Here is a 54,647-nt window from a genome sequence, read left to right as displayed (position 1 = left end):
CAACTAATTCTCATAACAACCCCATGAAGTGAGTACTGCTATTGTCCCCACTTTCTTTCTGAAGCACAGAGTTCAAGCGACTTACCCAGCCAATGGGTAGCAGAGCTCAGTTTGAACCCAGAGCTTACACTGATGCCATGGGAGAGAAGAGGCAAGGCTTAAGTGGAGCCTTTAAAGTTAATACAACAACGGTTTAAGTAGAGGTAGAACATTCTTTTGCGGGCAGAAGGTGTTGCTTGTACATAGGTACAGAGGCAGACTTTCCAGGAAGCAGGTGTGTGTGACAGCTGCTTATAAGCGCAGCTTGAGAAAGTGAGCCTGCCGGTGAGTATAAGGCTATGCTGTCTGTTACTCGAGTGTCTGCCAAATAAGGTCAAGGTAGCGGTTTGTCCCTGAAGATGAAGGGTCTGGGTCCCTCTGCTCAGGAGTCTAGGCTGTAGTAGGTTCTGAAGGCTTTTAAGACCTTTAAATCCTTATTGGTCCAGCGGCCACGGAACTTTGAAGGGGGTGGGGTTGGGGTGGGAAAGGAAGCGGAGAAAAGGCAAATGACAGATAAAGGGGAAGTGCAGTTTCAGAACCCAGCTAGCTCTCTCCTGCCTGCCTCCCCAGGCTCCACCAACCTCTTCTCCAGCTTCGTCCCGGGGACCCGCCTTGGACCCCATGGCCAACCACAGATTCACCCCGGTGTCCGAAGGGGAGTCCTGCTGCGGCATCTCCAGGAGAGCCCAGATCTGTCTCTGCGTCTTTCTCTGTCTCCTGGTGGGGGTGATCATTGCGGTGGTGGCGGGAGTTCGGCTGTGGCACCAGCCGCTCAAGCACAGGGAGTGGAACGGAACCGGCAGCACTGCTCATTTTCAGGATATCTTCCTGGGGCGATGCTACATCTACACTCAATTGGTGCAGCCGGAGTTCAGGTGAGTTGGCGTCTGTGACGCTCCGCTGGGCACCGCGCGCGGTGGTTACTGCGCACGGCTGGGAAGGGCTGGGCAGGGCTGGGCAGGCCTGGGCACAGCTGGACACAGCGCGCCCAGCAGCCGTCTGGATGGCCGAAATAAAGCATCTACTGTTCCGAGTCAGCTGAGAGCCCGCGGGGCAGTGCTGAGTAAGGAGTCGGGGCTCGCGATTCCGCGCGCCCCTCGCTAGAGCTGCGGGCGGTGGCACCCTTCGTGCCCGCCGCGAGCGCGCTGCTCCTTGGCAGCGTCCGCTCAGTTGGTGGACACTTGGCGGAGAGGTCCTGAGCCCGGCCCCACTCGGGGCCGCAGTTCACCTCTGCGCCCACAGCCCCGCCGCAAGGACGAAAAATACCCGGGAGCCCGGGTTGTTGCTGGCGTTTCCCACTTTGCATGGGGTTTCTGTTCGCCGTCTCTGACCCAGAAGTGCGAAAGTGCGCAAATGACACCTGGTTAAGAGGCTTGCGGAGCCAGAGCGGAGTCAGACGGGCCAGATCACTGAAAATAGTTTCACATTAAGATAGAACACACAGTAAAGTGCACCCGCGGGATGAATCTGTACAGACCCTGGAAACGCCATCCATATCGGTGCCTGGAATCTTGCCCGACTAGCTACTAACCTCTCCCCAAAGTGAACCGCTTCCTTGATTTCCATTCCCAGGGCTTGGTTTCACTCGAAGAACTCTTTTTTTTTTTTTTTTGGAACTGCACATGAAGTAGAGTAAGCTGGGAAGTAAAAAGTTGTTTTTCGGGCTGCCAAGGTGAGCAGGGCAGCCGCGATTTTAAGCTGAGTGCTTGAGATCTCAAATTTCTGCCTCCGAACGCCCGCACTTCCCGGGGAATGAGCCGAGAGACGCCCTCCCCTGCCCTCTTCCCCAGCCCCGCCTCCTGCGTGCGCCCAGAGGGTGGTTCTAACGCAGATACTGGACGTTTTACTTACAAATTGTTCAAGTCCAAAGATTACCGTGGTCTCTTAATTGTCTTGCTTACAAATACTTAGTTAATTGAGAGAGAAAGTAGGCTTTCCTACAGATTACATTTAAAGTATCGGTTAAGTCAAGTGATGTCCAATCTGAAATGGTAATAAAAGAGATCTTTAAATTTTCGCTTAATTTAACAGTCTTTAAATCGCTGTTGTGGTTCAGTCGTCTTAGGGAAGTTCACATCCACGTAGCAAGCAGTATGCGCCCTAGAAACCACGTGGCGTTTTAATGTTTGTCGGGATGGCTGCTTGGTGTTCAACGCACAGTATGGGAAACACACAGTATTAAAAACATGTGTGTGTATGTGTATTCAAAATATGTGTATGTACATATATTCAAAAGTGTTAATGGGGATACTGTCTAGTACTATTTTTAACATTTTTTCAGATATCTCACAATACATATACACACACACTTTATTTAAGCAGGTTAATAATTAATATGGTACTTACTGTGTCCCAGGCACCTTAGAAACATCAAATCTTTTAGTCCTTTAACAACTATCCGAGGCAGTTAGTATTTCTATCTCCATGTTACATATGAGCAAACCGAAGAAGAGAGTTTGAATAAATTGTCCAAAATTTTGCTCCAGAGGCTGAAATCTATGCTACACTCTGCTTCCTGTAGGTAGAGGGACCATAATTTATTGACCATGTCTGGAACTTTTTGAAACGAAAGGGAATGCTATTCATAATTATGCTGGGCTTAATCAGAATGCACGGTCACTTTATCCCTGAGTGGTTTAAGAGTGCAACCTCTGGAGTCACATGACTGGGGTTTAGACCTTGGCTCTGTCGCAGTGTAACTTTGAGCAGATTACTTACTTTCTTTGTGCTGCAGTGTTCTCAGCTCTGAAATGGGTGGTAGTACCTACCACATGGGGGAATGGTGAGGTTTAAGAGGAATCAATACTGATATACTGTAAATGCTCGAAATGCTATTTTTTGGGGAAGTGCAATACCACAGACATCTTTCAACAATAATAAACAGAGACTAAAGTCAACATCAAAATTGATGCTCAGTGTTAGATTTATTTAAATCCCAATCCAGTAAATCAATTCCCCAATGAAATATATGTTTTTTTTTAAACTGTAATTCTTTATTTTTTTTTTAACTAAACACCTGGTCTTGGAGATCTTTTGATGTCAGTACATAGTATTCCACAGGGTGGATATAATCATTTCCTACTGACAGAAAATTAGTTTCCAATTTTTAGTTATCATTCATTTGTTCAATAAGTATTTGTTGAGCATCTTCTAGGTTCCAGCCGTGACATAGCTCTGACAATCCAGGAGTAAATGACAAAGTTCCCATCCTCTTGAAGCTTCCATGCTGGTTGAGAGAAATGTTCTGCAATGACCGTCCTTGTATATATATTTTCATGTACATATGGGAGTGTTTCCGTAGGACAGATTTCTAGGGGTGGAATTATTAGGTCAAAGGGAGTATTAGGCATATTTTAGATTTTGGTAAGTATTTCTAAGTGCCCTCCAAAATAACTACCATTTTAGATTCCTATCACTGTCTCCCCGAGGATATGCTTCCTCACAATCTCTTTGTTGCTGAATAGTATGAACTTGTCTTAGTTATGAGAAAAATGACAGCTAACTGTTCCCTGATTAGCAGTGATTCTTAACATATTATCTATGTTTACTGGTCATTTGTATTTTTTTCCTGTGAATTTCCAGTTTCAAATCCTTGCTAATTTCTGCTGAGTTGCTTATTTATTTCTTTTCATGGGAATTCTTTATATATTGTAGACTACATATATATATAGTGTTTTCATATACATATATATATGTATATATATAGTATATACACTATATATATATAGTGTTTTCTTTCTCTCTGTCTGTTATTCTTGTAGCCCTTCTAATTTCTGTTGTCCCCCAAGAGACTTTAACTTCAAGGTCTTGACTCTTTGATTAATAAATTCCTCCTTCTACGTTGTTGGAAGCCTGGCATGTTGACTATTTCCCTTGTAATCATACCCTCTTGACATCAGCCCTCTTTTCCCTGATGAATTCTGACTGAGGTCATTTCTTGTGACCTTCCTTTCACATCCATCCCTTGCTAGACTGTTCTCTCCTGTCTTGGTCGTTTATATTGGGTCACAATGGTCATTTATGCCAACTATTCAACCTGGTATTTCTACTTTGATCCAGTTTTTCTTACCTTTGCATGACTTTATTAAAACTATGTATTAGTGTATAAAAATGTGACATATAATACCAAGCAAAACCAGCATAAAAATTACACATGTAACAATTGTATCTACGTAAGATTTAATATAAAGGAAAAAAGTAGAATACGGCCCTGTTGGGTTAATGGGATTATTAACCACTGATTATTATTATTCCACTCGCCTCAGTAGGTTTATTATAGGTTTCCCTCCTTATTATTCTTCAGTTTCAAATTATATATAATTGGTATTTTGTTTACCTATCACTACATAATAAACCACGCCAAAACTTTGTGGCTTGAAACACAAGCCATTTTATTGTTTTCCATGACTGTGGATTGACTGAGCTTGGTGGGTGGTCCTTCTGTTCCTTGTGTTGTTGGCTAGGGCTGCGGTCATTTGGGGTCTCCCCTAGGCTGGAATACCCAAAATAGATCAGACATCACATGAAAGGCACCGTGGAGGGGTCAGCTGAAAGGCTGGACCCCCCAGGTCACTGGAAGTGCTGAGTTTCTCCTTCGTGACGTCTCCACGCCTTGCAGTCACACCTCTGAAGCTCTGACCCTGTGAACGTGTTTTGCTGGCAGCACCTGGGATGTGATCATTGCCTTGAGGCCACTTCTTACTCTGATATTCTTTTACTAAGAAAGACTGGAAATGAAAAGCAGTTTTATTTTCAAACCTCGCAAATCTTGACTTGGAAAGGTTTGCTCTTGATTCTGCTTAGAAGTGAACAGTTCTTTTTTGGTTCATTTCTCTCTTTCTCTGCAGACCTTATCATATGCAGGTAAAAGAAATGACTTGGCACTTCCAACATTCTACGTGGAAATCCCCTTGGCCACAATCTTAAGTCCACCAGGTCTGTTTCTATCGGTTCCATGATGGCAGGTGGCAGTGTTACCCAGCTTTCCATCACTATTATAACATGGGTCTCCTTTCCCTAACCTCCAGTAACAATTCCCTCCATGTCCATCCAGCCTCTGCAGTCTCATTAAGACCTTTCTAATTTTAGCTGCCACCCAGTCCCCAATGTCAAGGCCACATTGCAAAGGTCAGGGTGAGAGAGGGGAGTAGGGGAAAGATACGTGTTTAAGGAATTGGCTCACATGATTGTTGAGGCTGACACGGCAAAATCTGCAAGGTAGGCACGCAGGCTAGAGGCCCAGGGAAGAGGTGGTGCTGCGGCTCCAGTCTGAAGGCCACCTGCTGGCAGAATTCCCTTTTCCTTGGGGGAGGTCAGGCTTTTTCTTAAGGCCTTCAGCTGACTGACTGAGGCCCACCACATTGTAGAGGGTCATCTGCTTTACTCAGAGTCCATCCATTTAAAGGCAACATCCAGCTGCATTTGACTTAATATCTGGGTACCCTGGCCTAGCCAAGTTGACATAGAAAATGAACCGCTGTACATTCATTTTAGGTTTTTGTTACGCAGCACCTCGCTTCCAGGTACCACTTGCTGTTTTGGTTATCTATTGCTGCAAAATAAACTACCCTAAAATGCAGTGATTTAAAACAACAATCATTTATTATCTTTCATGATTCTGTGGGTTGTCTGGGATCTAGGTGGTCTGCTTCACGGGATGTCAGCTTGGGCTGTAGTCACCTGGGGACCGACTTGACTGGAGCATCCAAAATGTCACATTCACCTGATGGCGCCATGGCACCTGAGCTCCAGTGGGGTGGAAGCCTCTTTCTCTCTGTATCATCTCAGGGCCTCTCTTCTCCTTGGGGCTCCTCCATATGACCTCTCTGTGGTGCAGCTGGATTTTATTCAGCATTCCTCAAGTCTTAAAAGTGGAGCCTGGAAGGCCTCCTTAAAGCTTTAGACCCATAACTGGCATAGCATCACTTCCACATTGGTTAAAACAGTCACCAATTCAGCCCAGATTCAAGAAGTAGTGGAACAACACCGTCCCTCTATGGGAGGAGTGAAAAATTTTATGGACAACTTGACTTTTCATATATATTTATGTCAGCTTTAAAGTTGTCATTTTTTCTCTTCTTTTTTATTCTTCTGTAACATCTACTCTGCTTTCCATTTTATTGTCTTTTATTAACTAGATTTAAAAATGGCAGAGCTCTGACACAGGCCTCTTGGAATTTAAGCTCATTGAATCTGGGAACTTCGGTTGCATGATGCATCTCAAGGACCTAAAAGAATAAGCAAAAATATAGTTGAATTTGAAATAAACTGTATTGAATTTGAAATAAACTGTACACAAGCCAGCATATTACAAATAATAGAAGTGAACAAAGCCATAATAAGTATCTTCCCCAGTGAAGTTTTCAAACCCATCACTCCCAAGTCCATCAACTTCTATATTGAGCTTATAAATTTTTTTTTTCTTTTGTATAAGAGCTTCTCAGTATTTCTTTATCTTCTTCACGTGTTCTTTTTTCTTGGCTTTTCTTTGCCAAAATCTCTTATCTCTGCAGAATTCACTTTCTACTAGTCTTCAATAGAGCATCACATGGCCTCATATTCACCTGTGCATTCTTTATGATTGGCAGGCTTCCTTCAACCTCACCTTTCATTCTGAGCTTCTAAGACAGAGGCCAGGGGCCAGAGGGTCTCAGATTCACCTGAATGAATGCAGAAGGTGAAACAGGGAAGGTGAAACAGGGCTCCAAGACGTGGGGCTTGGGTCCTGCTATGGTTACAAAGAAGGAAGTCAGCCCCTGGAGCTGAGTTATCTGTGGAAGGAAGGGTGGAGTGGAGTACATATGCAAATAAACTGGGTTTGGAGCCTCTGGGGCTGGGGTGCTCCCAGGACATCCGGGAGGATGTAGCTCTGGGAAGAGAACCTAGTTGGTCACCAGGGAGCGTATCAGCTGGCTGAGGGAGAGAGGGCAGAGACAGGAGGAGGGAGGGAGAGATGCTACTTCTGGGCTCTTTGGCTTCGTGCTTTGCTTCAAATGTCATCTTAGAAAAGTCGGTGGTGTTCGCAGCTGTGGTCCAGCCCACATCCCTCATTCTGGTGTTGTTATTAACAGCTAAAGGAAGTGACAGTGTTTCGCCCCGGAGAAAACTTTGGTTCCTTATCACAGTGAGCACTTATGGTCTCTCTGCTTCTGCCTTTCCTCCTTGGAGGGAGAACCCTTGGAAAAGAGCTGCCAAAAGTCCATTTAGAAAATTTGAAGGGGGAAAGGCTGGGAACCAGTGTTTATGTGTTGTCTACAATGTACTAGGAAATGTATATAGTTGGTTCTTTTTAAATGTTACCAGAATCCTGTTAGGAAAGTCTTAGAATGTACATTGTATAGATGGGGAAATGGAGCCTGGGAGAGTTAGATAATTGATATCCAACAGTTAGTTACAGCTGGCAAGGTAATTTGTGGGGTCCCCATGCAAAATAAAGATGACTTGTTTGTTGTTGCAAAAGCAAGAGAAAGCTTTCTTCTGTGATCTTTCTCTCTATCTGCCAGAGGGTTTTTACTTTCTATTTGAGGTTGAGTCCCCCTGAGCATGGGGATATTTACAGAGAGACAGCAGACCCCTCACAGGTGCCCGGGGCTGCACCCCACAATGTGGCACACAAAGGAGATACCCCTGGCCCCAGCTCTCCTGCTGTCAAGGTCATCATGGGTGAGAACCTGCCCCAGGGAGGCTGGGAAGCTGCTGGAAGGGGTACTGTTTGTAAGCCAAGGATTCAAAGCCCTGGGGCACCCTCTGGTGTCCCATTGGCCTTCTCTCCTAAAATGTAAAAACAAAGATAAAATTATTAAGAATACCCAGACAACAACTGCAAAGCATTAAACTGTGTGAGTGTGGGACCTTTCTGGGCCCTGTGCCCTGTGTGACTGTGTTGGTCATAATTAGCCCATGGAGGGGGGAGGGTGTAGCTCAAGTGGTGGAGTGCTTGCTTAGCATTTTCAAGATCCTGGGTTCAATCCTCAGCACCTCCTCTAAAAATAAATAAATAAACCTAAGCGGGGATTGAAACTCATCTCTTTCTCTCCGTGGAATCATCAGACTCATCAGAATGACAAGAGGACTGAAACACGGAGTGATTTTCCCAAGGTCAGAGCCGGTAAGTGGTAGAACTGGCTTGTGAACTGACTGTGTATCCTGCAGCTATCCCATCATATGGTTTCCAAAAGAGTGTGTTCTGAGCAATCTCAGGGCCTGGAGCAACCTATTCCAGCAGTGTTAGCATTTCTGCAGTATCCAGGTGGAGGCAGCTTGTATTTTTTTGTCTCAAATGTGAGTCATGAGGCTGCAATGTGAGGTCATGGGTCTCCTTTTAGTGAGGCAACGTCCTAAAGCTTGTGCTGCAGGAAATATTATGAATCTCCACAGGTGAAGCAGTGGAGTATCACATACCCTTCTGGTTGCCAGATCCGTTCTTCGTGGTTTATTTCACCTCTTGAACCGTTACCTCTTACAGCTGGGTCAGGAAGGAGGTGGTGCACACTCTGCACCCTGAATCCCAGGGCCATGCAAGACATTGCTGACTGGTCACAGCACAGTGGGTGAACCTGGGTCGAGCCTCAGCAAGCATCACAGATGTTACCAGCTGGGTGGAGTTGCCCCAAGAGATGACATCTCTTTGTGCTTCTGTGTCAGAATCATGTTGCTTGTCAGCTGAAGTAGGTAATTATAAAATGTAAAAATACTTCTTGGGGCTATTCCAGCATCTTTCCATTCACTTTCAGTCCTGGGTGCTGAAGTTCACGAGTGAGTAACAAATGAGAGGGGGTCCTGTAGTAGGGGCAGCAGGAGGAGGGGCTGGATGAAGAAGTTCAAGGGCCTGAGGCTGCCCAGCTTGGAGAAATCTGATGGGAGGGAGTGTAGGTGACCAGATGTCCTCCACTGGTTGCGCCCTTGTCTCATTGCAAGGGAATCAGGTGTGTGCTGTTAGGCTCTGCAAGACAGAATCAGAGCCTCCAATAGCAAAAAGCCAGAAATAACAGCCGACACTTGCACACCTCATCACAATTTGAATTCATCTGTCAAAGCAGAAATTTCAAAAAGTGAAGAGCATGACTTTTATAACATACAGAATCAACACACATCAAAGATTTATTTATTCGCTTATGAGAGAACCTGTAAAATGATAAAAGTCTTTTCAGAGAACATTTGGAAGCACTGACTAGTTATAAAGTACTTTAAAAGGAATATTAGAATTAAATTGGTAGCTTAGATACAAAACCAGACGACAAGGTAATGAAAAGCCATACCTTTGGGGATATCTTTTCTATCAGACAGAAATTATTTGTGTCTCTAACAGACAAGATCTACAAGTTATCATATAACTTCACAGGGCTTGATAGTCAATAGCAGAGACAAAGATATGTTCCACTGGATAATTGATTCATTCCTGGGTAAACTTGTCAAACAATGACCCAACGTGACATTCAAATGGCATGTGCCCACCTTTTTGTTATATTTCTAAATTGTATACATTTTTGTAACACACTTATTCAATAAGTATTTATCGAGTTTCTATTATGTCCCACAAACGCTTTTAGATCCTGGGGATATAGCCGTGGACAAAGCAAACTACATTCTTTCTGAGATGCAACTGGTATTCTAGTGGGAGGTGGGGTGCAGATAATAAAGAAAGTGGCACAATATGTAGTTTGACAGCAGCAGAAAGTGCTAGAAAGCGTGTTGGGATGGGGGGGCTGTTTAGAATTTTAAGTGTGATAATGAAATAAAGAAGGTTTCACTGAAAGGTGACATTTTAGCAGAGACCTGAAGAAAGTGGGAGAACAAAAGCTAAAATGTCTGCGGAAGAGCATTCTAGGCAAAAGAAAGAACGTGCAAAGGCACTGAGGCAGCAAGGACACCAGTATGGCTGGAACTTTTTGTTAGCAAATTGTCAAAAATATGTAAAACTAGAGACACCAATAATCAAGCTTCATTTGCCCATTACCCAATGTCAAGAATTAGCAACATTCTGCTATCCTTATTTCATCTATCTCCTCATGTTTTCCCCCTAAAGTACTTTAACGCAAATTCTAGACTTTATATCATTTTGTCTGTAAATACCTCAGTATGAATCTCTAATGAAAAAAAAAAAAACCTTTAAAAAGAACATAATGGTAATATTCTCTTACCTAACAAAATTAAGAATAGTTCTTCAATATTATCCAATATCCACCCTGGGTTCAATTTTCCATGATTTTCTTTAAAATGTAGTTTTATAATTGATTTGTTCCAATAAAGATCTACCCTTTACTTTCAACTATCTTAAGTACCCTTTAAGTATTTTAGAGGATATATTAAGTATCCTTTAATTCATAACCATTTTTCTTCTCCCATTTTTAAAACCCTATTTATTTGTTGAAGAGACTGGGTAATTTCTCTCATAGAATTTCCCGCCTGCTGGATTTGGCACCTGGTTTTATTTTACATGCTCTTCTGTTCCCTGTATTACCTGCAAACTGAGAGCTGGGTTACAGTCAGGTTAGATTTGGGGGTGGGCAGAAGTGCTGTGGCATTCCTTGGGTGTCACATTAGGAGACACACAATGTCACACTGTCCCACGTTTAGGGAGATTAACCGGATTGGCTATTAAGGGCTTAATTCATTCATTATGAAGTTCCACAACAATTTTTCACTTAATTAATTTAGGAGAATTTGATGATTATTGCCAAGATTAATTATTTCCGTAGAGGCTGTGAATGAATATTTTCTAATTCTAGGACTTCTTTTGCACCCACTACTCTGATTCTTCTAAACAAAAGGCTCTCTCTCAACCACCGTTTGGTTGCCCTGAAATGGAGTCCATAAAAGAAAGAATAAATGCTTAACTCTTTTCCTTTATTTATCAACTTACAGAATAATGAGTTGGTTAATGCCCCATCAACTTCTAGAGATGACTTACGAGTTTCTTTTTAAAATATCATTATGAACCCACGGGTTTTATATGTTTGGTGTGTATCAGTTCTTCACGTCAGTCTTCTGTTTTTGTTTAAATTGCTCCCTCTGGCTGGTGGGAGGCCCTTTAAGCTGGCTCTGTGACATTTTGATATGACCCCACTAGTTTCTGAGAGCTTCATTTCTTTTTGTCACAATAAGATATCAGGCTCATCTTGTGAATGTCCTGCCCTAGAGCGAGGACTGGCCATTTCTGCAGGGCATCCTCCTTACTTTCAGTGAAAACGAAATTTAGAGACTACATTAGAGTGCTAATTGCCACTGGGTTGTCATAACTCTTCAGCTTTTTTAGTAGACGGTTCTTGAATAGAACCTTCCTTTTAGAGAAAGAGAAATCAGGAGTCCATATTGATAATTCCAATGTAAAGTAAAAGGCACAAGGTTTTTAATCTAATATTTTTAAATTTTATGTTTAGATCTCTTTTCTCTGACACTAAAAATCTTGGTTCCTAATAATATTAATGAAATTAATGTATTTGCTTTCGTATGTAATTATGTATATTTATGTCTATTATTATTATTATTGCTAACAAGATGTCTACATGTCTTTCTGGTTCTTTTGGTTTTTGGATGTAGGATACATCCCACTAGTGATAAACAGTAATGTATAGAGAGTGTACCAGTATCTGACACCTTATTAAAGGGATCACACTGGCTGCTGGGTGGAGAGTGGATGGTAGTGGGGCTAAGAGAGGGGCGTGGAGACCATATAGAGATTCTTGTGGTAGTTGGGGTCAGAGGAGATTGTGACCTGGATAGTGATGGACAGTGGTGAGAAGAGGACATATTCTGGATGCATTTTGGAAGTAGATTCGGTATGATTTGCTATGGACTTTTCTATGGGGATATTAGAAAAAAGAAGAAACAACAATAACTCCAAGATTTCTGGGCTGAGTTTCCAGAAAAATGAATTTCCATTGTTCAAACGGGAAAGGCTGGGGTGAAGCAAGTTGGGAAAGGAACCACCAGTTTGGCTTGTACGTGTCAGTTTTGCAATATCCATTGTTATTCAAGGGCAAGTGCTGAATAGGAAGCTGGGTTGCATGAGTCTAGAGGATCTGAGAGACATCTGGGCTGAAGATATAAATGTGCAAATCAGTGGTGCACAGAAGTTTAAGAGCAGCTGTTTCATAAGGAGGAACTGTTATCATCTTACTCAAGTGATTCTGACTGGTTCAGTGAGATGAAAACCAAAAGCTGACCGATGGATTGATGACTTTGACAAGATCAGTTTTAGAGGAGTGGTTATGGAGAAAGCCTGTCTGGAATGGATTTAAAAAAAAAACGGGAACAGAGGAATTGGAGACTGGACATGGACCACTCTTGCCAGGGGTCTGCTGGCAAGGAGAACAGAAATGGCATGGTGGTTGGATGGATAAGGAAGGGTCCAGGATGGAAGAAATTGGGAGTGCTTTGAGAGGCAGGTTCTTTAAAGCGGACTGAGAAGTCATCTAAGTAAAGAATGCTTCTGGATTTCTCCAGTCTCCTATGATCTTTGACAATCAGCCTGCCAATGTCAAGTTCAACCACATTTTTAAAGTGACTCACCTTGGTCATTTTTACCAAAAAATTCAACTTAGTTTTCATAGGAAAAAATATTTTTTTCCTTTTCCACTTATCCAATTTATTTATGAACAATTTAATTAAAGCATATAATTAAAGCAAAAACAAGAAGCATAAACATATTTAAGAGTAGGTACATAAACACCTAAGTGAGTAAAAATGAAAGTTCTACTGGAGAGTAGCCTGTTGGTTGTGTAAAGGACAGACAACTTGTACAGAGAAATGGATAGTGTAATTAAAACAGGGGTCAGTTAAGAGTTTTTTTTTTTTTTTTTTTTTTTTTTTTTTTTTTTTGCAATCAATGAATTTAGAAGTGGCCAGGCATTTTTCTTGCCATTAAAGGATAGTTTTCCTTGTCATTAAAGATCTATGTCTTGCCTTAGACCTAGATCATGTCAGAAAACTACCAGGACAAAGTTTCGTTTTGTTTTGTTTTGTTCTGTTTTGTCAAAATGAACTGTGGTGGAAAGGACAGATGCAAGATGGTGAGAACAAAACAGGAAACTGAATGATAGATGAAATCAAGAATTACTTTCGTGTTTGTGTGTGTACGTGTGTGTGTGTGTGTGTGTGTGTGTGCGTGCGTGTGTTTCAAAGGCTAAAGTCTTGAAAGGGAAGAAGTAATTATATTTAAGAGTTTTTCTAGTTGATCTGAGTGGGGATTAGGGGAGCCTGTTTTTCAAGAAAATGTCACCAGTAAAGACCTGCTCTGGAAGGAAGGGGTGATGGGAACCTTGTTTTTAAAGACAAAAAAAGTGATCATGGAGGTCAGAAACTTGAAGAATAAACCAAGCATGAGAATGACATTCTCACTTCCGTCCAATGACTCAGTTTTTTCTAATTATAAAAGTAAAACATACCCATTATAGAACACTCAGAAAAAAATTTTAATATAGAGAAGAATACAAAATCACTTAATCCTCAAGAGTGGAATTCTAAATAGTAGGGAATACGACAATTAAAAAAAAAAAGGAGGGTCCCAGAAGGACGATATAGACTTCCTTCAGTGGGTGGCCTCAGCTAAGCAGTTTTAGAGACACAATTCACATTTCTTCTACAATGTGACATTCAAAAAATTGCTAAGTTCAGTTCTCTGCTTCCTGCCTGAATGTATCAAACATGGTACAGCCACATAGCAGAAAGCTATCTACACCTTTAGTCTCTGGATACTTTGAAGCAATTAGTAAAGCTTCATTGGAAGTGGTGTTAACAATTCCCGCATCGCGTTCACTTGGCCATGATCTGTATTTGCCTTGATACAGTTCAAATGTTTATTTTCTCTTACAACTGTCAAGCAAACGTTACAAAGTTATTTCTGTCTTTGGTTCCTCTTGGTTCAAATATTGTGAAATTCATAATAAAATTGCCTCCCTCATTACCTTGGCTTCTAGGAGTAAGACTTTATTTGTGAATTAACTTATCTAGAGCAGTGTCAAAGTTGGCAGTAATTAAATCTCCCTGGGAATTATTTAAGACTCAAAAAAGACTGAAAACATACAGTTGAAGTGGAAAAGATTTAAAACTGTAGAGGACTGGGGAGGAGGGGATAGCTCGGTGGTAGAGTGTGCAGTTAGCAGGCATGAGGTCCTGGATTCAATCCCCAGTACCTCCATTCAAATAATTAAATAAATAAGCTTAATTACCTCCCCCCTAAAAAAAAAAAAAAGAAAACTCCTAAGGACTGTGTGAGACATAGACCAAAGACAATTGGTCACATTTTGGGGATCTGATTTCATATTTATTTAATATTTCTTAGTAAAATTTTGAAAAGGCGTTTTGGAAACCAAGGGTATGACTGTGTCAGTTCACATCTGAAAACCGTACTTCTGTTTTCATCATGTCTAGTTTCCTTCATCATCATGTCTAGTGCCCCACCCAAGGCACTTCCTTTTCCTTCTTCAATATTCCTTATTCCTAGTCCGTATCTCCTCCCAATTATTTTCTTTTTAAAACTTAAACACGTTAAATTATGAAAATGTTCAATGCATTGAAATATCCATGGAACAATATTATAATGTCCATTTACTCATCCTGCAGAACTAACAGACAATACAATTTTTGTCATGTTTGCTTCAGATCTTTTCCCCTAGTTTTAAAAGAAATAACAAATTAGAGATAAAATCAAAACACCTTTTCCTTGCATTTTCTTGTCTTCCTTCTCAGAGGCAACTACCTGTATCTTTCTAGAAATGTTCTCTGAATATGTAAGCATACATTCATATATTCTTTTGTTCTCCACACATCTTCTCTTCTGTGTCTCACCTTCTTTTTCACAAAACCCTGTATCTTCATTATCAATGTAGTTCTGTCTCATTCTAATAGGATTCCACTTTATCACCATATTCTAGACTTGTGTTGATGGATGTTTAGGTTGTTTTAAATCTTTTGCAATATATTGCAAACACTGTTGCAATAAAATCTTTGGATGTGTAAGGTAGAATCCTAGGAGTGGCATCACTAAGTCAAAAAACATACCATTTTCCATTTTGAAAATAGCCAAATTTCTCCATATGAGACAATTCTCCTCGTGAGGCAATGGGAATTGATTTCCTCACGTGTTCACTGCATAGGATGATTTCAAACTTTCTAATTTTTGTCAATCTGATAAGGGAAGATGTTTCTGCATTTTAACTTTAATTTGTATTTATTTTGTGTTTTGCTTTGTAGAATAAACATTGCTTTTTCCACTTAATGATAGGTTTTGGTGATTTTAATTAAATTATTTAAAGGATGTATCTGTGTTGACATATGAGCACTAGTTCATTAATTTTAACTGCTCTGTAGTATCTTACTGAATGACCATATCCTACGTTGATTAATAGATTCCCTTATTCTCAGGTTTTTTTTTGTTGTTATTTTTTTGTTTTTTGCTGACCTAAACAATGCTAAAACACACATCTGCTAGTGCGTATAGCTATTCTAAGATGTCTAGCTAGAGGGAGAATTACTGAGTCACAGAGCATGCCGTCTTCACCTCCACTGGGGGTGCTAGTTTGTCAAGGCTGCCATAACAAAGTACCACCAGCTGGGCAGCTTAACCGACAGAAATGTGTTGTCGCATGGTTCTGGACGCCAGAAGTCTGAACTCAAGGTGTCAGAAGGGTGGGTTCTTTCCAAGGGCCGTGGGAAGGACCCTGTTCCATGCCCCTCTCCTAGTGTCTAGAAGCCTCAGGCGTTCCTTACCTTGCAGATGACCCTCTCTTTGTGTCTTCAGGTTTTCTTCCCTCTGTGTGTGTTTTCTGTCTCTGTGTGCACATGTCCCCCTTTTCTAAGGACTCTGGTCACATTGGATTAAGGGCCACCCTTACCATCACCTTACCTCGATCATCTGCAAAGATCTTATTTCCAAATAAGTTCACATTCCGAGGGACTGGCAGTTAGGACTTTAACATCTTTTGGGGGACACAATTTAGCCCATGACACTGGGTGTACCGATTAAGATGCTTTTGGCTGCAAGTAAAATAATACTCAACTGAAAGTAGTTTATAACAAGAGATTTTTATAGACACACATAACAAGACATCCAGAAGTGGGGTGGTCCTCAGGTAGGTTCAGCAGCTCACTGATGGCCCAAGGCTTTTCACTCCTTCATCTCCCTGGGGTGGCTTTCATCCTTGAGCTTCTTGTCACAAAATGGCTGCTGCCGTTCCAGACATTATAGCATAATACCCAGGAACAGAGAGCAAGTGGATGGGCAAGAGTGCTCTCATTGCAAATCTCTTTAGTGGGGAATAACATCCTTCCCAGAAGCCCTCCCTCAACTGCCTCTGTGCTTCCTCGTTGAATTTCATTTGCATGGCTCCCCAAACTGTAAAGGAAGCTTGCAGAGTGAGTACTTGATACTTGGAATCACTATGATAGGAGACATGCTTTGCCAAGAGGAAAGAAGGATAGGGAATCTATTTGGGTTGGGAAGCAACAGTGTCTACCACATTAATACGGCTAAACTCGTCTCCAAATTTGTGGCATCAATTTCCTTTCACAAAAGCAGTGTGGATTTACTTGTTACTGGACAGCCTCACTGTCACTTGGATTGTCAAACAATTTTAGCTATCTCTTTGTGGCTTTAATGTTTGTTTCCCTGATGACAAATACAATTGATTGTACTTGTATGTGTCTACTGGTCATTCTGGTTTCTTCTGTGAAATGCTTATTTTTGCCTTTTGCCTGTTTCTATATTGGATTGTCTTTCCTTTTTACACATTCAGGATTCCAATTTTTTGTCAGTTATGTGGATTGCAAATACATTCTCCCAATCTGTGTTTTGACTCTTGTCTTTATTTTTTGGGTCCTGTGTCTTACTGAAGATTTCAGTGTACTCTTATTTATATTTTCTTTTATGGCTATGCCTTTTGTATCTTGTTTAAGAACTTATTTTTTACCAGAGGTCACAAAAATGTCACATATTATCTAAAATTTTTAAACTTTTGATTTTTTTTATTAAGTGTTTATCCATTTGGAATATTCCTTTGTGTGTGTTGTTAAGGTAGGAACTTAATTTCATTTTTTTTTTCCTACAGACAGATAGTCAGTTGTATGAATCCTGTTTATCAAGTACTCCATCTTTTATCACAGGCTTTGTAATGCCGCTCCTGCTGTATATCAAGTGCGTTAGTTCATTTCCGGGCTCTAATCTGTTTCATGATCTGTTTGTCTCTGTATCATTTCCCACATTCTTTACATTATTAACGTCTTGACATCCGGTAGGGTATCTCTACTTTCTTACTAGACATTAGTTTACATATCTTAGAAGTTTATCTAAACAGAATCATATACTGCATATGCTTTTGTCTGTGACTTCTTTCATGGCTTTGATGCGATGTCTTTAGAATTCACCCACGCTGTGGCAGGTGTTAACAGTTTCTTCCCTTGCATTGCAGAGTAACAGTCCACTGTGGTACCTACCACAATCTGCTTATCCACTCGCCTGTTGATGGGCGCTTAGCTTGTCTTCACCTTTGGGTGTTTTGAATAAAGCCCCTGCCACTGCTAGTACACAAGTTACTGTGTGGACACGTGGTTTCCTTCTTCTTGGGTAAATGTCCAGAAGTGAGACAGCTGAGCCGGGTGGTTTAGCTACTTAAGAAACTACTAGACTGTTCTACCAGGTGATTGTACAGGTTTATGTGTTCACTCTCAGGGTGTGAATATTCTAGTTGTTATACATCCTTGCTAACACTCTTGGAGTCAGCGTGAGTGAATTCTAAAGACATCACACCAAAGCCATGAAAGAAGTCACAGACAAAAGAGTATGTAGTATATGATTCTGTTTATATAAACTTCTAAAATATGTAAATCAATGTCTAGCAAGAAAGTAGAGACACCCTACTGGATGTCAGCTTACCTTCTGAACTTACCTTCAGGCTTTTACAAGCTGGACATTCTAATTGGTCTGTGGTGGCTTTATAATGGTGACTTTAATTTGCATTTCCCGCACGACTAATGATGTTGAACATCGTCTCACAGGTTATTGAAATATTTACTCGTGTCTTTTGCCAATCTTAAAAGTTAGGGTTTTGTTCTGACTGTTGGCTTGTAGGCAGTTTAGGTACTCTGGATATAAGTCCTTTGTGAGATGTCTCTGAAAACACTTCCATTTCATGACTTACCTTTTCACATTCTTTAATGCAGACTTTTATAGAGCAGTTTTTTTTTTTTAATCTTTATAAGGTCTAATTTGTTCCTTCTCTCTCTTTTTTTTAACTTTTTGGTTTTTTTTTTTTTTTATTTAAAGTCCATTGAGCATCACAAAAAAATACAACTAAGGAGAAAACAAATGTCCAGCTGAGATCTCAGAACCCAGAGCTACGGAGGAGACGCGGCACTGGACTGTTGAGCGTGTGGGAGTGGGTGGCTGGTGTTTTTTCTTATATAACTTGTGCTTTAGGTCTCTGATCCATTTCTAGTTAATTTTGTGTGTGGAGTGAAGTAAGGGTCAATTTCATTTTTTTTTCACATATGAAAACATATTTGCTATACATCATTTATTGAAAAAGCTTTCCTTTCCCCATTGACTCTCTTTAGCTCCCTTCCTGAAGATCAGTTGACCATGTCTTAGTCAATGCCAGCTGCTGTAACAGAATTAGGGTGGCTAGTGAACAACAGAAATTTATTTCTCACAGTTTTAGAGGCTGGAAATCCAAGATTCAGCACTGGTGAGAACCCATTTCCCCTAGTTCATAGACAGCTGTGTCCTCACACTGGGGAAGGGAGGTGGGAGCTCTCTGGGTCTCTTTTATAAGGGTGCTAATCCCATTCATGAGGGCTCCACCTTCATAACCTAACCACCCCCAAAGCCCCACCGCCTGATACCATCACCTTGGGAAACAGGTTTCAACATATGACTTTTGGAGGGCCACGAACATTCAATCTACTGCGCCATGTATATATGGGTTTATTTCTAAATTCTCTGTTTTATTTCCTTGACTTATATCTATTATTTTACCACTGCACCTTGTCTAGATAACTGAAGCTCTTTAGTAAGTCTTGAAGTCAAATAATTGATGCCCTCCAGCTTTTATTCCTTTGATTACTTTGGTTGGCTTGTACTTCCACATAAGTTTTAGAATCAACTTGTTAATATTTTTGACAAAGCATGCTGAAATTTTGATTTGTTAACTCTAGAGATACATCTTAGTGATATTTACCATCTTAATATTGAGCTTTCCCACCCATGACTATGGTATGTTTCTCTATTTCTTGAGGCATTTAAATTTTTTTTCTCAGCAATGTTTTATTTTCAGAGTACAAGGCTTGCCTATATTTTGTTAAATTTATGGTTCAATATTTCCTATTTTTGCATTCCTATAGTTCTATTGCCATTATTTCAAAGTAGGATATATACATATGTATATGTAGGATATTTATTCGTACCCTACTTTGAGGTAATGTATACTGCATAATACAGTTTCAATACACAGTATGTAATATGTAGCATTTAATATATGGAATATAGTACAATATAGAGTATGTAGGATACATATATATATTTTAAATGTTTTCTAATTGTGTGTGGAAAGTGTATAGGAATGTCTTATGTTTTGAATGTTGGTATTGTATCTACAAACTTCAGACAGAAATAAGCTTGATGCATTTGAGAAAAGGAAAGAAGGACAGTTTGGGGTCCCAGCAGGCAAAGGAGAACAATTTGAGGTCAGAGGTAGCCAGGGGTCACATAGTCATCAAGATGAAGTCACTTAACATTTTTTCTTACGTGGAATTTTAAAAAGATCCAACCTTAAGCGAGAGTTAGTCCCAATGCGCTACACTCCCTTAGCAACCACACAATCCACATTATTGCTGTCTCTTACTTAATAACAATGATTCCCTTCAGACTGAAAGCATTGGAGGTCAGGGGCTGTATGTCTTCATAACTGCTGACTCCTCAGAGCGTACCTGGGGCTCTGCCTGGCACATTGCAAGCATTCTGTATTTATTGAACAAAAGAATGGAAATATAAAATAGGTAAAGTTGTATTTTATTAATATAAACATATTTTATACATTTATATTTATAACATGTGGTTATTATAATAATGATAAACAGATTTTAATGAGTACAAGAATTTGATCTAAGGGATTACAAATGACTGCTGCAGAATGATTCAAACTTCAACATTAAATTTATTTTGCTATGTGTTTTGCTTTGCAGTTGCAGGAAAACTTTCATCCCAAAAGACAATTAGTAAGGAAATGACTTTCTATTCTAAGAGAAAGCATACTTAGTTTTGAAGTGAGGATGAAAGGAGAGGGCATGGAAGGATAAATTTGGGGAAACTGTTTTCTTAATGATACACTTATAGTTAAATAGAGACAGTGTTTATTTCCCAAAGTCTTCCCCCCAAATAAATTCACAAAACACATCTGACATAAAGACCAAAATATATATATATATATATATATATATATATATATATATATATATATATACACCAAACCCTAAGAATCAATAACAAAAACATAGGCAAACACCCCTCCCTCTGACCCCATAGTGTTTGGAAGTTAAACCAGCTCTTGACATGACTTCCCTGGGGATAATTCAGATGGTTAGTTCATATTCCTTGACCCGTGAAGAGCATCTGATACTGTTGGTCACTGCCTTCTTCTAAAACGGTTCTTCTCTCTTTTCTATTTTGTTCACTGGTGTATCTTACATGTTCATAAACGTGCCGAGCACATAGTAGATGCTCAGTAAATATTTGCTAGATTAATGAAATAATGATTTCTGAACTTACCTTCAGCCTGAAGAGTCTTCTGATTTTAGGACCCCGCTTAGAAAAATTCTCCTCTCAGGGAATCGCGCCGATCCTCTCTTCTCCCACTAGGTGGCAGTCTTCACCTTCAATGCAGGCTTCTGTCGGCTTCAAATTTGAGAATTCACAGCTGAGTTCACCACCACGTTTTCTTGGGGCCAAAACGAGCTGCCCTGCAGGACTTGACAGCAGGAAAATTCATAGAATGAGTGTATTTACCCCTCGGGATTTAAGTGCTTTCAGGGAAGAGGATTTGGGATGTGAGCCCTTTCCCTGGGGAGTAACGCGTTATGAAAGTGATGTTGCTTTATTGACGCGGCCTTTGAAATGTAATCATTTGCAGGAAGGATGTAGGTTTCAAGAGAGGTGACGGTAGAGTTATGAGGCCTCAAGTAGGCTGACAACCCACAAAATCGATTTAACCACCAAATATACCTTTTTTTGTTCACATAGCATCAGACTTTTTTTAACCAAGAACTTTAACCCTTTCTGCCCCATTCCCTCTTACTCCACTCACTTCCTAGTCCTTCAACATCTGGTCTTCGACTACGTGCGAGAGCTGCAGGGAAACAACTCCTCTGGGGTCTTAGGCCCTCAGTTCTCTTAGGACCAGCTTTGTCCTGGGGGTAGTTAGGGCCACGATTTAAAATTTCCTGTGGGAGGCAGCATCATCTAACTAAAAGAGAAGGGCTGGGCCCATAGGCAGCTCTGCCACTTGCTGACTGTTTGGCTTTGGGCACGTTCCTAAGCTCTGAGCTCCGGCAGCTCTAAGGCAGGGTGGTGGTGGCTCCCTCCCCGTGGGGCGGGTGTGACAGTTAAACAGGGTGGGCACGAGGTGAGCCCTTAGCACGGGGCCTGGCCCGTGGGGAGTATCCTGTGCTGTCTGTGCCCTCTCCTTCCTCCTCCTGGCATGTCCTCCTGCCTCTGGGCTCTGGAGACCACCTGCCTGCGCCTGTCGGAGGTAGGGAGCAGGGATGAAAAGTGAATAGGAGGGAGTGACTCGTGGGGGTGCGTCATGGGTCTGTTGGAAGGAGCAGAGTGGTAGGAAGGGGGTGGACATCCTTTGACCTTGAATCTTGACAGTTGTGCCTGGCCTGCGTGCGTTGCACTCCCAGGTCACCGTCACTAATTAAAGAGGCAAACAGGAAACCGCTAGCCAACTGAGCCTCCAGCTCAACACAGACACTTGCTCATTGACAAGTCAGGTCTTTCGGAAGCTTGTCAGCCATAAACACTGGTGGAGGCATGAGGATTTTCACAAGCCTCTTGATTGTTCAGATTCAGATTGCTGGTTGCTGTCACTTACCCCTGGACCCCCACCCCCCGCCTGGTCCCCCAGGACCACCCACTGCTCTGGTTGAACAAGGTGGATTTATCACAATTTGCAAGAAGGCTGACCTCTCTTCACAGGGACCCAGGAAGGCAAGGGGGGCTCCGTTCCACGATGTCAGAAAAGATTTGTAGGATTTGGACTTGTTTTACGAGATTTTGGCCATGATTCAAGGAGGCTGGCTTTGCCTGGATGCTGCCAGGAAGCAGAGGGGAAGGGAGTAATTCTGTGATAAAGAATCTTCATAAATCTTCTCCATCAGGCTGGAAGAATAAGGCAAAGCTGAAGCCGTAATTGACGAAGAAGCAGCTGTCCCTCAGATAAGCTGCTATAAACGGATGTTTGGTCCATGTGTGTGTGTACATGTGTGTATGTGTGTGCGTGTGTGTGTATGTATGTATGTGTGTATGTATGTATGTGTGTATGTATGTGTGTGTGTGTGTGTGTGTGTGTGTGTGTGTGTGTGTGTGTGTGTGTGTGGTTTGGACACTGCCTTTGTCTGCTCACATCGAAGTCTATCACGATCACCTGGGTCCTTATCTGATGTCGGTGCCCTGGACTTGCGGTCCAGAGAATACAGGGCCTCCTGTGAGTGCCAGGCTGGCTCCATGTTCCTTTTCACCGCCAGCATCTCCACATACAACCCTGCACACTCTGGATCCCAGGCAGGGGGCAGCTAGAGCAGCTGGCTGTACTTACTTGGAGGCGAGGGGTGCTCCCGAGGGGAAGAAAGGAAGGCGGGTGAGTGAGCTGCTCTAATCCCCTTGTCAGCTGGGCCTCCAGGCGGAGAGCCTAGTGATGTTTCCTAGAAGGAAGAGCCTTCTCTCTTGAATGCCCTCAGTAGGATGTCCTTGGAAAAAGGATCCCTTATAGAATACACATTCAGAATCTGAGAGGCACGAGTCCCTAGGGGATCATGCAGGCTGGAGGGCTCTCTGGGGGCAAAAACGGAGATGTTTCATCTCTTCATCCCTTCTGGCTGAGTAAGGAACCTCGCAAAACCTCACTCAGTAAATTTATCTATTATTCTGGGCCAGGGAGGAAGACAGGCTGCATCCCAGGGGGTTACAGGATATGGTGTCCGGTCCTTGCTTTGTCTGAGTCTCTCAATTACCTGTCTCCTTGACACTGTTCACAAAGTTTGATTCGGGCTACAATCTGTGATACGTGAGGGTGCGATCTGACAATCCAGTTTTGCTTAAGGGTGCAAGGCAGTCTTTAAACTGGAGAGAAAGATGCATTGGAAGAGGGGCCCAGCCGTGGCCCCCACCCCACCCCGTATTTCATGTCATTAGGCCTTGAGACGTGGGTTTGTGCCACCAGCCCTAAGTCTTGCCTGGTTACAAGGTGTTGTCTTTAGCTGGATGAGGGATGAGAAATGACACTTTGTAGCCCAGAGATGGGGGGGATAGGGGCATAAAAATAACAGGTGACGACCACGGGGGTTTGGACATGAGCTCTTCTCATGTCTTAAGACCTTCCGAGAGTCTCAGCCCTTCGTCTAATTGCTCAAGCAACTTGAAAAGAAACTGAAAATTCTGCCATGACTCCCATGGTAATATATGCTTAGTATAGAAAAATTCAAAATATAAGGAAGAGAAGGTCACAGAGCAACCTTTCTACTCCCACAAACCAGGCACAACTATTTTTAAGACATGGTGTGATTACTGTGGGTTTTTTATTCTGTTTTTAAAAATTGGTTGTGATCATACTGTAGCTTCAATTTAAAAAATGTAACCTCTCCTTTTCTAGAGGTTTGGATAATGGAGAACACAGGCATCCATTCTTATCATAAACCAACAGGAAGATACAGGGTGGAAGTGGAGGTTCCCCTTGATGTCTCTTCCCAGAGACAGCTCCAGTGTCAAGTCTGATGCATTTTCTTTTCCTATTTCTCTGAGTTTAGGCCTACTTTTTTCACTTAACGTAAAATAACCCCCCCCCAAGCTATTCCAAGCTCTATATAAAAGCCTTGTTCAAAGGCTGCTTTATATTCTGCTGAGCCCAGACGCCCTAAGAAACATCCCTTTTTGTTGGCTACATGTCTCTAATCACTCTGGAGCCCACCAAAGGAAGTGAGGGCAGAAGGTGGTCAATGAGAAGCCCACGGTGGTTATAAACATAGATCGGCTGGGCGTGTGTCATGACAACCGGGGCAGAAAACAGAAAAATCGTTCCCAAAGTGAGGGTGCTGCCTCACGTTTAATCAAGTTTTTTTTTTTCCTATTTTAAGTCCTGTTTCTATCCTCTGGAGTGTAAAATTCGAAAACCGTCTCCTTTTGATTGTGTTTGCAAATTTGAGTGCTTCGGGCCAGTCACCAGGGCTCTAATTGTAATTTGTTTTGGTCTTTGTCCACCCTTTACCAAAGCATGAGTGCCCTGAGGATAGACACGGTGTGGGTTAATTTTTTCAGCCCCGCGCCTGCCGTGGGGCTTGCTGTAAGCCCCTCGTAAGTATCTGCAGAATGAAAGAAAGGGTGGAAGAAGCGAGCCAAGTGTCCCAGACGGGTGAACAGAAAAACAAAATGCAGTGAGTAACCGACAGTGAAATGTTACTCAGACTGAGAAAGGAATTCTGACACGTGTCACAACATGGACCAGCCGGAAGGACACTGCTCAGTGAAATACGCCAGTCACACAAGAAGAATCCTGTCTGATTCCACTTACAGAAGGTGCCACCGGCTTCAGGTTCACTGAGACAGAAGACAGAGGGCTGTTTCCAGGGGCTGGGGGAGGAGGGAGTGGGGGAGACCTTGGAAAACTCCAGGTTCTGCTCTTCCCCTCTCCCCACCCTGCCTTGGTTAGTCTGCAGCCTGGCTCTGTGCATTTCCCCGAGCTCCGCAGGTGACCCTCGAGTGTGGCCGGAGCTCAGGACCTGAGACATCCGACAGCCCTTCTGGGTGAGCGGCCCTGAGAGGGGACCAGAGGCACGGACAGAGCTCCCGGAGCAGCCTCTGGGCTGAGGACCCCCTTCACAGCATGACCTTGAGCAGCAGGTGCCCCGGGGCATCACAGCTAAGCCCTCTGACTCCGGAACGGAGGAGCCGTTGAAGAGACGATCCTGAGCTCCCAGAAATGGCGCTTACCCTCCCTTGCTGCTTCTCAGTCAGAGAGATTCGCTTCCTTCTCCGCTGGACGCAGGGATCCCCGAGGCCCTCTATTTCCTCGAGCCCAGCCAGCTTACTCAAAACAGCTTTTTCTCGGGTACCATTTGAGTTAATGGAACCGTGCTCTATCCAGGGGGACAATAGTGAGGCTTGTGGATTTTTGCAAATAACTAAATTAAGGGCCCACCTTTTTAGAGCCACACTGGTGAACTTGAGGCCCATTTCTGCCAGGACGTGTGTGAATAAGTACTGCAAACATATCTGTACACGCGGCCCCAATTCTTTATATATATATAAATATATATACACACCCATAAAATGCTTCCTTGCACATCCAGGGCGAAATGTTTACTTTTGATTTTAAGGATGAAAAGTAGCTTCCTAAAGCCCGTCCCAGCCTTCTCATCACCTCTCTCCATTTCCTCTTGCTTGTGGGGCTCTGGTCTGAGAAGAGGAAAGGAAGATGGTTGAGTTATAAACTCATCCAAAGTCTGTTTCAACTCTGACATTCTAAACTCTGCTCCACCTCAACAAGGAAGTGTGTTACATTTTTAACCTGGATCTCTTGAACTCTTAAGGTAATGTTTCTTGAAGGAGGTCTATATACCTGTCGATTAAAATGAATGCACAGCCTAAAAGTTGAGAGTTATGTTTTATTTGGTGGGAGGACTCAAGCCGGGATGACAGCCTCTCAGATGGCTCTGAGGGACTGCTCCGAAGAGGTAGGGGAGGAGCCAGGATATATAGGAGCTTTACAACGGAGACCAGGTAGTTGGAACATTAAAAGATTACTTGTTAGCTAAAGAAAACCAGGCATCTCAAGTTAAAGAATTTAGTGCTTTTCTATGTATGGGAGGGAGCAAACATTTGGGCTCATTGTATTCATAATCATTTGACAAGCACCTAGCTATCTAGGGCCAGTGTCCTGTCCTTTTTTATTCTGAGTCCCCTCAGAGGGCACCACTGTGAGTGGCTGCAGAGGCCGGGCTGCAGGCTTGTCTTCACTGGGGGGTGGCGGCAGCCGCTGAGGACTTGATGGCTTCAGCATTCTTTGTTTACTGATACGGTTTGCAGTATTTATCCTTCACATACCTACAAAGCATAAAAAATTTTGGAGGTTTGTGAGTTCTCCACGAGACTCTGGTTTTTGGTGATGAAAGCATCCGGTACGTGGTGGGTACAGGGCATGGCTATTTCTCTTAACAGCCAGATCTTTCGTGGTGGGGCATTCCCTTGTCCTTCATCTCAGGAAGACGTCTCTCCTTCACCCTTTGCTGCTGAGGACAGAGGCCTAAGACTGCACGAGGGAGGTAGGCTGAGAACAGGAAAGCCCTGAGTAATGCATTACATTAATGGAATTTAATTACATGATCCCCTAAAGTGAAATAGCCGATAAACACCTTTCTTCTAAATGTCCCATAACGGTGGCCCATAAGTGTTGATGGGTTTCGAAGTTCATAATGCAATGACGGTTTTCCCTTAAGTCTATAATGTATGGGCGGCTCCAGGGGGACAGTGGTTTCTTGGCCCAGTTTTACAGGTGAGCTGGGATACAGTTGAAGTGTCCTGTGCAGGTTGGGGAAGCAGAGGGGCCTCCATGAAAGAGGCCTCCCCTCCCGGGGGCCAGGGGCATGTCACATGTTATCTCATTTAATCCTGGAAAACTTCCAGGGCATGAAGTATTACTATCTCCATCTTACAGGTGAAGACAGGAGGATGGGGCAGTGTGTAGCAGTGCCGTGGGCATCTGGCCACCAGGCTCTCACTGACCTGGGGTCCAGTCCCGCTTCACCACTTACTCATCATGTGACCTTAGGCACCTTGGTTAAATTCACAGCCTTAAAGTTTCCTCTTTGTGCCTAAATTGGGGCAATGGTGATATCTACCTCTGACAGAGCCTGCAGCCTGGCCCCGTCTCTAGAATTAAAACTGTGCTTTTATTTTATTTTTTAATTTTTTTGTTTTTAATGAATAAAAAATGTATACCATTTTTAAAGGTTACTTTACATTTACAGTTATTACAAAATTTTGGCTATATTCCCTGTGCTGTACAATACATCCCTGAGCATATCTTGCACCCAATAGTTTGTACTTCCCCCTTCCGCATCCCAATATTGCCCTTTCCCACCCCAGTATTGCCCTTTCCCCACCTCCTCACTGGGACCACTAGTTTGTTCTCTATATCTGTAAGTCCACTTCTTTTTGTTATATTCACTAATGTGATGTATTTTTTAGATTCCACATATAAGTGATATCATACAGTATTTGTCTTTCTCTCTCTGACTTATTTCACTTATCATAATGCCCTCCAAGTCCATCCATGTTCCTGCAAATGGCCAAATTTTGTTCTTTTTTATGGCTGAGTAGTATTCCATTGAATATACATACCACATCTTCTTTATCCATTCATCTGTCAATGAACACTTAGGTTGTTTCCATATCTTGGCAATTATAAGCAATGCTGCTATGAACATTAGGGTGCATGTATCTTTTTGAATTAGAATTTTTGTGTTTTTTACTTTTTTGGAAATATACCCAAGAGTGAAATTGCTGGGTCATATGGTAGTTCTAGTTTTAGTTTTTGAGTAAAACTCCATACTGTTTTCCACAGTGGCTGCACCAATTTACATTCCCTGCAACAGTGTATGAGGGTTCCCTTTTCTCCACATCCTCACCCACATTGTTATTTGTGTTCTTTTTGTTGATAGCCATTCCAACAGGTGTGAGGTAATACCTTCTTATAGTAAAATCATGCTTTTAGAAGTGGAATGGCCATCAAGATTAAAGGCTGCATTTCTCATCTTCCTCTGTAGCAAAGTGTGCCCCTATGACTACATTTTGGCAATGAAGACAAGAGCAAATAATAAACATTTTCTAGTACCTGTTCTTACAAGGCAGCTGGCAGGTGTCCACTGCAGCTGTTGCTTTTCCTTCCTCTTCCTTCTCCTTTCTCATCCCCTTTCTTTTCTCTAACCTTTCCTACTGGCTGGAATGTAGTCATGATGGCTGGAACTGGAGCAGCTATTTTGGACTGAGCAGATGGGTCTCCAACAATGTGGAATGTCTTACCAGTTCCAGATACTGACCTCTAGATTCATATGTGAGAGAAAAATAAAATTCTATCTGCAGTTATAGGTCTTATTAACTCAGATCAAATCCTGATATACTTGTTCATAGAAGTTGTATGAGGTTAAATGAAATGTGTATGTGACACATATACGAAGCCCTTGATAAATTCTGCCTGTACTGTTGCTATTATTACTTCAGCTTGCCGAGCTAGTGGGTGACTGGTCTGGAATTTTGTCGTGCGGCTGTTTTACATTGAAACTGTTACATTTTCTAAGCTGATTTTTACTAAAGTGAGGATGGGTGCCCAAGCAAAACTGAGAGCAAGGAGAAACACATGTTGCTTTTGGACAAGGGGACAAGCGTGGTGCTATCCTCTAGCCTGTGTATGTGCCCCAGACCCGACCCCGAGCACCTGCGCGTTCCCACCACCCCCGGTGTGGGATGTATTGACCATATGTGTCCTTCAGGACCCTGTGAGGATAAGCCATGTTCAAGGTTAACCCATGAGCCACAGGCCGTGACTGCCTCTGCTGGCTGGGGATGTCTGCTCACAGCCAGGAATGTCTGAGCAAGGGTCACAAAAAGAAAGGAAGGAAATATAATGCTGATATCGACTGGACCCTTATTCTGTGCAGAGCACTGTTCTGAAAGCGTTTGACATGTGCTTTATTTAATCCCAGGACATCTGAGTTCGGCAGATACTTTCTGGATGAGGAAAGAGAGGCAGGGAGAGGCTGAGTGGTTTTCTCAGGGATGCACAGTGTAAGAGGCAGAGCCAGGGTTGAGACGGGCAGCCTAACCCAAGGGCCTCCCTCCTTGTCCTCAACAAAATGGCTTTCCCTCGTTTCCTGTCCCAAGAAGAGAAGGTGCGCAGGGTGGTTTCCTTGTGAGGGCCTGTGACCTCACTGATAGTCTGTGATTTCTTGGAATAAGCCACTCGACTTGGCCCGTCTGAGTCAGGAGGGCTTCCAGAAGACCCTCTGGAAAACCGCTTTGCATGTGCTCTGCTGGGGTTAGGGCTCAGAGGGATAGAAAACTCGGGGCTTGTGTTCATGCCCCCAAGTCAGGCTGCCTGACCTGTCCTTAGGATGCTGTCCTAGGGTGCTGGGTCCAAAGGCTGGAGTTTGTCCTGGTAATGATGCTCCCTGAGCTTTCCCAGTGGAAGCCCACCTTCTTTCCCCTAGAAGTGACGGCTCATGCGCACTTGTTAACACAGACACAAAGGAAGTTCTGGCTGCAATCTGCCCTGGCTCCCCTCCCTCTCCTCAGTCTCTTCTACTTGGCCTGCCTGCCTTCTCACCGCCAGGAGCTGTTGGAAAGGGACATAGATCTGAAATTTCTGCTTCAGAGACTTTTCTCCATCTTTGGGGCTAGCACAGAGTTTTTCAGAGTGGTTCTTCAAAACCACCAAAAAGCTGAGGCCACATTCATGCTTAAAACCATCCACTGGTTTCCCATGGTAATTAGGGCAAAAATCTGAAATTGTTTCCTTGGTCTGAAAGACCTGAGGGATCTGCCTGTCAGTTATTTTCCTGACTTGATTTCTCACCACTGCCCACCCCCCACCCTCCCCGTTCTTCTTTCACTTCCTCAAAATCAGCAAGCTCTTTTCTGCCTCAGGGCCTTTGCACTTGCAGCCTTCTCTCTGAAAAGCACACCCTGTCAATGTTTAGTCTCAGGGAGCCCTCTCCTGACCAGCCTCCCTAAAGTGGTCATTGCTTCAATATTCCCCACTGATTTCCTGCATTCTCATCATAATCTGTACTTACTTTGTTAATGTATTTGCTGGTCTGTATACTGTCTGCCTCTCTAACCAGAGAGTGAGCCCCGTGAGGGCAAGGACCTTGTAGGGCAGGGAGGGTGATGCTCATCTCATAAAAATGCTGCACACACTGGATGAGATGATGTGTATGAACTACTTGGCACACAGTGGGTGCTGCTTCAATGAGATTTTTTGGGGTAGTTATGCTCTAAGCATACGTTTGAAACCAAATTACTCATTTTTACTTCCCATGTTTTATCTCTCAGAGATAGAGACTGCAAAAAGATCGAGGAGGCCTTCAGGAATGCATTTATTTCTAAGGACCCCTGCGAGGTGACAGAGGAAGACTACCACCCACTGATGGAGCTGGCGAGTCAAACTGTGCCTTGTGACAAGGTAACTGAGTCAAATTATGGATTTAAAACTGAAGATAAAAGCCAGAGGGAAGAGGTCACGGGACTGAATTTTGACCAGAATGAAGAAAGAGGAAAATTTGGGTATTAGGGTGTAGGCATGGTTGGCGGGGGTCGAGGTCAGGCTGAGGCCATGGGGAGACCAGATGTCATCAGGATTTAGGACATCTGCAGACGGGAGGTAAGAGAGAGAATTGGGGACATGGAAAGAGGAAAGGCGAGTCGGCCAAAAATCAGACAAAACCCAATCCAACCCAAACAAAAATAACCCACCTTATATAACTGCAAAACCCTCCCTGACCTCTGGTGGTGATGATGATGGTGATGGTGACAACGATGCCATTTTGCCTTTGCTAAGTGCCTTTTCTGCTTACAAAGGACTCTCCTGTTAGGTTTTCACAGTCAACCCGTGGAACAGGCAGGTCAGCTATCAGCATCCTCATTTCACCAGTGAAAAAACCGAGGCTTGGAGAGTTTAGGTGACCAGTGATTTCTCACGTTTGATCGTCTGGAAAGTGAGCAGTTGAAATGTAAATGGCTCAAGATTTAGAGCCAGAGAGTCTTGGGTTCTAATACATTAGTTATACTGGAGAAGGTCTGTAACAGAGTACATGTTTTCTAAAGTCAGCATTTGAGGTGAAAATTTAATGTGCCTCAAATCATCTTTACGATGCCCTTGGGCCAGCCACAAATGACAGTGTCTCCTCCCGTCATTAGAGCTGGAGCTACTGAGCTGGAGCTGTGGCTGGTGCACTGAGCACAAGGTCTCACGGAGGAGCCGCTGGGCAAAGCATCACCCAGGGACACTGGTCGAATAAGTGACCGTGACACAGACACGCACTTTATTTGCATTGTCTCATTTCATCTCAGCATCTCAGGAGTTCCTTGCAATGATTATCGATACCATTTTACAGATGGGGAAAGTGAGGCTTAGCAACTCTGTGGTTGCCCAAGGTCAGACGGCTAGTAAGCAGTGATGCCGTTTCTGAAGTCAGCGTGACTCCAGGACCCAGGCTTTTAACCGTAGCCTCCACTGCCTCCTATGAGGAGTGAATAGATCCATGAGACAGAAGATTGTTCTGAAATTTGACTTTCTATGCCTTTACAAGGGACCCTGATAAAACTCACTGTATGTGTTCTATTCCTGTTTTGTACGGCGATGGGAGAGTTTTGAGGGGAAAGCTGGGATTATGGAGCTCTTTAAGAATCAATAGCACTTCCCAGAAGTAGCACACAGACAAAATTATTTGGCAGATAACTTTAGGAAGTTTGGAACTTCCTAATGCCTCCCCTAGATGTGTTTGAGCTTAGATTTATTGTAAGATTTTGATCAGGGGCTTTCAGACCTTTTCCCCTGCCATCCTGAATAATACATTCATTTTACATTGTGACCTAGAGAATGCGCGTGCGCGTGCACACACACATACACACAAAGCAGTAATGCACTCAACAACACTTACCCTTACTGTAGGTGATTTACTCTTATGTTTTCCATTGTTTAAAAAGTGTGGATTTTATTTTATTTTTTTTTGACTTAGTAAATGGATACTAGATGACAGATGATCTCAACAATAGATGGTGTTCATTCTCTCTCAGACGGTCTTTTGGAGCAGAACAAAGGAGCTGGCGCATCAGTACACGTGGGTCCGGCAGGAGATGTTCACGCTGGAGAACACGCTGCTGGGTTACGTGGCTGACGGCCTCACCTGGTGCGGGGACTCAGGCTCTTCTGGTGAGGATCTGGGCCCTCTGGGGATGCCGGGGGGCGTGCAGGGCGCAGGGGGCGTGCAGGGCGCAGCGGCCCTGAGCTCTGCCAGGGATCCTAGAAGATCCATCTGGAGGAAGGAGCCGCGGGTACCCAGACTGATGCCACCTGTATCCTTATTGATGTACGGTAGCGTTCTTCAGACTGACTCCTGTTTTCTAGAAAAATGGACCCCAGGGTTTGGGGGTGCCAAGCTCCCTGGCCCCCTCCTTTCTGAGTGCAGGAACAGCCTGCGTCTGAACTGTTGGGGTTTTGCTTTCTATATGCACCTCATCCAGGACCAAAGAATTCTGAAGCAGGTTGAGGCTTCGGAGGGAATAAGGCCAAAGTTATTTTTTTCAGTATTTATGTATTTTTATTGACATATAGTCAGTTTGTAATGTTGTGTCAATTTCTGGTGTACAGCGTAATACTTCAGTCTTACATGAACACACATATATTCGTTTTCATATTCTTTTTCACCATAAGTTCCCACAAGATATAGACTATAGTTCCCTGTGCTGTACAGTAGGACCACGGTGTTCATTTTATAGATAGTAGTTAGTATCTGCAAATCCCAAACTCCCGATTTATCCCTCCTCACTCTCTTTCTCCCCTGGTAACCGTAAGGTTGTTTTCTATGCCTGTGAGTCTGTCTCTGTTTTGCAAATAAGTTCATTTGTATCATTTTTTTTTAAGCTTCCACACATAAGTGATATCATATGGTATCTTTTTTCTCTTTCTGGCTTACTTCATTTAGAATGATGATCTCCAGGTCCATCTGTGTGGCTGCAAATCAGGCCAAAGTTCTCGTTCCGCAGAACAGCCACAGCAGCCACGCGCTGGGCCTCTCTGCGTCTCAGCCAGTGTGTGGCTTTGCCCTTGTTCAAAGATGGTCTTACCTTGCCCAGAAAGACCCAAAACACCTCACCTTGGGAAGGTGTTTTCTACTCAGAAAACCCTACTGAGCTCATTTCACTCTTTTTTTCTTTCTCTTTTTATTTATACGGTGGATCTTTTTACTTTATATTGTTATATTCTTATTTTTGTTTTTGACTTTATTTAAAATTTTATCGTTGTAGGGTCTTCGACCCAGATTTGCATTATTTCCAATTACAAAAATGATGCACTCAGTTGAAAAATACTTGCATATACAGAAATGCATAAAAGCAAAAAGTAAAAAATGCCTTTTCCCCTCCCTCCTCAATTTCCAGGCTACTTCCCAAAGGGGGACTGTTGTCAACAATTTGATACATATCTTACATTTCCTCTTGCTCATATAAGCACATACAGATCTTCCTCGATTTATGATGGGGTTAAGCCCCAATAAACCCATTGTAAGTTGAAAATATTATAAGCCAAAAATGCATTTAATAAACCTAACCCACTGAACATCATAGCTTAGCCCAGCCCACCTCAAACTCAGAACACATGCATTAGCCTACAGTTGGGCAAAGTGATCTAACACAAAGCCTATTTTATAATAAAATGTTGAATATCTCATGTAATTTACGGAATACTATACTGAAAGTGAAAAACAGAATCATTGTCTGGGTACCAAGTGGTTGTAAGTGTATGCGTTATTTACCTTGGGGATGGCGTGTCTGACCGGGAGCTGTGACTCCCTGCCACTGCTTAGCATGGCGAGAGGGTGTCAGAGCACGTATCACTAGCCCAGGAAGAGATCAAAATTCAAAATTCTAAATACCACTTTTACTGAATGCATATCGCTTTCACACCATTGTGAAGTTGAAAAATCCTAAGTCGAAGCATCGTTAAGTCGGGGACAGTCTGTTTGTCTGAAAGGTACACATACTGTTTTGCAACTTGACTTATTCACTTAATAGGTATTCATACAGCCATCCTTTTTTTAAAAAGCCTCATTGTATTTCCTCTGTGGACACATCATAATTTATTTGACCAATCTCTTATTGACGGACATTTAGGTTGTTCCAACCACTGTTACAAGGAGTGCTTCTGTGCACATATACACCTGCAAGCTTGTGGAAGTATGTCTGAAAGATAAATGTCTACAGATGAAATTTCAGTGTGGAATAAATTATGGTGGAAACTGATAAGTTGTTATTCAAAAGGTGGTAACAATTCATACTCTCAAAATATATGAGATCATCTATTTACCCACACCCTCACCAACGCTGGCCGTTAATATCTTATAATGTCTTGCCAACCTGAGAAAGAAATAATACATTGGCTTATTATGCATTTTTTTATTGTAAGGTGAGCATACTTGTATATTTAATGATCGATATTTCTATTTCCATTGTAAACTGGCAGTTTGTGTATTAATCCTTTTTTATCGGGTTGTCTGTTGTTTTCTTACTTATAGAAGTTTTATATAAAGTAACAATAGTAGTTAATGCTTATTGGGTACTTACGAAGTCCCAGCCATTGCTCCATATGCTGTATGAATTTTCACTTGTTTAACCCTTCACAGCCCCAGGAGGTCCTATGATAATCCCATGTTACAGGCCAGAAGTCTGAGGCACAGGGATGTTATGTAACTTGCCAGCTAGTAAGTGACACAGCTGGTTGCAAACCCAGGATTACTGGCTCGAGATCGTGTGTTCTTAACCACGTGCCATCCTGCCTGTTTTCTGCCACAGAGGTGGCAGATCTATCTTTCTCAGTTTCCATTTTTCTTTTTAATACTGTTTATATTCTGTCTTTGGCCACACAGAAATGCAGTTAATCTGTTGACCCCTTCCTGTCTGGCTGCTGGTTTCATGTTTGGCTTAGATTTTCTTCACTCAAGATTGAAAAGTCTTCTGTATTTTCATCTAGCGTTTTTATTTTTGTAATTTTTCATTTAATCTTTAATCTGGACTCTTTCCACCCAGACATATGGTATAGGAATATATCTCTCCATTTATTCATTTTCTTCATGGTTAAACTTTATAGATTTTTTTTGCCATACTTTTTACTTTCCTTTTTTTAATTTCCCTTTTCACAAGTTAGCTTTTCTTGGTCATTCATTTAATTCTTTTAGCTTTTAAATGTGTTTTCTGTAAAATTTTCTCTTTTGGCTTTATTTTTCAGTTTCTCACCTCAAGTCTTTCTTAGAATAAAATGGAGATATATAAACTTTTAAAGATCTATTTCTTATCTATTTACCTTTTAGAGTTCTTTATTTTTCTTTCTTTTTAATTGAATTTTGTATAGGTTGTTTCATTTTGTCTACTTCCTTTTTGGCCTCAGTTTTTACTGATTAAAAAAAAATCGTTAAAAACTGACCTCCTTATTTTATTTGTTGTCTTTCAGGTTCCTAATTTTTATGTTTTAACCATTCTATAGTCTGGCTTAAACTTTTTTCTTTCAATTTTTTTCTACCTTAGTTTTGCCTTGTTTATTTGTTTTATTACTAAAGTCTTAATTTCTGTTATAGCTTTCTAATCTCTCTTTTTAAACTTCTTATTCTGCTTTTTTATGTACTTAATTTCTCTTTCTTTAATGAAAGATTTCCCCCCTTTTCTTTTTCCCTCTGATTTTAAAATTTCATTTAATGGTGTGTGTGAATAGGGCAGGTGGCAAGGCAGACACCCTTCTGGGGAGAGGGGCGGTGATCAACTCAGAGACTGCTCTCTGGATGTGGCTGTTAAGATGAAAAAGCTTTATGTTTATGAAAACCTATGAACAGGAGCACTTTGTAGCCCCTTATAAAATGTGTATTCATTTCATTATCGTCAACATTTTTGCCTCTGTGGGGAGATGATTCAAATTTATCTTTGGACTCCACAGTAATTATTTATCTCCGTACATGGAAATTTTAAAAATTTGTGCAATTTTGGTTATACAGCATTCAATTATTATTAAAACTCCCAGGATTGCTTCCTCATCCCAGGAAGGGTTTCTGATCTAGAATTTTCTTTCCTGTCATTGGCCGTCAAGCCCATATTTGTGGTTATACTGGTTTCCTGTGGTTACTGTAATGAAGTGTCACATACTCGGTAGCATAAAACAATAGAAATTTATTTTCTCACAGCTCTGGAGGCCGGAAGTCATAGATCATGGTGTTGTCTGGGCCATGCTCCCTGAATGCTCTAGAAAAGAAGCCTTTGCCTGTTGGCTTGTGGATACATCACTCCAACCTCTGCCTCCGTCATCACATGGCTGTCTTCTCTTTGTGTGTCTCTGTCATTTTCTCTTTGTGCACGTCTGTCTCTGTGACCAATCTTCTCCTTCTTATAAGGACATCAGTCTTACTGGATTGAGACTCACCCATCCTAACTGCATGGTGTCACTTATATGTGGAATCTGAAAAAAAAATGTCAAACTCAGAAACAAGAGAGGAGATAAGTGATTTCCAGGGGCTGGAAGGTGGGGAGAAGTTGGTTCCAACTTTCAGTTATAAGATGGATGTGATCCGAGGATCTAATGTACAGCCTGGTGACTATATTTGCTGACACTGTATTGCATAACTGATATTTGCTATGAGAGTAGGACTTAAATGTTACCATCCAAAAAAAAAAAAAAAAAGAATATGAGGTGATGGATGTGTTCATTAACCTGATGAGGGAGAATCTTTTCATAAGGTGTGTGATATCAAATTATTACTTTGTACACTTTAAATGTCTTACAATTTTATTTGTCAATTATACACCAATAAAAAATAAATAAAAATAAATGTCTGTGCACTAAGGCAGATATCCTTGGGAGAAATAACACAGAAACTATGTATTCACGCCTTGTGTCTGTGGTTCCTCCCCGACAGCTGAGCCTGTCAGGACGGAGAGAATGCAGAGAGACTTTGAGGGCATCTGAGCCTAAGGGTGTGGGGACTGAGGGAAGTGGGAGGAAGGCTGTCAAGAAGAGGGGGTTGGCAGGGAGCAGAGGGGAGACTGACAAGAGGGGCCCCTGTGGGCCCAGTTTTATCTGCAATGCTCCCTGGAAGAGGGAGTAATGTTGGGGCTTGTCTCTGTCAGATGAGCTTTAGCTGCATTTCCCAGAATGATGACTCAAAGCTGGTCACCGTGTTCCTGTCTGGGATTTGGAGGGTAAGGTAAGGACTTGGAAGGGATTCAGGGGGCACTTAGTTAAATTGGGCTGAGATGTGTCCATTCTCCATCCTCCATCTTGGCAGTGCTGCCATTGAAAAGTGGCTCCACTGTGATCCAATAGCTGGGAAAGAACAGAGATGAATTAGACCCTTTCTTTTCCACTTTAATTATTTCTCTGTAACTATGTCTTTCAGAAATGAACTATCAGTCTTGTCCAGACTGGAGGAAAGACTGCAAGAACAACTCTGTGACTGTATTCTGGAAGGTGCTGTCCAAAATGGTAAGTAAGTGAAATCCTAGAACCCTGGAGACCAAAGAGCTTCAGAGGTCATCCAGTCAGTGATTGGTTTTAATTCATTTGGGATCACAGGCCCTCTTAGAAACAAAGTTCAGAATTCTTTCCTGAGAAAAATGTTCGTAAGCACACACCAGAAGATTTTCACATAAAAATTTCGGGCATCTATTGAAGGTCCCTGGGCTCCCATTAAAGACTCCTGCTCTTGCCCATTTTTTGGCTTTGGTTGCCAGGCATCTCTGGCTTGGTTTAATCCTCTGCTGTGAGGATTGGCCGACTTTAGATTCCTGGAACAGTCTTAATTATCTACATTTGCAGACCATTTACTGTGTGCCAGGTGCGGTCCTCAGGTCTTTAACGTGGATTAAAATCCTTTAGTCTCACCAGAATCCTGACATAGGTCCCATGAGCATCACATCCGTTTTACAGATGACAGGTGGAGGTGCAGGTAAATAAGGATGCTACTAAATGTGCCCAGTAAGGGGCAGACCTGGGTGCTTATCCCAAACTGTCCGACTCTAGATCCAGAATCCAGGCTGGGAAATTCTCCCTGACCTCCCCTCTATCTACTTCTGATTCTAGCTGCCTTTGTGCATATTTATCTATTTATTTTAATGGAGGAACTGGGGATTGAACCCAGGACCTCATGCCTGCTGAGCACACGCTGTACCACTGAGCTATACCTTCTCCCTGTGCACATTTATTTGTCTTCTGAGTTGCTTGCTTGCAAGTGGACTAGGAAAAAAGGGGAGAGAAAGAAAAAAAGAAATGAATAGAAAAAAGAGGAGAAAATAAAACTATACTACTCAGATTTCTCCAAAATTAAATTTAGACATCTGAGGAGCTAGGGTGGGTGAAGACTCACATTTGTTAAGCGCATATTTATGAAAAGTCCTGGGCCAGGTCCCTGACCCGTGTCGTCTCATTCAGTCCTCACCATTGATGCTGTGAGAAGGTACAGATCCCCCTGTTCCAGGTAAGAGGTTAAGTGACTCATTCAAGGTCAATGGGCTGGTAAGTAGCAGAGCTGAGAGCCTAAGCTACCTTAAGGAGATTCAGGCAAACCCTGGGATGGTTGAGAGAAGGAGATAGCCTGAGGTTAGAAAGAAGGAAACTGCTTAAACTTGAACAGATTCTTTTAACTCTTCTGCCCTTCAGATTCCTTATCTGTCAAATAGAGATAAAAATAATGCCTGTCCTGTAGGGTTGCTGCAAAGGTTAAACAAGATACCGCCATCCCATCAGCCAACTCAGAATGCATTCAACAAATATTTGTGGAGTACCTACTATGTGAACAAATATTTGTTGAGTACCTACTATGTGCTGTGAAAATTAGAGGCACTCCAGATTTGTTGTTGTTTTTTGCTGGCTTTGCTGGAGAAGAGTTTCGATTTATGTTATCCCTCTATGATACGTTTTGTGGCAGTGCTGTTGCTGAAAGCATTTAAAGCCAAGTCACATTTTACATGTGTCAAGCACCTACATGTGTTCTCCACACTGTCCTTGGGGCTGGGAGTCCAGCGAAGGGGATGGCAGGCGCCCTACCTCTGTGAGCCCCCTGGGACCGCTCCTTTATCTTGGCCAGATGCTCATAGATGTATGTAAGTGGGCTTCTTTCGTCCAGCTAGATCCTTTCTTTTCAGGCAGTGCTGCTTGGTGGTTTGAATCCTCGTCTCATTTTCTCACTTCCAGGTGACGTGACTTTGGGGCAAATCGACCCAATACTTACTGTGTGGGGCTGGTGAGAATTCTGTACTGCAGGGTCAGTGTTTGGACCTGCTAAGCACTCTGCTGACTCAGCACTTGTGATGGATAATCATTGGACCTCTCTCCTCTGCTCATAACCCCTGGTAGAAAGACGGACGCCTCATTGAATTTTCACAGTTCTCTTTCAAATTGTTCAGTGGTGCTTTATCTCCTGCAGAGGACAGGCCAGATTCCTTGGCAAAGCATTCATGGTCCTCCAAGAACTGACATATCTACCCAACTCCAGCATCTACTGAATGTTTCCCCAGGATGACACTCTTCTCTCACGCTCCTAGGCCCTTCTGTTTGCAGCTGCCTCAGCCTCTGCCAGGTGGAATCCTGGTCATCCTTCCGGACTTGGCTTTCGTGGTCCTCCATGACGCCTTTTCTGGGTCTTCCGCCATCTCCATCATGGCATATTTGGACTTCCTACTTCCTCTTTCCCTCCCTCCCTCCTTCCCTCTTCTCGCTCCACAGGTTTTCACTGGGCACCCACGCTGTGCCGTGTACGGGCTACGGGGCTCAGGGCTGGGGTGGGCAGTGGGACAGCCAGGCTCACAGCTCTCACAGGGCTCTCAGTGCCCTCGTGAAGCTGGTCTTCACAATGCGATACAGCTGGCGGATGTGAGAAGGCTATCTGACCTAGTCCCACCCGTGTGGCTGGGCCTTCTGGAAGAAACACGTAGATGGCTTAGTTTTGCACATTTCATTTTCCCTAGTGACTCGTGAAGATTCCAGCTGAATGTTTGTTGCATGAAGAAATGAAACCGCTGCTCAGAAATATTCACTCACGCATTCATTCATTCTCCATTTCTCCTTATGCTAGTGTAGCCTTCAGTGTCATCTTCTCTCCAGTTTCTTTTTTCTTGGTGTCCTATTTGTTTTACCCCTGAAGTGTCCAGTCTGCTCCCACTGGGTGAAATGTGCAGTGTCTACAGTGCATGGTACCAAGAAAGTGCTTTCATCCTCCTCCCCCAGCCGTGATGTTGCTCTTACTGATCTGGACTTCTGACTTCTGAATCACCAATTTGGCAACCATGACGTTGAACTTCATTGTTCAAATGCAGATTGGAGCAACTGCTTCCAGAACTCTTCTGGGAAGCATGATCCCTCCAATGGCTTGGGATGAAAATCACACAAACCTGGCATGACTGAGCTAGAACCTCACAGACTGGTCTGTTCCTCCTTAACCCGCTAGCCGATGCTAAGAGCTGTTTTGAATGGAACTCCCGGTGCATGGCAATTAAGTTTGCATGCTAAAGAATGGTGTTTTTGTTTTGTTTTGTTTTTTAAGTTTGCAGAAAATGCCTGTGGTATGGTCCAAGTGGTGCTCAATGGATCCCTCAGTAACGCCTTTAGTAAAGACAGGTACTTATTTCTTTGCATCCTATTTGCAAGGGTTAGCACGGTTTCCTATTGAAGGCTGTGGATGCCTGAATAGGGTTAACGATGTTCTTGGTCTCTTCTATCTTAGCACGTTTGGAGGCGTGGAAGTCCATAATTTGCATCCAGAGAAGGTTCATACACTGCAGGCCTGGGTGATGCACGACATTGGAAAAAGCCCCAGGTGTGTATTACTACCTTGTACCATATATTCTCAAGGTCGTTTTAGGAATCAATCCATGAAAGAATCCAGTCACAGGAATTCACTGAGAAAAGCCTGGCTCAGGAAATGAATGGGGCCTCACTCTACACTCACCCCGTTGCAACAGTCTCTTAATTTTATCTCCATAGTAGGCATCTGCCTAGTTACACCTTTCGCTCCCCCGCTGACCTGTGAGCTCTTAGAAGCTACCTCTGCTTCACCTCTTTACCCCACGACCCTGCCTGGGGCCTGCTACCTAGAAGAAACTAGGAGACAGCGAATGTTTGTGAGATCTTGTTATTTTAACACTTCTTCTTTCTTTCCCAGCGACTCATGCTCGGGTTCCTCCATAATGGACCTGAAATCGATTATGAGTAAAAGAAATATAAAATTCACCTGCCAGGATAACTACAGGTAATTAACTACTTCTTGAAGAATAAATGGCCACCTTGCCACCTGCAGGCACCCTGATGGTGACCTGGGATGGTGAGCCATGGTGACCTCTGTTCCTCCCCAGCCCAGCTCTGCCCAGAAGGCGTTTCCAGACAGTGGCCTTCAGTTGGCCACCTTTCTCCACCCTCTTTCCTCTTCCTGCCCCATACCACTCAAGCGGTGATTTGCCTCTAAAGCTGACCCAGGCTTGGAGGCATCTTTCCCAGTTTCCCATGCGAGAGGCCTGAGCTGGGATCCTAGCTTTCAGGGGAGCAGAAGCCGATTTTGCCAAATGCAAAGGATTTATAAAATCCTTGTGACCTGGCATAATTTTGCATGTGAAGTTTCCTTAGTTGGGTCTCAGGGTAGATGCCTAGCACTTGGTAAGTTGCCAAATGGCAGTTAACTAAGCTTTATCTTTAAAAAATTAAAATCTATAAAATCTTTTAAAAGGTTTTATCAGTAATACATGTTTATTAGAGCAAAGTTTACATTACAGATAGGCATATATTTTTAAAGTCACCTGCAACTCTGTTATCAAAACTGGGACCTCCCTCCATGATTTTTATAGTTGTGGCCAATTACTTAATATAGGCAGGGCTTCTTGCTAAAAGCATCTTTGGAAATTCTCCCATATAGGATAGTTACAAGACAGACGCAGAGAGAAAAAGTGTTGCAAAGAATCTAGAAGCTGGAACGCTAGGACCCTCTTCCCACCTCCTTTCTGTCACCAGCCTTTCCCACTGACCATGTCAGAATGACAGAAGGACAGATTCAAGGAATAGTCACTGAGGGCTTTGTCTCCCGAATGACCTGAATTCTCCGTCAGTCAGCTGGCTTCTCTCTGGAAACTGCCAGAAAATAACACAAGCCTTCTACAGCGGTTCGGTGGGAAAACAGACAGAACAAAGGAACGACTATAAAAGAAACATGGCAGACAGCTGACCAGTCTAAGTTATTTAGAGACGTTTTGTGTTGGGAAAAACAGAATACTAAAACCTAGGAGAAGACTGGGGGTTGGAGATGAGTCTTATCTCCAAGACTCTTTGATCTTTTTTCTTACATTAAACATTCCCCCCTTTATTTTTTCACAAATGGCCCCAAACTGCACGGTCCTGGTAAACTCCCTCAGTCTCCACCTGGGAGGGATAATTACACATCCCTACCACCTGGACTTGCCGACTGGCCCATCTAGGAAGGAAATGATTTGTAAGGCAGCGCCTGTCATTCAGAGCATCAGCTCATGTGACCTTAAACTTGGGGATCATATCTGCAATCACCGTTGGTCTTCCTCAAACATGAGGCCATAATATATTTAGCATGCCTCTTTGAATTGCCAGGCCCACAGGGTCCCTTGTTGCATCTAAGAGTTCTGTGGCTTTGCTAGAAGCCGCTTGTGTCCAGGGGAGCCCAGAGTGAATGTCACAGATACAGACATAGACTGTAATTTAAATAAATCCGTCCCAAACATACCTTCCAGTTTAGCCAACTTTTGTCCAGCTGTTTCGCTGTGGTTGTTTAATAAGCAAAACAGAAGTGTGATTACGTTTATATGGATTAGACCATCTACTGATTCAGCTCTTCCCCTTTAGTAAGTCCCACCACTCGGAGACAAACATGATTAACATTTGGGTGTATACCTTTAAAGTCTTTCTTTTTCATACATCAGTCTTGTAAAATGTACACAGAATTTCTTAACATGTGTTTTAATCAGTGGAGTGAACAGAACAGGACAGCACTTTTTTGGGGGATTACTTTAAAAATAGCAAATGGTCAGAATGCTTTCTGGCTAGTGCCCCCTAGTGGCACATTAAAAAAATCTAGAGGGTGCATTTCTCCTTTTACGTTACTTCAAAATACAGTCTCTTATTTCATATATAATTTAAACACAAATTGTAATAGCATAAAATAGACTGCTTTAAGCAAAGTACTACATAATTAAAGGTCAAAGTTTGCAAAGAAAAATCTCCCTTGGAATTTTAGAGTCATTCCATTCAAGGTGTGTTTAACACCTTCAATTGTTATTCCTACCCGATGGTGTATCGATGAAAAATGGTAACAGCATTTTTTAAAAGTTGTAGTAAAGAGGATGTAAGCCTTAGGAAACATCATTAGGGCAGTGGCTAAAAACTCAGTATTTTAAGTCGTATTTAAAATTTTCATTGTGAACTACCTTAGTTTTAAATTCATTATTTCTGTAAATTAGTAACTACATTCAATTTTTGTATTTGTTTACTGGGAATCATACCCAAAAGCTTGATTAAAAATATAAAGTTAATTTAAAAAAATACACTGTTTCTATCCATCAGTGTGTTATCCAGCATATCAAAAGTGTGTCCATTTTACTGAAACATTGAATGTGAATATTTACATATTAATGGAGAGAGATTCTTTTAACAGCATAATTCCTGCCTCTTTTCTGAAATTGAATTCCCAATAAGTGACAAATTAAGAAACATATTCATATTCTGTTCATTTACTATAAAGTAAAGGTGGCTTCAAAAATCCTAAATAACCTTACAAAGATTCCTTTTTCATAGCATTATTTCCTTAAGGAAGCGGATACTACCCACCCTTCTCCCCCTCCCCTCCCCAATATATTCATGTGGGAGCTCCAGGCTACCATATTGGTGAGGATGGAGTGACTATACTTAGAGCCACTGTGATCAGCTGGTCATGGCAGTTGGCTAGATCCCAGAAGCCCAGGGGGTCAGGTAGCTGCCTTCTATGGATCTCTCTCTTGACTCACATTTAGCAAAATCAGGTTCAGCTGCAATTTAAGGAACCACTTCCCCACTCTCCACCCACCTCTTCCATGTGCCAGCATTGCCATTGGACTGTGTTGCTTTGTTATCTAATTTTTATTAAAATGAGAGTCATTCACCTGCTAATTCTTATCTAGGAATTGTTCTGTGCAAAGGTTGTGTGGTCCCCTTGCTGATGGCGGCCAGCTGCCAGTGTTCCCCCAGTGGGTCTATGAACCCTTCCCCCAGGGGGTCTATGACCCCCCTGTGCTGCCAGACCCTTTGACCTAACACTTCCTCATTTCAGGGTGCTGCTCCTGCTTTTTCTTTCTTGACCCTCAGCTGACATTAATAACACATATCTGTGATGTCTGAGCCAGACATCTGTTTTCATCTCCATGTATTCAAGCATCCCTTCTCCATATTTCTTTGGCTTCCCAAGTGAAATGAAATTCAATTGGGCCATCCTTTCATTCACTCTTTTTTTGTTTGTTTTGATTTTTTTGGTGAGGGGAGACAGGTAATTAGGTTTACTTATTTTTAGAGGAGGTGCTGGGGATTGAACCCAGGACCTTGTACATGCTAGGCATGTGCTCTACCCCTTGAGCTATACTGTCCTCCCCCAGTCATTCACTCTTGGACTTGACCTTTCTCCATGATGTTGTCAATGTAGGAGAGAAACTTGTGTGGATGCTAACAGTTCACGCATGCTTTTGTTGTTAACGAAGGGGCATCTGTCCTTGGTGAATTGACCATAGGTGTATTGTATTGCCTCTTAATCTCCTTTTTTGTTTTTTCATCGTAGACCTGTCAAGTTTCTTCAGTGTGTGAGAAATCCTGAGGATTCATCTTGCTCACTCAGGACGTGAGCCAATCAACACGGTGGATCCCTTGCAGTATATGTCAACATGCATGACTCAGGGGCCACGCTGGTGGAAACCAGAGGATTGGGGAGGATCCTCTGTCATAATATCTACACTGCAGATGGAAGCCTTTTCCTCCAAAGTCGTAAACTAACTTACATGATTGGTGTAGTTCTTATTTTGATCTCCTAATAGTCAAGAAAAAAATAATTGTTTTATAAAAATAGAATGGAGATTTTATAGTAAGTTATTTTATTTTAGTTTTCATATGATGCTTTCATGATGTTGATATGTTGGTAACATCCATTCTACTGAAGAATGACCACACTGAACCTCTCTTATTGGCAGGTCAAGAAAAGTAAATGCCTAGACTTTTCAGAAAAGGTTACATTTCTAAATGAATGATCTTGTCTCAGGATATATTTCTGTATCTTTCCTACAGATAAACTATGAATGCCATGGTAATGGGTCACTTTGGGAGAAGTGTTCTGTGGGATATAAGCTACCCATATACTTGGTGCTTTAACTCCAGCCTTTCCAACAGCACTATGAGTTAGACATTATCACCTCCCATTTGTTAATAATTTCCCTGGAGTCATACATTTAGTTCAAGGTAGAGAATGAATTTGAACTCAGCTTTATGCGACTCCAAAATTCATGTGCTCTCTCTTTCTAGACCTAGAACACCAAACTGACGGTGCCTTATGTTCTCTTCCAATAAATACATGTCGGATTTAATCAAATACAATAGGATCTGAAATATGATTATCCTTGGATGGCTTCAAAACCGATATATTTTTCCCTCCTCTTGCTCTTCCTTCTCATCATCTTATATATGTGTTAGGCAATTAAAATACGTATTTGTTTCTGATACTAGCAATTTGTTTCTCCCTTGGGTTTGTTTGTTTCTCCTTTGAATTTTTCTTGATTAGTCTTGATGGTCACTTTTATTACTCATGCAAAGAACCAACCTGTAGCTTTGTTGATTTTCTGTTTATTTGGGTTTTGCTTTTCTCTCTTTTTAGAGATCTAGAGATTCCTTCTCATTTCTTTGGGTTTTTTTATTCAGCTTCTTAAGGTGGAAGCTTAGATCGTTGATTTTTCAGCTCATCTTCTTTTCTTATATGTATGTTTTAGTACTGTAAATTTTTCTGAGTGCTGCTTTAGCTGCATCTCTTAGATTTTGATATGCCTGTTTTCATTATTATTTAGTTAAAATGTTTTCTAATTTAATGGTTATTTGGAACGTTGCTTAATTTTCAAGCATCTGGAGATTTTCTAGTCTTAACAAAAAATAGGTGCATTGAATGAAGAACTAATAAACTAATTTGAGATTCCTTCAGGGAACCCACTAGGTTTGTTGAAAACAGCACACATTTTGGGGTTAGACATTTCTAGATTCATAGTTTGGCATCACTCCGTGATCCTGAATGAAATGTCTAACCTCTCTGAACTTCAGCTTCTCTATCACTCAAATATGGATTATGAACTTACCCTTATCAAAGTGTGGTGAGAACTACAGGAGATGACAGAAACTGACAGTCTAGCACAGTGTCTCAAATGTAAGCAGTCGCTCAACCAGTGTTGCCACCTTCCTGCTGGCCCCTGGCTGACAATCTGGTGTCCTTCCGGGGCCCTTGCAGCTGCAGCCACTACAGTCCATCTGCAGATTCTTCACTAGCCCATTCTTCACTTAGGCACATCCTCACGGGATGCAGTCTCAGCTGGACATGAGGATGGATGCTTGGGACCAGTTCTGATTAGGATTCAGGCTTGCCCCAAGTTTCAGTAAACTCCATCTGCAGATTGTCTTCAGAAACAGGTCCCTGCTAATCCACTGGGTGGCCTGGCTGTTCTCCTCTCAAGGCTCTGCCTCGTTGTTGGGCTCCCGTGCTGATTTCTGGACCCTCTAATGTCCTTTCCTTGTTCACCAGGACACCCCTTGAAGTGGCTTCCCCGGGTCAGAAAAATTTTGTTCTTTATGTCCCCTTTCAAAGATGAAATGGACAGAGTTAAAATCAATCTGTGAGACTCTTCCCCCAACAAGATTCATTTGAGTGTTAGGGGTTACAGCTGATGGAGACCAAAGAGGATGTTGGTCCCAGGTTTTCACCCCACACTGCAGAGAGCCGTGGGCAGCCCTGGAGGTGGCCGGGGCCTGAGGTGCTGTTTTCTCCTGGCACCACCTGGTACCCTCATTGCCATGATGCTCCATCCCTGCCTCCACTCTCTCTGTAGTCCAATCTTGTACCTTTGCTGTTGACCATGTATCTCTAGCCCTAAGGACTTCCTGGCCTGCATCCATAAACGGATGTTCCTCAACCCTCTCATAAGTGACACCTCTACTAAATTATTGGTTGCTCATAAATCTCATATCTTACTCATAAATCTGCTGTTGCCAGTCTCCCCACTTCATTCTTGTTTGGGCTAGACAAATCCTCTTACCATCCCAATTTTTACTCACCATCATACTTACCTAAAGGGCACGGGAATGACTCAGAGCCTGACTTTCCTTTCTGAACTCCCACGGCTCAGTATTTTCCTTCTGCAATGGTTCATGACTTTATAATATGTGAAGCACACTCTCAAATACAGTTTTGAAATCACAGGCTGAATACTTGGAAGGACACACACATACCCCCCCACACATACTTTTGTGTTATAAAAAGCGGAGTCTTTTAATCCCCAATGGGTCTTTCTTTAGCTCTGCTTCACTGTTTGCATTGACCTGTTTGGTGCCACATCAGTGTCTCTTATGTGCCTGACAGACAAAGCCAAGCATATATAAAATATTTTGGCAAAACACATTCTTTCTTCGGCTTGACAGCTTTGTTGGAGATGAGCTCCACCCACAGCCACACATTCCCCGATAGAGGGGATGCAGCTGGGGCCACGTTGATTCATTTCCTGGAATCCCTTTCCCCCTTAAACCAGTTCCCAAGACTGTGACTTGAGTATCTCAGGTAGAAGCTGTACTGCACAGAACGACTCTGTTTTTGTGGGTTTTTAAAAGGCAAGTAGTTACATACATGGTTAAAAGTTATGTATGGCAAATTAAAATTGTATGAAGTAAAATGTTGAAGTCAGCCTAGAGTATGATACATCTTTAAAGGGTATTTTATAAATGCAGTGTTAATCTGACATTTCCCCACCATGTTTTAAAAATATTTAAGTGGTTAATTTATTTTTATTACCTTAGTCATCATTTTAATATACATATTTTTATCAGTCTATCAGGGACTCAGTAGCTGGGCGCTACCCGAGAGGCAGTGGTTAGCTGGCCCTCAGCTCACACACATAAATGCATAGAAGGGCTTGAATTGGTCCCTGACAGAGCATTTATCCTTGAACTTGATTCACATACGTTCACTTTGCCACTTTATCCTCTGATCAAAGTGCAAACAGCACAAGGTAGTGGAAACTGTGGGATTAAGAGACAAGTGATCCAGTGAACTGGTTCATTAACATCTGTGAATCTTCAGTTTGGAATCTATTTGTAACAAATATAAGTGAATTACACGAATAATAAATGATTAATAAAAGACTTTGTGGAATCATTATTTTAAAAACAATTGTGCCTGCAAATGTTGCTCGATCTCACTTGTGTGTAGAATCGAAAAGAGTCAAACTCATAGTAACAGCAAGTAGAATGGTGGTTACCAGGGCTTGGGGGGGTGGGCAGAATGGGGAGATACTGGTCAAAGGATGTTGTAAACTCTTAGTTATAAGATGGATAAGTTCTGGGGACCTAATGTACAGTATAATGAGTATAATTAATAATACTGGATTGTGTACTTGGAATCTGCTAAGATAGCAGATCTTAAGTGTTCTCACCACACACACACACACACACACACACACACACACACACACACACACACACAAAGGTAACTGTGAGATGATGAATGTGCTAATGAACGTAACGGTGATAATAATTTCACAATACATACATATACCAAAACATCACATTGTACATGTTAAGTATATATTTATTTGTCAATCATATCTCAGTAAAGCTGGAGGAAAAAACCTACAGAACCTTCAACAGTTATCTATGGGGTTGGGGGAAGACTTAAACAAGCCTGGAGATGCACTTCCAAAGGCAATACGTCTTCTCACCTACCCCACCCCAAGGTCAAGTGAATTGGGCAGCAAGAGAGAGGACGGGTCATCATCCTGGGTGTGACTCGTGGGTGGGGGAGGTGGATATAGATGCCCAGAGGAGTCTGAACTCACAGTCTGTTGAAGACCTGAAAATCCTCACCCATTTCTCTTTGTCCTTGGAGACGTTAAAGAAGGAATAGCGCTGTTTGCTTTCTAGGAAGAATCCCAGCTTTGAGAAACACATGATGACGCAACTTTGTTCTGTCAAGAAAACTCACTTGAGACCTCCCAGGAGTCTATTTGATGACATAGTGAAATGTGTGAGTCTTAATAAGAAACATAAATGTGAAACAACACTTAAAATCTTGATGCACTGTGCAGACCTGCAGGAAACTAACACATGTTGTACTTGACAACAGTCACATGTGTATCAGCCAGTGATCTCAGCTGCAACAGCTGATACAACTCTGGCTGGAAATACATTTTCTAGGGAATATCAATCAGAGGCTTCCAGGTTCTCCGGGGAGAGGGGGGCAGGAAAACAGTTTGGAAGCCATTTAATCAAGAACAACACCCCAAATCACTCCACAGACCAGTCAGGTAGAAAAGCTGTTCTTGCCCTAAGGAAACTGAGCTGTCACTTTGTCTCTCCCAAACATGACTACTGTTGTTTCTGGGAGCAGAAAAACCAAAGTGGATGGCACGTGGTGGAGGCACGTGGAGCGAGGCACCTGCCTCCTTGTCCCCCCAGCCTCACATTCATGATCTCACAGCTCCATCTGATGTCCAGGACCTGATTCTGTAAAATGCTTTGAACAGAGCTCAGTTTCTCTTCCTGTAAAACGGAGGTGGTGGCTGAGCTCACCTCTTTGGTTGGTTGAGCATTAAGCAAGATGACAGAGGTACAATTCTCAGAGTGGTGTCTAACACGTACAGCACTATCAAGGTTAGTTTTTTAAATAAAAAAAAAATGTTGGAACCTGTTTTTATTCTGGAGGAAATTGCTTGACAAATCTACCTGGTTTGGAAGCTGAGACCTGAGACACTGAGGGCCAGCTGAGAAGAGGCTAGGGAACGGCCCTCGTGCAACCAGCGGGTCCGCCACACTTTCTCTCATCCTAGATGAACCTTGAATGGTCTAGATGGGTGGCACTTGCCCACCTGAGAGGACTGGGCCAGGGATCCTCCTAAGACTCTCCCCTAAGAGCTGGCTCCCACCTGGACCTGGATCTCGACAAATGGGATCAACAGAACCACCGCCGCCCAATCTACAAATCAACATATGTAATTTTCACTTTTCAGGCCCACCCAGGGTTCAACAACTTCCGCTGCCACTGCCAATCCAAGCCCTGCTCTCCTGTCCACCCCCTACTCTGCTGGCAGGAAGGGTGGGCAGCTCTCCCCGGTGGGATAAAAGCAGAAGACAAAAGTGCTGGAAGGACAAGTTCCCTCCCAGGGTAATCAGGGAATGGAAAGAACATGGGAAAAGGGCAAGACTGGGAAGAAACAGGGTTCTTGAAGCTAACTGGAGCCTTCCGAGCAAGAACAAATCCCTTTGTGAAATCCCCCATCTCAGTCCCATGGAGTCGCATTCCAGGGAGTTTCCCAGAATGGATGGAATAATCAGATCCACGTTGACCGCAGGAGGAGAAGAGCCCTTTTGGAGCTCTCAGGCCCCTCTTAGTTGCTGGGAACCTCTGACTTTGTCTGGTCCCCGGGGCCATAGAAACCACAAGATTCTCCAGGGGCAGCCTGCGTCACCTAGAGCTGGGAGGATGGAAGCTCTGAGAAGTCTGTTAGGCGTCCGACCTGAGTCAGCTCTCTAGAACAGGTACGTGAGTTGTTGAGTCCGTGCTGGCAGATGGGGTTATTATAAGGACGTGCTGTTTCTGAAGTGTCACCTGTGACCATTAACATGCCAAATACTTTCCCAATAAAGCTAACAAGATGGACATTTCGGTAATAATGTATTATTATGGAAGACACGTTCATCAAAGTATCAGAACATTCTGGCTGCAGAGCAGAGACTCACCTCCTTCACATGACAAGTGATGACATGGAGTCCCTCTCCTGGGAGTCACAGAGGGCAGGTGCTGAGTTGTCGGCAGCAGCTTAGGAGTCAAGGTTTTCCTCACTCCATGTCTCCCTTTCACATCGCAAAGTCTGAGAACCCACAAACGGGAGGGGTGGAGGTTGCTGACTGTTGTCAAGTATCCATGATTTTCTTCTTCTTCTTTTTTAATAAATAGTATTTCCCCACCCTCTCCCCCAACCCCCACTTTAAATTGGGAACATGGTTTCCTGGCCACAGAATGGAGATGGGGGGGTGACAGCAAGTGATGAGTTTGACAAAGAGCAGGAAAGTGCTGGAACAGCGTGGCTGGGAACTGAGACAGCCGCTCCAACAGCTGGAGCGTGCGGCGTTCTTGAACTTAATTTTGGAATTTTGGAATCTTGGAATTAATTAGGGCTGAGCGCATGGCCCTGGAATGGTTGAAAAGCATAGCTGGGGCCCCAAGCTGGCCCTCCCTGGGATACAGAGATCAATTAGGTTGAGTCCTCACCTTGATTACTCATAGTCTAGAGGGAAAAAATAAAATGGCACATTCATTCATTCATTCATTCATTCATCATTCAGTAAGCTTTATTAAGTAACTTTTATCTATCAGTCATGCCACTAAAACCCACCTAATACCCCTCAGCTCTCCATCCACACCCTCAAAACACAGTTTGTAGTAATGGTCTGTTTACATGTCTATTTCCTCTCCCATCTCTAAGCTTTTAGAAGACAAGACACTCTTTTTCCTTATTTTAATTCCAATAACATTGTGCTTATTGGTTGAAATTTAAGTGTAACATGTTTAAAAACAAAATTAAATCGTAAACAATGAAGTAAAGCAGATCCTATAATCAATACATACAGCAGCAAGTTAACCCAACTGTATCTCTTATTGACAACTCAACCACTCAAACACAAGGAATTAATTCAAGTCTTGTCTGAACGTAATATCGGGACCGTGCACCTTTATTGGAGTATATTCTGAGGGCGAAAAAGCCACAAATAAATCTTGAACTTTAATCAGTAGGTTTGTATTGACATATTTTCTGTTTTGTAGGTTAAATCAAATGAGTACAAAGAATGAATATATAAATAGAAGATAAAAAACACTGTGGTGTTGGATGGCAATTGGAGGGATCACTGTGAACTCATACATATTTGCAGGTGCAAAATCATTTAGCTGTATTAGTATTTTGCCATATTTATCATATCTCTGAAGTCCTAATTCAGCAGTTGTTGAATGCTTACTATATTCCAGACCCTGTACTAAGCACTTTACATGACATATTTCATTTAATCCTCAACATTGCACTTTGCAACATGTCCAATTGTTATTAAAAAGACGAGAAACTTGCCCAAAGTAATGGTAGAGTTAGGTGTGGTCTGACACCAAATTATGCTTATAATCACAGAGATAAATAAGACACGTCTATCTTAGCCCCATCTTAAAGCACTACATTCACTTGTGACACTAAACCTGATCTGACCACTGAAATAAATCAACCTTATGGGGGAATACATTTGGAATCACCTAATTGGTCAACAAAAGTATTTGTGCTCATCTGCCATAAAGCATATTCTAAGGGGCCTGGGAGGTAAGAACTCAGGGTTTTAGACGCAGCTCTGCCAATCCCTGTTACATGACTTTGTGCAAGTACACCAGTCCTCTCTGGGTCTCTGTTTCCTCTTTCCTAAACTGAAGGAGCTGGAGGACACAAGGAGTCACAGACTCCAATGTCTGCAGGGGTTGACAGGTAACACAAATGGTAAAATGCCCCTGTGACCTGTGTCCTATCTATGGTGGCAATGACTGCCCACCTCCAGCCCCATGTTGGGGGGCAGAAGTGCAGGCTTGAGGTCACCTGCTTGTCCAACTTCTCAACAGAAGCCAGGAGTCCAGACTTAAGTGATATTTTACAAATCTTCAATTATATAATAATAATAATAATAATGATGATGATGATGATGATGATGATGATAATAATAATAATAATGATGATGATGATGATGATGATGATGATGATAATAATAATAATAATAATAATAATAATAATAATAATAATAAAACTTATGTGAGAAAAACAAACAAACCAGTATGCAGCCCTCAGGGCAACATTTTGTAACTTTTGGGGTCAGATAAACTCTGAAGTCCCTTCAAGGGGATTCTTTGTAGACAATAAAGTACTTCCTTCAGGTGTGAAGCAGTTGGTCCATGCCTTAAATGGTGATGCTCAAAGCTGATTACCTGGTTCAGCTTCTCAGAACTTTCCGAGGTTACATTAGGATAGTGGACAAGTGGACCTGCTTGGGCTGCCATCTTCTTACCTGTAGAATGAAGAGGCTGAAGGTCTCTGGGGAAGGGAGAATGAAGCTAATATCCATTGAATACCTGCTGTATGTCAGGGACTTGTCATGAATCATACTGTTTGTATTAGCTGGGATTCTCCAGAGAAAGAGAATATCAAAGAGAGAGAGAGAGACAGAGAATATCAAATGAGAGAGAGCAAGATTGAGATTTATTTTAAGGAACTGGCTTATGTGATTGTGAAGGCTAGCAAGTCCAGAATCTGCAGAGTGGGACAACAGGCTGGAGACCCAGGGCAGCTAATGGTGCAGTTTAAGTTTGAAGGTCATCTGCTGGCAGAATTCCTTCTCATTCAGGGGAGGTCAGTCTTCATTTCACTCAGGCCTTCAACTGATTCGATGAGGCTCACCCACATTATAAAGGGTAATCTGCTTTCCTCAAAGCCCACTGATTTAAAAGTTAATCTCATCTACTAGAAAAAACAAAACCCCACAAATACCCCCTCAGAACCATCAAGAATAGTGTTTGACCCTGGAAATAGACTCACAGACATAGGAAACAAACTGTGGTTACCAGGGGAGAAGATGGGGACGGGGTAGATTAGGAGTTTGGGATTAATAGATACACATTTCTATATATAAAACAGATAAACACGAGGACCTATTGTATAGCACAGGGAACTATATTCAATTTCTTGTAATGAGCTGTAATGGAAAAGAATCTGAAAAAAATACATATATGTATGTATGTGTGTAACTGAATCTTTTTGCTGAGCAAACAAAACTAACATTGTAAACTGACTATACTTCAATAAGAAATAAGAATTAAAAAAAAAAAAGAATGTCTGACTAAAACTCTGGACGTGGTGGCCCAGCTAAGTTGATGCATAAAACTAGCTATCATATCATTTCATTTTCACCATGATCCAATGAAGTAGATTACTGTCCCCATTTTACAGATGAGGAAGCTGAAGCTCTGGGAAGTTTGATGATTTATATAAAAAACAACTAGGGACAGAGCTGGCATTCAAACTCAAGTCTGTCTGACTCCAAAATTGATCTCTTCACCCCGTTCTATCATGATCCTAGACATTAATGCTACTGTTTGATAAAGGTAAGGTCTACATTTGATAGATTCCAGCATCAAGGGAACTGACTGCAGAACCCCGAGCTCCTACTTGGATCCCCATAAGCACTCTACGAGGGGACAGTGTCATCCCTATGTGGCCGGCTCCTTCCTGGGGTCAGGCAAGGCAGCGG

The 54,647-nt window shown here is 42.5% G+C and overlaps 1 protein-coding gene across 1 annotated transcript; it reads left to right on the top strand.

Moving 5' to 3' along the window:
• Positions 1-226: 226 nt before the first annotated feature.
• Positions 227-48,464, top strand: CD38 (CD38 molecule). The gene is made up of 9 exons (XM_010973005.3): positions 227-324; positions 610-914; positions 30,350-30,479; positions 32,093-32,228; positions 37,450-37,535; positions 40,591-40,664; positions 40,771-40,863; positions 41,209-41,295; positions 44,863-48,464. The coding sequence occupies exons 2-9, from the start codon at positions 661-663 to the stop codon at positions 44,924-44,926; spliced, it is 924 nt and encodes a 307-aa protein (XP_010971307.2). The 5' UTR covers positions 227-324; positions 610-660; the 3' UTR covers positions 44,927-48,464.
• The last annotated feature ends 6,183 nt before the right edge of the window (positions 48,465-54,647 follow it).

Source organism: Camelus bactrianus, chromosome 2, assembly GCF_048773025.1.
Source record: "Camelus bactrianus isolate YW-2024 breed Bactrian camel chromosome 2, ASM4877302v1, whole genome shotgun sequence".
Classification (NCBI taxonomy): Eukaryota; Metazoa; Chordata; class Mammalia; order Artiodactyla; family Camelidae; genus Camelus; species Camelus bactrianus.
The sequence above is the reverse complement of the archived record's forward strand: the minus strand, read 5'-3'. Positions and strand labels throughout refer to the sequence as shown.

Bases quoted from the DNA above. Each gene is read 5' to 3' on its own strand.
- CD38 (XM_010973005.3), top strand. From the start codon at position 661: ATGGCCAACCACAGATTCACCCCGGTGTCCGAAGGGGAGTCCTGCTGC. The intron at 37,536-40,590 runs GTAAGTAAGTGA...TTGTTTTTTAAG, and splicing joins GGAAGGTGCTGTCCAAAATG to TTTGCAGAAAATGCCTGTGG. The intron at 41,296-44,862 runs GTAATTAACTAC...TTTTCATCGTAG, and splicing joins ACCTGCCAGGATAACTACAG to ACCTGTCAAGTTTCTTCAGT.